This window comes from Hemicordylus capensis, chromosome 4, assembly GCF_027244095.1.
Source record: "Hemicordylus capensis ecotype Gifberg chromosome 4, rHemCap1.1.pri, whole genome shotgun sequence".
Lineage (NCBI taxonomy): Eukaryota > Metazoa > Chordata > Lepidosauria > Squamata > Cordylidae > Hemicordylus > Hemicordylus capensis.
The window spans coordinates 143,769,715-143,841,803 of NC_069660.1; positions in this window are offsets into that span (position 1 = coordinate 143,769,715).

Consider the following 72,089-nt stretch of genomic DNA (forward strand, 5'->3'; position numbering starts at 1 on the left):
TTGGAAATAAATAATTCGTTTACATGTCCCAGGGGACAACCTCTATTTTACAGCAAAAATTACATGACAAAACTGTAAGAGTGCATGTAAGGTAAAGGTAAAGTGTGCCGTCAAGTCATTTTCAACTCCTGGCTCCCACAGAGCCTTGTGGTTTTCTTTGGTAGAATACAGGAGTAGTTTACCATTACTGTGTGGGAGTTTATCTCCTCCCACACAGTATGAGATGATGCCTTTCAGCATTTTCCTATATATCTGATGTAGTCAGAGTAAAAAATTGCAAGAGTGCCCTCCTCCCCCCTCCCCCAATCCATTCAAAAGTTTAAATAGGGAGGGATATGCACATTTAGTTCTAAATGGAAACTTGCAAAACTACACTTACATAAATACAACGGGTTGTAGCCATCATTATTTTGCAATCTTTTAATGTGGTAACCTTTCTGGCCTGAAAAGAATGATGGTGTAAAAATGAATATCTCTTACTTAACATCAGATTTCTTTCCTGCAGTGTATATAATTGGAGAAGTAGATGCAGTGTACAGGAAAAACCATGACTTTACTATAGGAGTGGGTTTCTTTCTTTCTTTCTTTTTAACCTATGTACTTAGTTCTCAACATACTACGTAGATGGGATCCAACACGGGGAAGTTTAGTCCTAACTGAGAATAATAAAAATAACCCGTTAAAGAAAACTAGCTTCCCAGACACTGGAGAAGATATAAAGTAGGGCTGGCAACTCACCAGGAAAAAGTTTTAAAAACAGCTTGGCCTGCTATCCTGCCTTTAACAGCAGCCTGATCTGCAGAAATCAGCAGGTGAAACTTTTCAGGGCATGGAGATAAACATTATCCCTGCTAATATCTGCACATCAAGATGCTGTGAAAGGCACAGCTACAGAGGCTGGCTGCAAAATGATCAGTCCTAGACACAGAGGCTATTCTCACGATGGGAGAAAACCAGGACCAGTTTTCTCCCATTGTGAGAACCACTGGGCTCGCAGGCAAGCCGGGGGGGGGGGGGGTGTGTTCTCTGGCAGCTAGTCCACCAAATAAGTCCGCCCCTTAAACAGAGTTAGCAGAGAGTGGGCTAAGTGCTATTTACATGACTTAAAAGTACAGACACAAACTTGACTGTGTGAGCAGTGCCACAACAGCAGAAAAATAAATACATTAAAAATAAGACAAAATGACTTCTGTTGTCCTGGAATTAGAGAATTATTTATCAGCACACGTTCAGGTCTATTTCCAGCAGAAAGTCAGTACCTAAGGCAGTCAATACTTAAAACAGAGGTACTGACTGTAGCGGGGGTCGGGACCCGAGAGTTGATTTAGATCTGCTTCTTCTGAGTGGGGTTACATTCCCCCTGAAAGATCATGTACATAGCTTGGGAGTGCTCCTGGATCCCAGACTCTCTCTGGTTTCTCAGGTTGAGGCAGTGCCTTTAAAAGGAGGGCCTTTTATCAGCTTCAGCTGATATGCCAGCTCTGTCCATTTCTGGAGGCAAACGACCTTAAAACAGTGGTACCTATGCTGATTATTGTAATGTACTCTACATGGGGGTGACTTTGCAAACTACAACTGGTATAGAATGTGTCAGAGATGCAAGCACTCCCTTAACCCCATTTACCTGACCATGTACAGCGCCAGTTGCTTCCAGCTGGTGCTGCAACACTGGCAAGTGCCCACCGTCGCTGGGGGGGTGGGAATCCCCACAATGCACTGGTGCAGTGCCTTGTGGGATTTCTGGGGGCTGGGATGACACATCCTGGCCCCACTACCTCCACACTGCCAGGTGCAGCAGTGGAGTGTTTGGGCGCATGATCTGCAAGCCCAGCAACGTCCTGATGATTGTCTGTGGGGAAGGTGCAGCCTTCCTCCCTGCCTGCCTCCCAAACAGTCATATGACTGGTCCCTAATACTATGCAAATTTTTTTTTGAAGTACATAAGAACATAAGAACAGCCCTGCTGGATCAGGCCCACGGCCCATCTAGTCCAGCATCCTGTTTCACACAGTGGCCCACCAGATGCCGCTGGAAGCCACAGGCAGGAGTTGAGGGCATGCCCTCTCTCCTGCCATTACTCCCCTGCAACTGGTACCCAGAGGCACCCTGCCCTTGAGGCTGGAGGTGGCCCACAGCCTTCTGACTAGTAGCCATTGATAGACCTCTCCTCCATGAAGTCATCCAAACCCCTCTTAAAGCCATCCAGGTTGTTGGCTGTCACCACATCCTGTGGCAGAGAGTTCCACAAGTATGCCAACTATGTTCAGTAGGGCTGCCTTACTCTGATGTGAGCGTGCTTAAGTTTGCAGCCTGAGCATGCAGCCTGCTTTCAAGAAAGGAAAACCCCATACATTTATGAGTTTCACCCACCTACTCAGCCTGTGGTGAAATTACTTACTGAACATCAGGAGACCCTGGGGTTCTCCAGGGCGCTTTCCAGATTAGACCCTGCAACAGGGTCATGCCGTATCTCCAGATTGTGCTTCCACACTTCCTGTGTTGTGACTCTGCAGTCCCTACACTGGCAGCAGGATGCCATTCACATTTGCAATGCCTTATTTCAGATTTAATCACTCTGATTTATTGCTATAACATTGTATGTCTGGTGGAAACAGGTTGCTGTATTTTCCAGTCGTTAGTTTTCACGAGATGGCTCCCCCTGCTGGGCGCTTTGCTATTTATGAATCTGATTTGCCCAAACCGAAAGCTCCCTGCTCTCTCTTTCATTGTGCAGTGATATGGAGGTCACCTTCTTATCTAAGGCACAATCAACAGACATGTGATTGGAAGTATTGTAGTGAAGACTGAAGAGGAATCCTAGTACAGTTTTCATAACCTGGTTGTCAGAACTGTTTTTGCCAACTCTAACAACTAATGTAGAGTGTGATTGCAGAAGTTCCTACCACTGATGTCATAAAGTCTGTCAAGGGTGGCTGAATTTGTGCAGTCATGCCCAGATTGATGTAATGTAGTTTGGGGCTGTTGCAGTACAGTTAGTTTACTTCTCCATTCCCAGCCCTGTACAAGGCCAGAGCAAGAATGATATAAGTGCATAACTTCACAGGACCATGCTTGCCATTAACCCTGCCTAACCACTAACCAACTTCTCCTTTGATAACATTCTGTGTGGATTTGAGTCTTGTTATGAGCTCAGCAACTAGCAAAGCACAGACTTCTTTCTCTCCTCTCTCCTTCCTTTGGGAGCATTAACTGGATTATTTCATTGGCCGAAAGAAGACTGATCTCAAAAGGTGGTCTTTGTTGCACTTCTGCAAAATAAGATAGGCTATTATTGGTATCGACTAGGGTTGCTAATGTTCTGTTGCCTGAATACAGGACACAAGTTGGTGTGTGTGTGTGTATCTTGGGGCCATCTCCGGGGCAGGGCCATCATTTCTGCACGTGCTGGCTTGGCCCCATGTTGGGGTTCTGCTAATGTACTGACCACCCCGCTGCACTTCAATCTCCCTACCTGAGCTGACGGGGATGGACTCGGAGCTGGCTTTGGATTCCACCAAGCTAATTGTCTTGGAGGATTTCAGTGTCCACACTGAGGCCCCCCAGTAGGAGCAGCTCAGGATTTCATGGCCTCCATGGCAACCATGGGCCTATCTCAGTTGGTATCTGGCCCTACCCACATGGGAGGACATACTCTGGATCTGCTTTTTGCTGACCGGGCAATAAATGATCTGGCGGTGGAGGAGTTTGAGATAACTCCCTTGCCATGGACAGATCACCACCTGGTGGGGTTTAGTTTGATTGCACCATCTGCCCTCTGCAGGGCTGGTGGGCCGATTAGAATGGTCCACCCCCAGAAGCTTATGGGTTCATTCAGTTTCCAGACAGCCCTCAGGGAGTTTCCAGTGTCCAGAGCTGGTGACTCTGTTGAGGCCCTGGTGAATTTCTGGAATGGGGAGACAGTCGGGGCTGTAGCAATAGCAATAGCAATAGCACTTACATTTATATACCGCTCTATAGCCGGAGCTCTCTAAGCGGTTTACAATTATTTAGCATATTGCCCCCAACATTCTGGGTACTCATTTTACCGACCTCGGAAGGATGGAAGGCTGAGTCAACCTTGAGCCCCTGGTCAGGATTGAACTTGTAACCTTCTGGTTACAGGGCGGCAGTTTTTACCACTGCGCCACCAGGGGCAACCATGTAGACATGGTTGCTCCTAAATGCTCTCTCCGGCTTGGTGGAGCCCATTCTGCTCCTTGGCTTTCTTTGGAGTTTAGGGTGATGAAACAACCCGGGCGACGGCTGGAACAGAGTCATGACAAATCCGATCGAACACAGACTAGAGCCCATTTTAGGGACTACTCCATGGTGGTGGGGGCAGCAAAGAAATGCTTTTTCTCCACCTCCATTGCATCTGCTCAGTGCAGAACAGCGGAGCTGTTTCATGTAGCAAAAACATTGCTCCATACATCCTTCCAGGTAATGGGGGACAAACCATCTACAGCCTTTTGTGATCAGTTTGCTTGTCACTTTGCAGATAAAGTCACTCACATCTGTACTGATTTGGACTCCAGAGTTTTGGCAGTTCCAGCAGACGTGCCTCAGGTACCATCTGGTCCTCTTGTGTTGGATTCTTTTTAGTTAGTACAGCCTGAGGATGTGGACAAGATCCTGGGCAGTGTGCGGGCAACATCGTGTACTCTTGACCCTTGCCCTTCATGGCTAATAAAAGCTGCCAGGGAGAATACAGGTAGATGGTTGGAGGTGCTCATTAATGCTTCATTAAGGGAGGGCAGGATGCCATCATGTCTCAAGGAGGCAATGGTAAGACCATGATTAAAAAAAGCCCTCCCTTGATCCATCCAACCTGGATAACGATAGACCTATCTCTAACCTTCCCTTTTTGGGCAAGTGATAGAGTGTGTGATGGCATCTCAGCTTCAGAGGGTCTTGGTTGATGCAGATTATCTAGACCCTTTTCAGTCTAGCTTCTGCCCTGGATATGGGACAAAAACGAAGTGGGTCTACCCTTGAAGAATATTCGTAAATTGCAGCTCGTGCAAATTTGGCAGCTAGGATTTTTTTCTGGAGGTGTCCGTTGGGATCACATTACACCCATTTTTGAAAGAGTTGGCTGCCATTTTCAAGGAGCTGGTTTTGACCTTTTAAACCCTTAGCAGTTTGGGTCCTGGATACCTGTGGGACTGCCTGCTCCCAAAGGTTGCTGCCTGCTTGATGAGGTCATCTAGGGGTGGGGTTCTGCTCCAGGTGCCGACAATGAGGGCGGCTTGGTTGGCATGTGGGACAGGACCTTCTCTGTTGCTGCCCCCAGACTCTGGAATGCTCTCTGAGGGCCATCCGCTCCTCAGCCTTCATCACAGTTTCTAGAAAGCATGTGAAATCTTGGCTTTTTACCCAGGCTTTTATATGATTGTTCCTATTGCTGCTGTTTTGTATCTAGTATGGTTACATTGTGCTTGTTTTTAAATATTTTAATCAGATCTGTATTTTAATATTCTAGTTGATATTTTAATTCTGTAATTTTTGTAGTCTTATTAACTTTTGAGTGAGCCGCTCTGAGATTGTTTTAATGAAAGCCACTCTGCTGCCACTTGAATACAGTTTCTCCATATCTTCTAAGTATAGCGTCATGGCGTCAGTGATGAAGCTTCTCTGTTGGAAACACCAGTGACACTGCTCCTGTGTCTACAGCAGCACCCGCACCAGCACCACCATTAATGTCTTCCATTCCCATTAGACTTGCGCATCATGAAAGCCACTATCTGTAATGAGTCACAGTAGACGGATGGTATGACTTTTTAGCATTTAGTTTATTAACACAAATCTACACTTTGAACATTGGACAGAGAGAGAAAATATCAGGTCCTTCTTACTAATCAGTAACAGATTCCATCAGAGAGGCTGAATCCTGCATCTGATGCTGCAGGTCCTTGCCCTGGCTGCTGCATTCCAGGGACACTCTCTAAAACCCTTCCTCCAGTCTCTCTCATCTAGCTGCTTGCCTGACCTTTCTCCACTCTGGCTTAACACACAAACCTTGCAGGAGAGGGGCAGAGGGGAACTGAATTATGTCACCCTCAGCCCCTCCCTTTAGATAGGTTCTACGTGCTCTTTGAGGAACCCATCATGTGTCAGAGTCATTAGCAATGCATCTTCTGGCCTCTTCTCACATTTCCCAATGATTAGCTAACAAAAGAGTAGCCAGACAGTGACCTACCCCCAACCCCACAACAGCATCTTATTGGTTCACCTTTCAGAAACTTGAGGATGGGTGGAACTAGATGTTATCAGAGCTGCCCCTGCTCCGTGTTTCTCCCCCCACTTTCCTGATAATAACCAGTGTAACACAATGCATGACATGATATCTGTGCATTTCCCCACCCTACCATCAAGTGAGGGCAAGATGTGAGGTGAGATAGGAAATGCACATGGATCACATTAGACATTACTAGGAAGAAGCAGGCCTGCAGTCCGAAATCGAAGACCCACCAATGCATAAATATAGTATCCTAATATGCTTAGAATTATTTTTGACACAATCATGTGCATCGACTTAGAAATAAGTCTCATGAGTTCAACAGGAGTCTTGCTTGAGAAGAGTATACATAGGATTGCAGCTTCATTCAATATATAAAGCTGCTCTCTATGGAATGCAGACCATTGAGGTCAGCATTGTCTACACTGATTATCATTGGCTCTCTGGGGTTGCAGACAGGATTGTTTCCCAGCCCTATCTGGAGATGCCGGGGACTGAACCTCCTGCATGCGAAGCCCTACAAAACCCCCTGCTAACTGAGCAAAGAGGCACTTTTAAAAAGGGGCAATTCTCTTCATTTAGTAGGGGGAGAGCAACTGGCCCTGTCCATCCCCAGCACAGCATCCCTCCAGTGGTTGTTGCTGGTGTCTATCTTTTGTTTCTTTTTCAGGTTGTGAGCCTTTGGAGACAGGGAGCCTATTAATTAATTCATTTATATCTATGTAAACCACTTTGCGAACATTTGTTGAAAAGCAGTTTATAAATATGCATCATATTCATATTCATATTCAAAGCAAGCACTCTCCACTGAGCTACAGCCTCTCTTGTATGTCTGCTTAATGAACACAGTTTGGCAGAATATGGATTGCACACTTTCCCCTTTTGTATGTTTTGTAATGCCTTGTTCTGCCCTGAGTTTCTACTCGATAGGGCAAACAATATAGTGACAGACATGTGAGTTTCAATATCAAAAATGGTGGTCAAATACCATTAGAGATATCCAGATATCAACTGTTCAGTTAACATTTGGCAAATAGTAACTGAAGTGCTCAAAAATCTAGAGAATATTTGGCACAGATTCACAGAAGAGAAATACAAGAAACAGTTCCTCAAACAAATGAAGAACTGTTACTTTTAGGTTCCACGTAAAAGTAAGTGGGAATATCTGAAGAAACTTCAACAAGAATGTAAATATAGGAGCAGAACACTGTGTTCTCATCTTAACATAGCTGAGACCAGTTGTGACACATGAAATCTCTCTCTCTCTGTTCAAATAATGTTATCAGATTGGAATCGCTACCCAATAATAAACTTGTTAGCCATTTTATTTAGATCTGTGTAAACCGCTTTGCGAACCTTTGTTGAAAAGCAGTATATAAATATTAGTTGTGTAATAAATTCATAGTTTCTTATTGTGTGTGTGTGTTTGTGCAAGAAATGACATGACCTTAGTTCAGAAAGGAATTTTTGTCTTTAATTTTGATATAACAGCAGAACATCAAGTACAGAGAGAGAACAGCAGCATTTCCCATCACATCAAGCAATATGCTAAAGATTGAAAGAAAAGGGAAAAAAACCTGGCAAAGCCACCTGCATTTCTAAAATGTGTATAGACTGGAGTTATCTTCTAAGTGTCTGGAACAACTGCAGACGCCAGAGGAATATTTACAAAATACGCAGGAAGGGACACACACACATACAAAAAGCAGGTGGATTGCTCAACAGTCGCACAAGAGGCAGATCAGGACAAGATGTCATTGAATGGAGGTTTTATATCTAGTATTAGGTTTCTCTCTGAAAACAAATGATGCAAATCTTCTTGGAACATAAGAACATAACCATTCACTCGCTGGATCAGAGTGAGGTCTGTTCGGGCCAGCATTCTCTTTTCAACAATAGCCATACAGAGGCCACAGGCAGTCTACAAATAGGGAGTAAAGGCAGGAGTCCTGCCGTTTGTTCCCAGCATCCAGTATTCAGAGGTACAGTGCTTCTGGATATGAAGGATCTATTTAGCTATTCTGGCTAAAAGCTGCTGACTGGTAGACCAATCTTCCATTAATTTTCCATTAGATTATGAATTTCCATTAATAATCCACTTTCTAAAGCCAATCAAACTAACGGCCACCATAATCACAACTCGCAGCAGTCACCGCCACACAGTTACCCATGGTGACCATTTTGTGTGAAGCAAAGAGCAGGTTGGGAATGTTGCCCGGGGCAGCTCATTGAAACTTGCTGCTTGAGTTGTTGTTGTTGTTTCGATTTCTATACCGCCCTTCCAAAAATGGCTCAGGGCGGTTTACAAAGAGAAATAAATAAATAAGATGGATCCCTGTCCCCAAAGGGTTCACATTCTAAAAAGAAACATAAGATAGACCCCAGCTACAGTCACTGGAAGTACTGTGCTGGGGGTGGATAGGGCCAGTTACTCTCCTCCTGCTAAATAAAGAGAATCACCATGGTAAAAGGTGCCTCTTTGCCCAGTTAGTTGAGTTACAATGTGCCACCCCGCCTCCTGGGTGAGCCCAGTGCTGGTGCAGTCCCACCCTGTCCTTGCTGGACAGGCTGATCCCCACATCAGAGGACAGGGTTGACACCATCTGACTTCTCTTTCACTTTCCAGGCATCTTGTGTGCTCTGGGGCCAGCAAGCATTACTGTTTGTTGCATTAGGCAGCATGCATTCATTCAAGTTGGGTGAATGAATGGCAGGAGTGCCATCCATTCATTGAACTCCTGAGTGGCAGGAGTTCAAGCACTTTTGAAACCGTGACCACAGCGCCAGTGCTGCAGTCAGCATTTTGAAAGTGCTTGAACTCCCACTGTGGGTGCTAGAAGAAAGAAGGGAGACCGGCAAACCTGGATGCATGCCCATTGCACACTGTCTGCCTAATACAGCAAGCAGGAGGGAGCACATGCAGCACCCAGAAGGCGAGGGGGGGAGATGGGTGGCATCTGAGTTGTCCCCTGAGATGGGGCCTGTGAGGACAGGGCAGGGCTGAGAGGGGGGACACATAAGCCACTGCAGGGGTGGAAGCAGAGATGAGTGGGACTGGGGGCAACAGGCAGGTGGTTGACGCCCACAGTGGGGGGCAGGGCAGGATGCTTGCACTTGCCACCCTGTGACGCACTTGCCACCTGAGGCTGTCACCTCACCTTGCCTCCTAAGGGAGCCATCTCTGTATATTACGATCTCTTCTCCCAAGGATAGAGATGAGGGAGCCTTGTTCTCATCAGTTCCCCATTTCTCACTATTGCTATATAGATATTGGTTTTCTATAAGGTTCTGGGCAACTTTTAACCATTTTTAAAAAAAGTTAATGGAATTATACCATCTCACTCTACATAAAGGAATGTCACAGGCAGGGAAATGCACTGTGTGCAATGTGTTGTACAGGGGTCCACTCCATGTTTTTCTAATTGTATCAATAGGCCAGAATCTGAAGGAGTTCCAGCCCAACATTTATTATGGATGCAAGCTATCTCTTTCTAAACAAGCTGGTTTGGCAGCTAGGAAAGGTTCTGGTAGGCTGACTTCATTCTAAAGACTTGTTAATAATTTCCTTTAAATACTTCTTCAGCTTTTCTGGTTGCCTGAGGAATCTTACATCATGATCTAGAGTAGGTCACGCTATGCCTTCTGGGGGGACACAAGGCAGCACTCTGTAGTTTCAACATCTAGTCTCATCCTAAAACATTTTCCATGCTTTAAACTTGCACACGTCTCCCATTTTGGAAAAATTCAGCAGCTGTTCCCATTTTGTTCAGACTGGAACTCATTTTTCTTCGGATTTTGTAATTTTTTGGTGGCGCTGAAATAAAGATATTGTACTGTATAGCACATTCTTGATACATTGCTGTGTGATTTGCTGCTGTGCTGGACCATGGTTTCAATGTACGCATTCCCTTTTTCCAAAATGCTAAGGCTTTGTGGTGAATATTGACAGTGGTTTTTTAAAAAAGGTCCTCTAGTTTTAAGCTTTATAAAACAACTAGTTGAAGTGCCCATCAGAAAGGATGTCAAGAAATACTTGGGGCAGCGAGTGGTTCCCTTAAAAAGCCGATAAGGAGCCCTTTACCTGCTCATCCCTGCCCTGTCACTGTTCTCATGGTGGAGCCTGCTCTCAAAAACAGCATGCAGAGTTGTGGCACGGTTCCTTGCCAAAGCCACATAGAGGCAGCCACGCATGGCATTTGGGAGAGCAGAAACCGCAGTGATGGGGTGGGGATGAACAGGTAAGGGGCTCCTTACCTGCTTTTTAAGGGAACTGCTCCCTGCCCTGCCTAGCCGGTTTGAATGCTGGTGCCTGAGCCGGTTCGGTGCTTCCCAGAGGTGCCGTTGAACTGGCTTGTGCACATCCCTACTCCTAGCCCAACTGTTCTTCTTTTCTTCTTTACTATGCCCTTGTTGTGCAGCTCTCTTTGTATGTCTGACAACAGTAATGTGAGGGCCCTCTTCCAAGGTGCTGATTAAATAAGCATAAACACAACAGTAATGTCCGAGATGTTTAAATTTCACAAGGGTTTTCTCGTTTGTATTTAATGTGTAATGATTTCTTCACAACAGACACTGTGCAGTGTGTTGGTAATACTGAGATCCTGTTTTGGTGATAGTTGGTTTTATGTGTCATGGAGGCGAGTCACATAACTCGAGCAGTGTGTGGCACCGAAAGGAGGTCTGCGGGGAGAGTGGGCTTAGCTCACTCTCCCCGCAGACGATCCAAAGGCAGCCCTGGGCAGCCAGATCGGCCACCCACACAACTTCTGGCTCCGTCATGGAGCTGGCGGGGGCTGCAGGGATCGGGGGCCACATGGCCCCCGGACCCGCGCAAGTGCGGGGCATCTAGGAGAGACCCCCGAGCCCAGGAGGCTTCTTGCAGCCTCCCAGTCGGGGCGGCAGCGGTTTTCCCTGCCGCCCCATTGCCCTCATTGGCCGTCGCGTGCACGTGCGTGCAGGCAGACTGGCACGTGTGCATGTGCGATAGGGACATGCACAATGGGTACTTCTGGTCACTTCCGGCTGATGAGGGCAACAGGGCGGCAGGGAGAAACGCTGCCACACCGAGAGGCTTCAAAACAATGGAGCACCGGCGGGGAAAATACGGCGGGATGGGTGAGTGTACCCTCCCCCGCCTTTAAGGCAACACCCCTGCTGCTGCCAAAATGCCGAAACTGCCTTGGCTGCCGAAACGTTTTGGAGGCCTCTACAATGGCCTCTAAAACGTTTCGGTCTCAAGCCTATTATATATCTTAGATTTCTCTAAATGTTAAGTCATTTGAAACCGAGTTCCACTGGAGGTGGTTCAGATTACCTTTGCAGAACAACAGTTGCGTCTGATGTAAACAAACAAACAAACAATTTAAATCACATTTTGTACAAGTTCAAAAAGGGACATAATCAGGGGCATTGCTAGCCCTGGCAGCCCCTTGGAGTGAGGGAGATAATAAAGAAAATAGGGAGGGGTGGAGCTGAGGGGGCTCTCAAGAGCTGGGACCCCAGGTTCTTTGAACCCACTCACTCAATTATAACTACACCCCTGGACATGAAAATAATGGCCTTTTTTATTCTCAACATGGAAGTTCCATTTATCTCTCTCGGTCAACATTTTTTAAACACTTGAAGCCATCGCCACATTATGGTCCAGTTCACACACTATGTTCAATGCACATACAATCTGTATAGTGCACACGTGTACAGATCTGTATGTATGTACAGTTATTCACAGGTTATGTTGAACTAATGTACAGCAGTACACTTCCTATCTGTACCCTACATTTGAAGGAGTCTATACCCAGATTCACTTTGCATGTACATAAATCCATACAAAAACGTGCATGTGTACGCATGTACAGCATAATGTCTGAATAAGGTGTTTGTAGTAGTCAATTTTAAAAGTCAGTTATGTGTTGTCTGAATAAATTCTTTCCTTTGTCGGTCTTAAACTACTGCCATTTATTTAATTATTTTATTAACAGCATTTGTGACCCACTTTTCTATTAAAGCAAAAAATCCAAGGTGGCAAACTAAGATTAAAAAAATAGAATTTACAAACAAACAAACATCATATTACAGCCAATATAAAACCCAGCAGGAGTCAAATCCCATTTTAGAAGCAAAAACATGCTCACTGGAAATGACACATCTCAGATGCCTGCCAAACGGCAGGCAGTGGCAGGTGACCCTCGTATAGGTGTTTTTCAGTGTTCCATTGTCTTGCTGTCACCAGTGGCAGGGCTGTCAGGTGTGTCCATCTGCTGCATTTCCACTTCTTCCGATGGCAGTGGAGCAAAGAGAAGGACCTCAGTAGTCAGTAGATGGCTGCAAGAGCCTATTTATTTATTTAACTGATTTATATGCCACTTTTCCAAATAAAAATTTATTCAAGGTGCACAGAAAACAAGAAACTAGAAAAATTTAGACGATCAAGATGCAAACTAAAACAGTAAGCAGCAGGGTAAAACCATTAAAACCAGCATCAAACGACCAAGTCAGAATACTCACAGTAGTTAATTAAGAGTTTGGCAAAAGAGAGAAAGTCATCACAGTTTGCTTAAAATTCAATAATGTGTGGGTCTGCCCTGAACTATCTCCCCAGGGAGTGAGTTTCACAGTTGTGGTGCCACCATTGGAAAGGCCTGGTCATTGGGTTGGGCAGATTCAGCTTCCATAATCCCCAGCCTAAGGTCATTGCAGCTGGGAATTCTGGGAGTTGTAGTGCACAACATCTGTGAATCCCTGTTAGAGTGAACACTGCTTGTAACCAGTGCAGATCATGTGATACTAGAGTCGCATGTTCTAATTTGTCAGTTCCAATTACTATCCTGGCAGCTGCATTGTGGAGTGGACCAACTGAGGCTTCCAAACTGCCAGTAAAGGCAGCCCCACATAAGTGCATTATAGTATTTTAGTTATGTTACTTATTTAAAATATTTATATCCTACCCTCCTAGTGCAGTGCTGCCTGGGGCAACTCACAAAAATGACAGATCAAAATTAAACATCAGGTAGAGCATTTAATGGTACAGCGGGGAAGTAACTTGCCTAGGGAGCAAGAGGTTGCTGGTTTGAATCCCTGCTGGTATGTTTCCCAGACTATGGGAAACACCTATTATCGGGCAGCAGTGATATAGGAAGATGCTGAAGGGAATCATCTCATACTGCGTGGGAGGTGGCAATGGTAAACCCCTCCTGTATTCTACCAAAGAAAACCACAGAGCTCTGTGGGCGCCAGGAGTTGACACCAACCCGACAGCACAATTTTACTTTAGAGCAATATACAATGAGTAAAAACTAGCTAAAAATTAAAATCAAGTTTAAAAACTCATCAGATACAAATACTTTTTTGGGTGTGCACAAAATGAATTTTGTGTTCTGAGCTCGAAATGAAATGCACAATGCTCAGAATGTTTTGTCAAAACAGTGGCCAAGCTGGCTGTTTCAGTGAAACACTTGAATAGTTTTGAGTGTTCTGAGCACCATTTTGGAGGGGGAGAGCTGGTCTACCAATTGGGGTTGACTGGTAGACCAGTCCTCCGAGGCAGGCCGATGCACTATCTGCAGTGGAGGCCTGGTCTACCTGCCTCATGTGGTGGGTAGACCATACCTCCAAGATGGGCCAACACGCTAAATCCTGAGTAGAGGCCTGGTCTACCCGCTGCATGAGTAGTACATCAGCCCACCTCAGAGGCCTGGTCTATCCGCTAACCCCAATTGGTAGGTCAGCTCTCCCCCTCCAAAATGGCGCTTGAAACTATTTGAGCTCAAAATGGGGTCATTTTGTTTTGGGTTCAAAACAGGCCCTTTATTTTAATCTCTGTGCGATTGAAATGCTCGAAATCACGATTTTGAGCTCGAATCATTTTCAGCTCAAATTGTCCTACCATCAAGCAATCAGCGATGTCACCTGCACGGTCCACATTTTGGAGGAACACGGTTTCATTATCAACCTGCTTGAAGCCTCCCAGCCGGGGGTCTCTTCATGCGTGGAGCCACATAGCAGCAATACACAATCAAAAAGATGAAGCTGATGGAGCGCTTTCTCCATTAACCTCGGCTAAGGGGAGGGGTACTTTGGGAGGTTTGCTGCCGGGAGCCGTGCAGCTCCTGTTGCAGCACACAATCGGCCGAGATCGGGCTAGGCTCCCTTAGCTTGATCGTGAGAATAGCCTCAAGATGGACAAATGCTCCAGATTTAGGCGCCCTGCCTCTCCTGATGTAAATACAAGAAATAAAACCAAGAAAAGGCTCAGTGTAAGCAGACACTGCATTTAGTTAGCAGGCATGTGCTAGCAGTGAGTTAATTTTTAAAAAATTAAAGAAAAATATCTACTAGCCAGTTTTGTTGCAGAATAGCTAGGGGATATCTAAGTTGGAGGGAAAGAAGGCCCCAGCACACACACACACAATTTTTTTTTTGAAGAAAAAAACCCCATAAGTGAGTGAGTATCCATGCACAATACACGCTGATTTGCATCTAGATGTGGAGGGGCATTGCAACAGTGTTACCAAGATAGCCTGTTCAGGAGCACCTGATTTGGAGCTACAGGCTTGTCGTTTCCATTTTTTCTCTCTGAACTCATGGGATCATGGGCTCACTATTTGCTCGCATAATATAACTCACAAGGGTATGTCACCTGGCTGGTAGCATGGGGAAAGGTAACTCCAGGTGAAGTCTAACTCATAACTGCAAGAGGACTATTCCTCTGATCTCCTCTCTGATTTAAGTGCAGGTGAGGACGCAGAAGTAAACATGAGTTATATAAGCACTATTCTTCTAACAGGGATAGCCAAATACTCCCCTCCATGTTAGCACATTGGATTAGCTTTCAAGCATATAACCTTTGCAGGAAGGAATAAGATAAGAAGTTACAGGATCATCTCTCTAACAAGAAGTGAAGCATTAATGGTTGACTTGAAGCTTGGGAGATGCACTTGTTAACACACTCCAGCACCTATCAAGGACTTTCCTGGACATGAGATAAGCTCTAATGTGCCCATTTCACTCCATCCTGCACAGGTTTCTCAAACCTATTCACTCCATTGTGCTGGTAGAGCACGCCCAGCAAAGTCTGAACAAGACAAAATGTCTTCTTTTGTCTAACCCCTGCTAACTTGGCAAAGAGGCACCTTTTAACGTGGTGATTCTCTTTTATTTAGCAGGAGGAGAGTAACTGGCCCTATCTACCCCCAGCACAGTATCTCCAGTGACTCTTGCTGGTGTCTATCTTATTTTTCTTTTTAGATTGTGAGCCCTTTGGGGATAGGGATCCATCTTATTTGATAATTATTTCTCTGTGTAAATTGCCCTGAGCCATTTTTTGAAGGGCGGTATAGAAATCAAATAAATAAGTAAGTAAGTAAGTAAATAAAATGTATGTCACCCTTTTCAGCAGAAAGTTGTGGTCAACATTTGTCCCCGCCCCCGGCAAGATGTTGTCTATTTCTGTCCCAAGACCACCAAGCAGTGGTCTGGATTCACCTTGTGCATGTTTGTGTGTCTGGCCATCAGCTATACCATCTTGCTGTGCCTTGGTTCTCATGCCCAACCTGCGTTTCACCTCCAGACTGGCCCTGCTCCCAGGCCTTATCTGTACAGCACACTTGGCTGCATCAAGAGACTGGTCCCCTGAGATCAGACCTCCTTTGTACTTTTCCTGGCTCCCTGACCTTCGAGTGGCACTCAGGTCCCTGCTGCTGCATTCTGCCTTCCTGGAGAAGAGAAGTCCCTCAACATCAGTCCCTCAACACCAGTAGGAGAGAAGTCCCTCAACACCACATACACCACTGGAAAGGAAGTGAGGTATACTAATCTCTGTCAGGGAAAGGGTTAAGCACCACTTTGCCTCTTCACTCCAAATCCAGCTTTTTGTTAGAGCCACTGAAAGCATCTTCCTAGCTGGTCATTTTTGGCTATTTTGATGGAAATAGCCTTGAGCTCACAGATAAGACTACCTTTTTCATTCTCTGAGAGTGGTTTACTCAGGTTTTTGTCTGTCATTCACAAAGAGGCAATACAGGAAATCTCCCTTAAACAGGTATGGTTTGGTTCCTTTCCATGTCATACGGTTTGTGCATAACTTGCCTCTCACACTATACAGGGGTAAACATAACCTACAGTCACCTTTTGTACCTTTTTCTTTTTTCTCCAAACAAACATGCTGATCCTTAGAATTTTGAAATAGTTGAGAGAGACAAACTCATCTAAGTCAATAGTCCAGGTGAAGAATGTTACTGTGTCTAGAAATGAGTTAGGCCTGTGCTTGCAGAGGAGAAAGGAAGAACCACCAACTTCACTGTGTTCTTTAAGAAGCAAAGAAAGCCCAGCTAGAAGGGCCAGTTCGTACGTGTACAGAGCTGGTTTGATTGACATTACCTGGAGTAAACATGTACTGTAATGTGTGAAGCTGAGATATGCATCCCCAGATACTGAGGGCTTCCTGGCAAAGCACATCAACAACTGGCTCTGGCCCTCCGGCATATGCCCACTCTCTGTGTTTTCACCTGTGTGCCTATCTTGTATGTATTCACAGAGACACCAATGCTCCTGCAATGCTGGGTAAAGTGTGGATCATCTTTGAGGGTAGCTCCATGCTTCATGGGGCAAATGTACTTGTAGTGTGCACACTGGTGTTTCTCAACACCTATGTGCATGCATTTGATGAGGCTTCCCAGACACATGTATGCAGGTGTTTTAAAGATGAATGTACATGAACATGCTGATAGAAACATGGCGTTTTCACAGGAAGGTTCCAGACTACCAAATAAATAAATAAATCTCAAATTCCAGAAAAATGGAATTATTCTCCCATCGGAAAACATGGGAAATTATACCTCACAGAGCTAGGAAAAGCATAGAGTCACAGAGAGATATGGCATTAATATGCTTGCAAACTGCAAGCCGTTTTACTAGTATATCTATGAGGCTATTCACACGTGCATGCAAAACTGGGCTAAGGGAGCCCTGCCCGGTTTTGCATGTGCGTGTTAACTGCTGGGATCGTGTCTGATTGCAGAGGCACCACGGTGGCAAACCCGCTTGTGGATCCTCCCCTCAAAATGCGGTTAGGAGGGCGAGCGCTCTCCAATAATGTGTCAGCCACGGCTCTGTCAGCCACGGCCTCTTGTGCAGTGCACTACTGGAGCTCCGGGGGGCGAGGCAATGTGAGGCAACGCACCCCGGCATCCCGACCCTCAGAGCTACAGGCAGGAGTCGGTGCTTGTCTGGGCGGGTGATCTGCCCACCCAAGGAGGAAGAGCTACTCGTCTATGAGGAAGGTGAGTCTAACCTGCCTTTCTCGTAGCTTGCTCTGGAGCCCTTCTCACTGCTCATGAGAAGAGGTTCTATATCTTACTTTGTGGGTATATACTTCCCAGACTCCTGCCTGGAAAAATTCCTGCAGATGACCATGAAAGGATCCTATGTATGTAGCCCCTCAACTGCAGTCTTTTTTGTTTGATTTGATTCCTCCCTTCCCTCCTTTCACCTGAACTATTTCTTTGTGCATTTGCTGTGTGCATATGCAAACAGCAACACACCATACAGAATAGCAAAAGAATTCTAAATTGATCACAAGCGAGCAGTCATGGAAGGACATGGCTCAAAAGTATACTGTCATATACTGTATACAACAATATACTGTGACACAGGTGTGGCAGAACAATGCTTGAAGAACACTGCAAGAGATATTTCAGGGGAAGCTAGTGATTTTTACTGGGATGCTAACTTTCCCACAACAAAACCTGAAAGCAGAGCACTAAGCAGTGGACGAGGAGCAGGTTGGGGGTATGTCTCCTATCATCAATAAGTGGCTCAGAGATACCCTAAGCAGGCAAACTGATGGACTCTGAACTTCACAGTATGAGAACCTCTTTAAAGTGCCTCTGGTACACAAAGTTCAGCTACATTCTTTAATCCAACTTGGAACGTTTTTGTAGTCGGTGTACAACAGAGATCCACAGCTGACGTTCTTCTTGTTGTCTTTTCTGGCATTAAATGTTACGTAGATGTCTCAGGTTGGCATTGACTTTTTCCACTGATTCAGGAAATGAAGACTGGCCATGAAGTAAATTGCAGGGCTCTTGGGAGCATATTTATAGTCCATTAATCACATTAGCATCTACTCCCAAAGAGTAATTACAAGTCCTCCAAATGTTTAAAGGAAAATATGACAACAGTTTAAGTGATGCCTATGCTTAATAGCTCTCCTGATAGATGTTGCTTATAAATAACTCTGCCTCTTGCTGGTTCTTCATGTTAAGTGCTGGGCTGGTGTATTGTTTTGCTCTCACCTCTTGAATTGCTTAAATCATGCTGCTGTGGAAAGATATGTTTCTCCTTGGTGCCTAAAGATATATTGCATACCCAGATATGAAGCTAAACTGCATAGCTTAATGTGGTGTGCATCATTGTGTAATGATCAAATATACCTTCGGTAGTATTAGAATACTACTGACAGGTTCGCTTTTAAACTTTGGAGCATTTCCACTATGTAAGGAGTATGTACCACCAGTGCTAGGTCTCCTACCATAGATGTCAATGGCCCCATTGACTTTGACAGAAGAGGTTGCACTAAGAGAGACTGCTAAGGGGTAGACAAAGTTTATGTGGGGCAAAACCTGACATGGTCAGAGAAGGAGGGCAGATTTTGGCTCCATCTCTTCAGTGTCCTGATCGGAGCCCCATTACTTTATCCTTCAAATCCCAAGGATTTATTCCTAGTAAAAAGGAAGCAGCAGACAAGACTATGAAATAAAGTAAATATATGAACTTGTTCCTTAGGTTCCACATCAATAAATGAAACCTAAGGTGAGTGTTTAAGGACAGGCCCTCCAGGACTTCCACTGAATTATGTGGGACAAATAAATGGACTGTCTACTGTGTCTCATAGTTGCAGGGGGACTTGCCTTGGAAAATAGGGTTAGCAGGGGACACAGGACAAGTATAACACTATCTCCTTCTATCTTCAAGTTCCCCAATTATTTCCTCTTGTTCGTTCCTGTGGAGAGAGAAAAAGCAATGCTGTAGCATATGTGAGGGGAGAAATGAAATAATTCCATCATCTCTGACAATGGGTGGCCAGGCCTCCACCAACAAGGACAAAATGAGAATGACTCTGTAAGGCTTTGCACATGAGCAGTATGTAGAGCTGAAAGAGGCTCTGTGGGGAGAGCGGGCTTGACCGCCAACGATCAGGGAAGCCTCCTCGGTTGGGTGGATCGCCCACCCAGATGAGCGATGGCTTCGCTCAGGAGCTCCCACACCCAGCTGCGGCTTGTCCGGCAGCTCTGGGGGTCGGGTGAAGGGAAGCACCACCACACGGTGCCCCCCCAGAGCCCCACTAATGCACCACGCAAGTGCTCGGTGCATTCCTGGAGTCCCCCCTCCCTGAGTGTGTCCACCACAGCTGCAAGCAGCCGTGGAGGACACACGACCAAGAACAACGGGGTTAACTGAGAGCTCACTCCATTAACCTCTAAGGGAGAGGGCATTTAGACAGGCTTGCCGCCAGGAGCAGCACTGCTCCCATTGCTGCACATGAGCAGCAGAAACCAGGCTGGACTCCCTTAGCCCTATTTCTGTTGCTCATGAGAATCGCCTCTGTATGTTGATGCAGCAACAGCTCTGTTAAGTTAAGCCCTAGTGGGGAGGACAGCTTTCTTGTGGTAGCAAGCATGAATTGCCCCCTTTGCTAAGCAGGGTTGTTGTGGACGGTCTATAACATATCAGAACCAGAGGTACCAAATCAGAAGTATGGTGAAATATATGGGCCTGGGTGACTCCATGTTATATCAAGAAATGAAATAATATCTGAACTCTGACATACTGTTCCTTGCTCTGTGAGGAGCAGGAAGCAACCTGGCATTGTGTTGTTAAATGGATATGCAAGAAACACACAAAGGCTTTGGCCTGAGCTTTCATATGTCTGTGGATGGGTTTGCCAGACCTGTTGAGTTCCTCCTTCCATTGTCAGTGATGGCCCTGCAATGCCCAAGTGATTAGCACAATTACTGTAGCCAAATGGATACTGAGAAAATACTTGTAGGCTTTAAGTATTTTCTCACTGATGATTCTGTCCTAGCCAAATTGTATTGAATGTCCCACACATGCAAATATTCTCTTGTTTTCAATTACAAGAAAAACACTGGACAAAGGTAAATATGTAATTGCTGTCTCACACAGAATATCCTGAATCCCCTTACTAATTCTTGACTTCTTAACACCTTCTGGGGAGATGCCATTGTGGCTCTCAAGTGCAGATTTGCCTTTGGCAATGCTCCCCACTCCTCCCTTCCTGAGCGCACAGAGTTTACAGGAGATGAGAGTCAAATCTCTCTCTGGACTAGCTGATATCCTGAATAATTAAGATTTTGTTCAGAAGGTGGCAGGAAGTTGACACCTTTTTTTTTTTTGGACACCCAGGAAAAGATGAGATTTTGAACAAATCTATTCAAGGATCAAAGAGAAAATCACTATAAGAATGAGGCTTTTTGAGACAGAGAGTTAGCATTTTCTGCCTACAACAAGATCTGCTCACACGCTTTCCCAGAGTTTGCTGCACAGCCGCGGGGCTAAGCAGGAACTCTGCCCGTGCTCAGAGGCTGTGACTTCCACTGCACAGTGAGAAGTCAAGGCACCCCAGCCATAGAGCTCTCAGCTGTGATCTGAAGCAACTGCAACAGCTCCTGTCTCCGCCAGCGCCTCACTCCTTCAACTGAAGTGATTCTCCTCTCTCCAGCCTCGGATCCTGGTAATATGCTACAAGCCTTGGGAATTCCCTTCATCTTTTCCCCACTCCCTTCTCTTTCCCCCCCTTTTTCCTTCTACTAATCTCTGATCTCCCCCAAAACCTTACCAGCCCTGAGCCTTCCTTCCTCCCCCCCCCCTTTTCCACCTATATCTAAACTGTACTAGGCTCTAGGAAGATTTAATTGCACACACATCAGTTAGGCACACTGAATGGAATATATTGGTACTGGCTAAGATGTTCTGTTTAAATAATGTTGCTAATATTAATAGAGTGTTCTGCTTTCTGCTTTGCTAGATTATGTTGTTAGTCTTTATACTCAATAAAGCCCATTGAATCTTGAGGACTGGTTTGGTCTCCTTCCTTCTTTGCAATCCAGATCAAACGTGGTCACTAATATAAAAGAACAAGGTCACGTTGGTGACACTATGGTCCAGACCTATTTTATATACTGGCTAATGAGCATGTTTAGTATATAGATCAGGCCTGGTCTGTAACAGGGTCTGCCCTGGTTGCATTTGAATGGGAGACTACATGTGAGCACTGTAAGAAGTTCTCCTCAGGGGATGGGGCCGCTCTGGAAAGAGGATCTGCATGCTTGCATGTAGAAAGTCCAAGTTCCCTCCCTGGCAGCATCTCCAGATGTGACTGAGAGAGACTCCTGCCTGCACCTTGGAGAAGTCGTTTCCAGTCTGTGTAGGCAATAATGAGCTAGGTCAGGCCTGCACAACATAAGGCCCGGGGGCTGGATCTGGCCCACTGGGACTTTTTTGCCAGCCCCAGGGCTGGGCCAAAGTATTGTGGTACTTGAGGTAAGTTGCAAAATGCTGCCTTGTCCCATGGACCTGGTGGGGGTCAGCCCCTTTTCAAAACTGACCTTTGAAGGTGTTGAAAGTACATGAGGGACAAGGAAGAGGAAAGGTTGCTAGGAGCCTCCTCTTCCCTCCTCATGTTGTGGGTAACTAATACTTGCTTTCATCATCATCATCATCATCATCATCATCATCATCATCATCAAAAAAATTATACCGCCCTTCCAAAAGGCTCATAATTGCTTTCATTAATATTTTTAATAATTTTAATGTAATCATTAATGTGCTGAAAATTTACCTCAGCCCCTGCCTACCAAGTCATGGTTGGTTCCGGCCCACCAGGGTATTTGACTTGTGCACCCCTGAGCTAGATGGACGAATGCTCCAACTCAGTATAAAACAGCTTCCTATTTTCCTATGAATTCTGGCAGGCAGAGGCTCTCCACGGTTGTTGTGGTCCTGCCACCTGATGTTAGGGAATGGATCTGGAATCTGCTGTATGCAAAGCATGTGCTATACCACAGGAGCCCCAACCATTTAAACAAGTGTACGCCTTGTGTCACAGACCTTATGCCTCAGGTACCCCGTAGAGATTGTGTATGTATGTGTGTGCACACACACAAATTACATTATAAGAGACAGGCTACTACTCCAGTCACTGGTTTACATCCAGACTCATATACTCATGAGTATTCCTACTGAAATTAATGAAATTTTAATAGGAGTAAAAGAAAGGAAAGGTTGTACCATTGAGTCCGTGTCGACTCCTGGTGACCACAGAGCCATGTAGTTTTCTTGGAAGAATACAGGAGTGGTTTACCATTGCCTTCTCCCACACAGTTTAAGATTATGCCTTTCAGCACCTTCTTATATTGCTGCTGCCCGATATAGGAGTTTCCCATATCCTGCGAAACACACCAGTGAGGATTCGAACCAACAGCCTCCTGCTCTCTAGGCAAGTTACTTCCCCGCTGCGCAATTTGGTGGCTTTAATAGGAGTAAGTAAAGTAAAGTAAAGTGTGCCGTCAAGTCAATTATGACTCCTGGCGCCCACAGAGCCCTGTGGTTTTCTTTGGTAGAATACAGGAGGGGTTTACCATTGCCTCCTCCCGTGCAGCATGAGATGATGCCTTTCAGCAACTTCTTATATCGCTGCTGCCCGATATAGTAGCAGCAGGGATTTGAACCGGCAACCTTCTACTTGTTAGTCAAGCATTTCCCCGCTGCGTCACTTAAGGTGACTTTACTATGAGTACCTTGTGCTAATTTTCTGAAACCTGTCCGTCAGGCTGAGGGGAAGGGTACACTGAGCTTCATCACATTGCCAGCCAATCAAGAGCAGAGGATGAGGGTATATGGCAGCTGCCTATGTTCTGTTTTCTTTCATATATGAAGGGCTGAGGAAAAGAGGGCTTCCCAGAGATTTTGAGACAGATCTGACAGTTGTAGTAAGAACTATCCCCTCCCTCTTCCAACTCTGCTTACTGGGAAAGGTTCTCAGGACCAAATTAACTATTGGTCCTGAAGAAGATACAGGGGATATATTTGTATTTTTTCACACAAGGGGATAGAAAGCAAGTTGGGGGTGATTTTTTAGCAGAAAAACCATCCCTAGGAGAAAAGGTTAGGAAACTCATTTCCTTCATCCTGCCTCAGTGTAAGAGTCTTTTGCAGAAGATGCTGCTTATCCATGGAAACCACGTGAGAGGAAAGATGAGAATGGAATATCTTCCCAGCCCCAAAGGGAATAACATAGGACTGAATTTTGTTCTTTAAAAAGCAGGCAGAGCATCTCAGGCACCTGGCCCTCGATCTGGCCCTAATCATGTTTATGTCATCTTGCCCCCTCCTACCTCTTAGAGGAAATAACAACCTATACAGATATTGAAGAACCCTGTGCAGAAGTTATAAAGTTATATTGGCTGATATGACGGGCAGCTCTATGCCGCTGTTAGGGGCCTGCTGTCGCTGCAGTGCTGCAAAACTTGAGAAGAGCACTGTGTGACTACACGGACACACTTCTGAATCATTCCGCAGAGGCCCTGTCATGCCGCAGCACTGGAACTGCCTTTCAAGATGCACAGCAGCCCCAGCAGGTCTCTAATATTGACCTAGGGCTGCTTGCCACCTTGGCCAATAATTGATTGATTGATTAAGTGCCATCAAATCAGTGTTGACTCTTAGCGACCACATAGATAGATTCTCTCCAGGATGATCTGTCTTCAACTTGGCCTTTAAGGTCTCTCAGTGGTGCATTCATTGCTGCCGTAATCGAGTCCATCCACCTTGCTGCTGGTCATCCTCCTCTTCTCTTTCCTTCAACCATATAAAAAAAATCATCTGCAGGTGTTCATTAAGTATACAGGTATATTAAATATTCATCAACAATAACAAATATTTATATACCGCTTTTCAACAAAAGTTTCCAAAGTGGAGGGGGGGGAGAGAGAGAGAGAGAGAAAGAAAGAAAGAAAGAAAGAAGGAAGGAAGGAAGGAAGGAAGGAAGGAAGGAAGGAAGGAAGGAAGGAAGGAAGGAAGGAAGGAAAGATGGCCCCCTGTCCCCAAAGGGCTCACAATCTAAAAAGAAACATAAGACACCAGCAGCAGTCACTGGAGGGATGCTGTGCTGCGGTGGATAGGGCCCATTACTCTCCCCCTGCTAAATAGAGAATCATCACATTAAAAAGGTGCCTCTTTGCCCAGTTAGCATGAAGGGGGCTTGGGATTGTACCCTCTGGCCTTGCCCCCAACCTCCACCAATTTAATGTCCCATTCACACAAATGTCTACCTGTATGCACCTGAACATGCAGGGTATGAATCACACACAGAACAAACAGCAGTCAGAAGCAAGGTGAACAGCCACAGCCTCAACACTGAATGTCTGTTACACAACTAAGTTATAATTATTAAGTTATAATAAGGTAGACTTACTAATGCACAGTGGAAACAGCTTGCCTATTCATCATCTTGCCTGTACTGATCAATTTACATAATGTTGTTTCAAGGTTGTGTTTATGATGATGATGACATCACTTTGACATCAGCAGTTCCTCCAGACTGGCTTTGCTGAACAAATCAGCTAGGAAGGTCAAATCCAGAGGGCAAAAGGAAATAAGTCATTGGCTTATTGATACATGACTATACTAGTAAGGATGATGGCAGTATGAGAATTATTTGCAAAGGGCAAGACAGCACTGGACACAATTCAGCCAATTCACCATTTATGTCAATGGGAGGGAAGTGACCTACACATCTTCTCAGACAGTGCTAGAGAGAAGGCAGGGGTTTTGTTTTTTTTAAGAAACCTCCTCTCTGTCATTCAATAGTCTTTTTTGATTGCAGCCCCATCAGCTTCTGACACCATGGCCTAAAACGTACCCAAAGATCCCTTGCGGTTGGATATTGTAAGGGAAGATTGGTACTGGTGAGCAAGTTATGTTTCATGGAAACCTGTTCACCGTTATTGGCTTTCTGAATGAACTGCCTCATATCTTGAATAAGTCAAACAATTCTCCAGTTTCAAAAGGACACTCTAAGTAGAAAATATGAAACCTAAGAGAACAATCTTCTGTGCGAGTGCTTAATTATATTTTTGGTTCATTTCAGAATAAGGCCACAAAAACTACCACTTTCAAACATCTTACTCTGCCAATGAATACATGAACAGAGTTTACATTCAAAGACAGGAAGAATCTTGGGACAGTGAAAACAAGTCTCTGTTCAAGCTTAGCGAGACTCCCAGAAAACCCTTCTCCCAAGTTCTATCTTTCCCTGCACTATGCTAGAATTAAATTACACATTAGCAAATCCAGTTGAAATCACACAGTCATTTAAATTCAGAGTCTGTTCATTAGTATTGCCCTGTATAAATACTTCAGTGTATTCAAGTTGTTTTATTTAAAATTCTGGATCTCACCTCCTCAGACCATCTGGATACCTGATGTGCTGTTCTTTTAGAATTGAGAATTTGGAGGAAGAGGAATTCTCCATTTTAAGAGAGCAGACATTAGGTATCCAGATGGTCTGCCTATTAATAGGATGTTTTGAAGAAAAAGGCATTTTTAATTTAGTTTTTGGATTATTCAGTAATATGTCTCAGCAGGCACCATTTTAGAAAAGGTGTTAACTCCTCTATGAGGATAAACTAGATGTTATGTGGGACTGTGATTCGATCTCCTCACAATTTTTCTATCTCAAAAAAGCAACTGCTAGGAGGTCCAAATTGGGGGCCATGGTGCAGGGAAAATTCCTGTTGTAGAATTACCATGCAATATCTAATTTGGCCCTGAGACAGACAGAGGATGCCTCTACTTGAAAGTCCTGCCACTCATTAGCTTAGAAATACTTTCATTAAAAATAATTTACACAATAATTAACAACAAAAATACTATTGCCCAATTACTCTGGATGTAAATATATTTTAAATGATTAACCAAGTTTTGATTAAAAGTTGATTAGATGACAGCATATAACTAATACTTTTCCAGAATTTAGGAGATAAAGTTTTTCTCATCACTTATCTCCATGCCAGGAAAAACTTTCTTTGGGTCAGACTGCTATTAAAGGAATGGAAGCATATCCAGAAAAAAAGATGGCACCCCCTCTGCTAGTGAAAGCCCAGAGTGACTAAGAACTGATAACCTCTTGGTAACAATTCTGTTCTTCTGGTAGCCATTAGTAGATACTGAATTCCAGCTGAGGCCTGCAGAAGATAACTGTCTCTTTTGTAAACAAACACAATATTTGTGGAATACAGTAAAGCAAGGCTTCCTGACCTGTGGTACTCCAGATGTTGCTGAACTACCATCATCCCCTGCCACAATAAATTATAGCTGGGGGTGATGGATGGGAGTTGTAGTTCAGCAACATCTGGAGTACCACAGGTTGGGAAACCCTACAGAAAACCATGGGAGATGCTGGCTGTCAAAGGACTAGGCTGGTAAGGGTTAAGTGGGAGGAAGGAATCCAAAGTATCGAATTTAATGTGGTGAAAGATCATATGGTGAGAGATCATTTGACCATGGAATGAGAGTGGATGGCAGAAGAGCTGGTCCAAGACAGTCAGTGAAAGGAAATGAGGATGAGCCCAAGGTGGTGTTGTTTTTCGGTGGCTGGGAAAATATAATATGAAATGAAGGCAAGGGAATGTGAGTGCATAGAGAACATAATGTTTTCATTGTAGACTCGTATTAAATATTAAATATATTTAATTCTTGTTTTAGCTTTCTCCTATTTCCTCATGTCTTATTTTATTTAGCATAAGGCTTAAAGCTGATCTCTAGAGTTGCCAATATTTGTTTCTCAGGCAGCCCTTTTATACTTTACAGTAACAAGCCAAAATCAGTAGATGAAGCTTTTTATGCAGCTATTAAAAGCAGAAGAACCTTGCCAGGAAAAAGATGGTGAAGTTAGCAGCCCTACTAACCAAACATTTATGTATAACAGGTTGAATGAATAATTGGTGCTATCTGTAATGGCTTTTGGATAGGGTAGACTATAAATCTGAATAAGGAGGTAACTACATTAAATAACACTTTCTAGTAAACCCTGTTGATTTGTCAAATCGCTTCCCTGCTGCCTGTTTTCCTTTATATTGGGTGGTGAGAAATCAACCACAGGTCTGTTTTTACTTTTGCTTTCTAAGTACTTAGCAACAAAATGTTTGCCTGCCTTTCACATGTCAGTAGGAAAACACCCATTTGCAAGCAAATGCTGCCAATGGGTCATTTCCCTGAGCTGAAGAAATGCATCTGTTGCTTTTAGGCATTATAAAGGTTTCTTCCTACAAAGGCAAGTGCTTGCTTAATTTCAGGTTGATGGTATCCTTTCAAAGCTTGACATACCTTATTAAGCCCTGACTAAATAGATAAACCTCACACATGACGTACTCAAGCAAGGCCGAATCTGAAAACATCTATTTGTTTCAGTGGACATAAGCTTTAGCCATCAGTATATTTTAGCCATCTTCAAGCCTGCTGTGAAGGACATGCAACTGAAAACTGTCACACCCCCCTCCCATTACTGGTGGAGCCTCCCCACTCCACCCCTACCCCCACCCCCGCCCAGTGCCAAATATGAATAACATCATCAGCCCAAGCCATTTGGAGACTGTAGGAAGAACATTCCTCTTGCCCCGATTAGCAACACAATCCTCTATTAAGTTCTGTGCAAGCCTAATTTAAGCAAGCAGGAGCTACACAAGAGTCTAACCCAGTGACTCAGTCTCAGACGGTGTGGAACAGACAGAGCAGCAGGCAGTGGGGAGGAAAGAAGGCCCCAAGAGGAATAGGATTCAGGGGCAGGTGGTTTCTTCTTTCCCCACTAGCCAACACTTGGGTGGGTTGAATGTGCCTTGGTAGTGGGCACCCACTGATCCAAGACAGATTTGGGAAAGTGAGTGCACTCTTTTCTGCCCCATCAGCCTGATGTGATTTGAGGAAGAGAAAACTTGGAAAGAGCTATTGTTTTGTGCTTCTGTTTCGCTGTGCATGGCTTAGAAAAAGAGCCTGAGAGGCTCTATTCCTTTTCTAGTGCCAGTGTGAGATTACTATAATGCCAATCCACAGAAAGCTTTCAAAAAGGTTTCGACACAAAGTTCATCAAAGACTATTGAGCAAACTTATCAGTCATGGAATAAGGGGACAGGTCAATGTGTCAACTGGTAACTGGTTAGAGGACAGGAAACAGAGGGTAGGTAAAAATGGACAGTTTTCGAGATGGCAGGAAGAAAGAAGTGAGGTCCCCCAGGGAACTGTACTGGGACCAGTGCTTTTTAATTTATTCATAAATGATCTAGAAGTTGGAGTAAGCAGTGAGGTGGTCAAATTTGCAGATGATGACACCAAACTATTTAGAGTAGTGAAATCCAAAACAGATTGTGAGGAGCTCCAAAGGGATCTCTCCGAACTGGGGGGAGTGGGCAACAAAATGGCAAATGCAGTTCAGTGTTAGCAAGCGTAAAGTGATGCACATTGGGACAACACCCCTCACACAACTTCACATATACTCTGATGGGGTCTGAGCTGTTGGTGACTGACCAGGAAAGAGATCTTGGAATTGTGGTGGAGAGCTCCTTGAAAGTGTTGACACAATGTGTGACACCTGTAAAGGTAAGGTAAAGTGTGCCGTCAAGTCGATTTCGACTCCTGGCACCCACAGAGACCTGTGGTTTTCTTTGGTAGAATACAGGATGGGTTTACCATTGCCTCCTCCCACCCAGTATAAGATGATGCCTTTCAGCATCTTCCTATATCGCTGCTGCCCAATATAGGTGTTTCCCATAGTCTGGGAAACATACCAGTGGGGATTTGAACCAGCTTGTTAGTCAAGCATTTCCCCTCTACACCACTTAAGGTGACTTTGTGACAGCTGTGAAAAGGGCCAGTTCCATGCTTGGAATGATTAGGAAGGGGATTGAAAATAAAACTGCTGATATCATAATGCCCTTATAAAAATCTGTGGTGTGGCCCATTTGGAGTACTGTGCACAGTTCTGGTCACCATACTAAAAAAGGACATCATAGAAATGGAGAAAATGCAGAAGAGGGCAAATAAGATGATCAGGGGCCTGGAGCACCTTCCTTACCAGGTAAGGCTACAACACCTGGGGCTTCTTAAGTTTAGAAAAAAGATGACTGAGGGGCAACATGACAGAGGTCTATAAAATTATGCATGGTGTGGAGAGAATGGATAGAGAGAGAATTTTCTAATTCTTGCATAACAGTAGAACCAGAGGTCATCCCATGAAACTGATTGCCAAGAAATTTAGAGCTGACAAAAGGAAGTACTTTTTCACACAACATATAATTAACCAATGGAATTCCCTGCCACAATACGTGGTGACAGCCACCAGCCTGGATGGCTTTAAGAAGGGTAAGCCTTCTTTGATAAATTCATTGATAAATTCATGGAGGACAAGTCTATCAATGGCTACTATTCTGAGGGCTGCAAGCCGCCACCAGCCTAAGAGACAAGATGCCTCTAAATACCAGTTGCAGGGGAGCAACAGCAGGAGAGAGGGCATGCCGTTGCCTGTGAGCTTCCCAGAGGCCTTAAGCCCAATGCAGGCATTATCGTGCATGTGTTGCCCTGTTGGGAGAGGGATGTCATACCAGCAGGCTTTGCTCCCCAATCCTGCATTTATCTTACCTGTCATCATGAGGTGGAAGCCACATATGGTGTGCAACAGGCAACTTCCTTTAATGCAGGAGCCTGCAGAAAACCCCTTTGTAGTTACTACCCAGAGACAACATTGAACTGAACTGGAAACTGAAAGTCCATTGCCTGAAAGCTGAACCAAAACACTTCCTTATATGGCAAGCCAGGAGGGCCAAGACACTACACACCGAACAGCTGAGCAAAGGCGCCATGTATACTTAATGGGGAGCCCCATTTAGACATTCAGAGGGATTGATTGATCAGGGGATTGAGATTGCTACCTCAAGGCTGCCCCCCCGCCACATATATGTGTTATTTGAACACGTAAGCAGTAACATCTCCACAGGGCTTTAATCAGTGGGACCTGGGAGTGGTTCACTGCTCTTGGATTATGCCCAAAATTTTTCACGATGTTTCTGCATACCAGAAAGTAGTCCAGTGCCCCCAGATAATACCCAATTCTTATTAGAAGTTTAACACTGAATCTGTGTTAGTCTCAAAAAATGACCAAGGGATGACAAACGCATCACCATACAATACCTTCCAACATTTCATGGCTGAAAATAGGGGTGTGCTATTAATATGGGGGGGGGGTGTTGACAAGCTACCTGGGAGGGCATGGATGGTGTACAATTCTGACTGGAAGCATGCCACAAATGGCTGTGTGGCTGGTAACACCAATGGCTGTTGCTGGTATCTGCCTTATGTTTCTTTTTCAATTGTGAACTTTTGGGGACAGGGGACCATCTTACAGGTGAAACTCGGAAAATTAGAATATCGTGCAAAAGTCCATTAATTTCAGTAATGCAAATTAAAAGGTGAAACTGATATATGAGACAGACACATTACATGCAAAGCGAGATAAGTCAAGCCTTAATTTGTTATAATTGTGATGATCATGGCGTACAGCTCATGAAAACCCCAAATCCACAATCTCAGAAAATTAGAATATTACATGGAACCAAGAAGACAAGGATTGAAGAATAGAACAATATCGGACCTCTGAAAAGTATAAGCATGCATATGTATTCAGTACTTGGTTTGGGCCCCTTTTGCAGCAATTAGTGCCTCAATGCGGCGTGGCATGGATGCTATCAGCCTGTGGCACTGATGAGGTATTATGGAAGACCAGGATGCTTCATTAGCGGCCTTCAGCAATTCTGCATTCTTTGGTCTCATGTCTCTCATCCTTCTCTTGGCAATGCCCCATAGATTCTCTATGGGGTCAGGTCAGGCGAGTTTGCTGGCCAATCAAGCACAGTACACTGTATACTTTTCAGAGGTCCGATATTGTTCTATTCTACAATCCTTGTCTTCTTGGTTCCATGTAATATTCTAATTTTCTGGGATTGTGGATTTGGGGTTTTCATGAGCTGTACGCCATGATCATCACAATTATAACAAATTAAGGCTTGACTTACCTTGCTTTGCATGTAATGCGTCTGTCTTATATATCAGTTTCACCTTTTAATTTGCATTACTGAAATTAATGGACTTTTGCACGATATTCTAATTTTCCGAGTTTCACCTGTATTAATGTATTGTTTATTTTTCTATGTAAACTGCTTTGAGAACTTTGGTTGAAGAGCGGTATATAAATAGTCGTTGTTGTTGCAGTAATCGAGTGCATGCAGAGCACGTTATTTTAGATTACCAAAGCAAATGAGTCAAGCTCATACTTTCCAATATGTCACAGATGAAAATCGGGATACATTTGCAATGAACAATTCTCTTATCAAGGATTATTGCCCAAGGCCCCACAAACTATTCACACATTGCTGGAGACTGGATTTCATTTGTATTATGCACGTAGTATAATGCATAGTGCCTTAATATATATTTTTTGTATATTTATTTTATTTGAATATATATTTGAAAATTAATTTGAATAGTGCTTTAGTATTGTGCACCCAGCATAAGGTACATTAGAGACATTATGGATGCACCCATCCACTTGGAGATTTATTTTCTAGAGACTAGGGTGGGAGGGAACTGAATCCCAAAGAAGAACCACCCCAGCAACATGTAAGAAAATAAAACTGAATGAGGTTCCCCAGCAGGCAAAAACAGGGACAGTGATTTACCAGGGAGAGATTCTAAACAACAGGGACTGTCTCTGGTAAGCAGGAACCTATTCCCTACTTACTTAGTAATGGAAAAATCACAGATTCTTTTCCCAAACAAAGCCATTCCTATAAGACCTTGGTACTCAGTGAACAGGAGCTTGTGCACATTCCTAAGCATCCTGAATTTTCTGAGCACTGAGGACTAAGCTTATTTATGGGAAATTTTCACAGCACTTTTACCTTGGGTTGAGTTTTGGTTGAGGATCCAGGTCAGCTCTTCCTTTAATTGCATCCGTTTGTTTGCCTTTGGTTTAAAAATAGACTTTACTACCTGCCTGACATGATAAAGCTTTGTATTTAATAGCAATAACCTTGTTTTGGAATTAGCTGCTTTTTAACTAGTATTTTCCCTCCCCTGAAAGATCATGCTATTCCAAATAATATTCTGAGCAATGTTGCTATATCATTTTTTAAAAAACCTGCATTTGCTCCTGGGCTTCTGACAACATCACAGGGAGAAATTAAGTGGATAAATCAATAGAACACATATGAAGAACATTCAACATTTATGCACAAAATAATCTATGCAATTTAATTTTGTATAAATATGCTCAGTGTGGGGGTGCATGCACCCTGGATTTGGTTTAAGTGTGATGGGATGCAAGTGCCTGGCGAACCATGTTTAGCAGGGGCGGGGGGCAGCCACTACTTTTCTCACTGCCCCCTCCGGCCACCCCTTAGTAGATTCCCCCACCCCTTTACAAGTAGAGCTCAACCGCCAAACCGGTTCAATCAAATGGAACAGACAGGCTGGCCAGTTCAACCGAACCAGTTTGGCAGCACATGGTTCGGTTCAGGCTTGAATTCTAACCGAACCGCGAGTTCTGGTTTGTGCATCCCCATAGAACAGGGTCTGCGATGAAACCAGCGGGAAGAGATCAGCCATTTTTTTAGAGAGTCTGCACTGGTGGAGCTGAGAACAAAACCTTTCGTTCCACCTAAAGTGAACAGCTAAAACAACTGGCTGAATTTTTTTTTTAAAAAAAATTGCCTTGCTCCTTTCTTTTATCCTGAAAGCAAAATCCTGGTTGATGGACTAACCAGGCCCCCTCAGCCTTCACAAACACAGCCATACCTAGCACCAAAGCCTTGCTCACGCATTACGTTCAGCACTTATACAATTGAATACAGCTTTAAAAACTAAGATAATTTAACTGGTTCTGTTGAAATAGCTGTGTCTTGGGAGAGTATTTACAGCAGTCCCCCACTTTTGGCTGCATTGCAGTCATATTTACCCTTGATACTCTATGTGCAGGGTTTTCTAACCAGTCTTTGCATCATTCCAACTCCTCTCCATGAATTATTCCCCACCCCCCACCCCCAAACAACACTTTTGGCTCCTTTCTCTCTGTCAGATAGAAGCCTCACAGGGGTGTAGCTATAACTGAGCAAATGGGTTCAAAGAACCTGAGCCCCTGAGGGCCCCCCAGCTCCACCCCTCCCTATTTTCTTCATAATTTCCCTCACTCCCAAGGGCCACCACAGAGAGGGGTGAACATGGGCCCCCTCTCCTCTAGCTATGCCCCTGAAGCCTCACACACAGCTCTGAAGAGAATGGAGCCTGGGGCTGTTGTAACTGCTCTTCTCAGTCATAATGGTGGTGAATGCACCTTCAGCATGATCTGAAATTTTGTAGAAGTTGCACTTGCAAGTTGCCATGAGCTCACTAGGTATCCTTAGGCAAATGACTGTCTCCCAGCCTAAGCCAACAGGCTATCGCTGAGTGGGCTAGAAACTATGCATTGCATGTAGAAGGCTCCAGGTTCAAACTGGCATCTCCACTTAAAAGGATCTCGGGAAGCTGAGCCTCTACTGAAGGTTCTTGGGTCTTAGAGAGAGACCTTAGACTAAGTCGTTGCTAGTATGAGTAGACAGAACTGGACTAGATGACCTCATACTGGAGGGCCAGTGTGGTGTAGTGGTTAGTGTGTTGGCCTAATACCAGTGAGGCTTGAATTCAAATCTCTGCTCAGCCATGAAGCTTATTGGGTGATCCTGAGCCAGTCATTTTCTCTCAACCTCACAGGGTTCTTCTGAGCATAAAAATGTGGGAGAGGAAGCTATATATGCTACTCTGAGCTATTTTGAGGAGGGGTGGGATATATGTATAAGCAATACCCAGATCAACTATTTGGGTGTGTGAGGTAGCTTCCATCTGGAATATGGAGGAGATAATGATAGAGGTGGTGATGATGACATTAATAATGCTGACATACCATACATGATTGTTACATGGGTTACACAGAGAGAAACCACTACAGTTGGTTAGAAACATTGAGTGGTGATGTTGTCCTATAGGGTTTTTCTTATGACCTGCTTCACTTCTATCAGGGAGGGAAAAATCTCAGTATAGGTAAAATATACATTGAGGACTGGAGTTTCGTGGGGGACTTAAGAGTGATCTTATGGATTCTTGCATCCATGCATTGCCTGTTATTCTGAGGGAAAGATTACAACAATAAACCCTTCAGGCCGGCTGTAAGATGAAACCATTAACCAGAGCTTAAGCTATCTATTGTTTCTCAGAGGTAATCAGTAGAGTAGTTTCCCACCCATCAGGATTCCTTCTCTGTTTGTCTATCTAAATGGCTGCACTTTCAGTGGAGGTATTTGAAAACCAAATGTTGTTCTTCTCACAGCCTAAGGCAGGGTGATGACCAAGTAAATGGCAACACTATTATATAACCTTCCTAGGCTGATTGTCTAGGGAGGAGCCAGCAGAGCAGAGCAGGCAGTCTGATTCTGAGACCCCATTCATTTAAAAATTAAACAAGTTGTTCTGATATATAGAACTAATCTGCCTACTTTCCTTTCACTAACTTCTTAATTGATAATTATGATCTTCACAAGTTAGCCCACTTCAGCCTTAAACATTTACATGTCATAGGAACATAGGAACATAGGAAACTGCCATATACTGAGTCAGACCACTGGTCTATCTAGCTCAGTATTGTCTTCCCAGACTGGCAGTAGCTTCTCCAAGGTTGCAGGCAGGAATCTCTCTCAGCCCTATCTTGGAGAAGCCAGGGAGGGAACTTGAAACCTTCTGCTCTTCCCAGAGTGGCTTCACCCCCTGAGGGGAATATCTTGCAGTGCTCACACATCAAGTCTCCCATTCAGATGCAACCAGGGCAGACCCTGCTTAGCTATGGGGACAAGTCATGCTTGCTACCACAAGACCAGCTCTCCTCTCCTTACCAGCTCTCACCATCTCTCCTCACCAGCTCTCCTCTCCACCATCTTGAATTGGAGTGGATGACATCATGGTGGGCTACGGGGTTGAGACTGCCTTGGTCACCCTGATGGATGATCTCCCAAGTTGGCTATCAACAGGGGGATTGTGACTCTGCTGATCTTCTGGGATGTCTCGACCATGGTGTCCTTCTGGGTTGCTTGAGGGAGGTGAGACTGGGCGGAATAGTTTTGCAAAGTGAGAACTAAGATATGGAGTTCCACAAGGCTCCCTACTGTCTCCAATGCTGTTTAGCATCTACATGAAACCACTGGGAGAGATAATCAGGGAATTTAGTGCAGGGTGTTATCAATAGGCAGATGACACACAAATTCTATTTCTCCATACTAACTTGATCAGGAAATGGCATAACTTCCCTAAATGCCAGCCTGGAGGCGGTAATGGACTGGATGAGGAATAACAAATGGAGGTTCTGAATCCAAATAAGATGGAGGTACTAATGGGGGGTGGGTCAGGACCTGAGAGATGGTTTAGATCTGCCTGCTCTGATTGGAGTTACACTCCCTCTGAAAGATCAGGTACGTAGAGTGCTCCTGGACCCCAAATTCTCTCTCGTTTCTCAGGTTGAGGCAGTGGCCAGGAGCATTTTTTATCAGCTTCAGCTGATATGTCAGCAACAACCATTTCTGGAAGTAAATGACCTTAAAACAGTAGTGCATATGCTGGTAACCTCTAGGTTTGACTACTTTAATGCACTCTACGTGGGGCTGCCTTTGTACATAGCCCTGAAACTACAATTGGTACAGAATGCAGCAGCCAGATTGGTCTTGGGGACAATCCAAAGGGACCATATAACACTGTTTTATACGATGTTCATATTTGTTGTGTTTTTAATTTGTACACCGCTTAGAGATGATTATATCAGGCGGTACAGAAATATGATAAATAAATTTACTGAAATAAACCAAATTAACTGGTTTGGTCATAAATATTATCATCCAAACAATTCATGTAATGGATTAAATACTGGAAGATGTGTCAAGGCCAGGTACTCATAGGGGCTGGCTCTTTCATTTTGTCTTTTGGGTTTTGGATTATACAAATTATAAATAAGAACAAAAATCCTTTGGGTTTGCCAAGAGGATGGACCTCTTAAATGCATTTGGAGTTATGTGGGAGACATTTGACACAGCTTTTATTGTAGCTCTTCAAATCCACCAATCTGGGCTCTGACATAGAACTGGCCGACTTGAGTGGACCAGGGGCAGAATCCAGTTGTTTTGGGTTGGTGTGGCCAGCATAGATGCTCTCTCTTCAACCAACCATACTGTTATTTATTTATTTTTTAATGGCCGAAGGAAACAAACAGCCTTGCATCTTGATTTTCCTTTCCCCCCCTTTTAAAGCAACTGCTCCAAAGTAAAAATAGTGACAAAGAGGAGGAGTGTCCTGGGAATATCCAGTGTCCATGTGATTTCTGGAACCATGCGGTTCTTTCCCACCCAGTCATTAAACAGCCAGAAGGAAGGGGGAGGATTGGGTAGGAAAGACCCAAGCGAGTGACCCTAACCACAAGATTTCAGTATCACGTACCCACATATTGCAGCAACATAGGATCTTACTATAGGGGAAATGGTCCCCATGCCTCTCTGTGTGAGATGCTTTTGTGCACTGATGACTTGAAAAACAGACCTTTAAATTAGCTGGTTTCTACATGACTCTGGCCATGTGATTGCACTGCAGACCCTGACATAAGCCACAACTACTAACTGATGTTTCTCAAATGGGGAACTGTGGAAAACATTTGTAGCGACTGTGTGTGTGTGTGTTGACCTCTTTCAAAACAAAACCCACGCCGCAGTCTCTTCTTCATATTTGTTTATGAAATGGGGGGGAAACTTATTGTAAATATTGAGTTTGATGTTAAGCAACATACATTCTTTAACCATCTTCTTGGTCATAGACTGTATACAGTGTTGTGGTGAATACACAGTTTTACTCCTAGGCAATGATATGCCATTCAAAGCAGTGGTGATTACCCCAGTGTTGTAAACTTGGCTCAAAGTGTTCTCTTCTTGATGCATGTCCTTGTATTTCCATTTAGCATTTCCGGTACTCCATTGAATCTTGTGTATGTATTCAAAAATACAGACGTGCACTAAAGCAGAAAGACACATAGCTCCCTCCTCTTTTTTTTTTTTTTTTAAAGTAGGAGTGTTTTCTCATTTGCTTTCCACTTTTCTCTCCTTTTTGTTTGTTTTAATGAGTAGTGTTCAGGAAATGTTTGATTTACAGTCAAACCCCTGACTTACTCATGCTGTGATCAATTGTATTGACTCAGAAGAGTCAACTTGCTTGTTGCATGTAGATTCCAGCCTGGTGACCTCTTCCCCAATATTCTGTATTCCTCAACTCTCATTGCATGTGCCAAATGTGTATATGTTGCTTTTCTCAATTTTTGAGGAAAGTTTTTTTTTTAAACAAAGTAATATTTTCCTGTGTACCTAGGAGGTCCCTACCATCTGTACCAACCCTCTGTTCAGTGCATCCATAAATGGCATACTTACTTCATTAAAAGGTGTGATTTAATTTTACTTTGATTGGGGCCACTACTTTTTAATATTATATTGGCTGAAAATTAGCAGGTGATGCTGTTATCACCACTTATTTCTATGCAAGAGAAAGGTCTACCTGCTTGTTTAAGGCATAAGAATAGGCCCGGGGAGGGGGGGAGTGGCTGTTCTATTTGCACATATTATTCATTTGCATAATTTATTTTTATTGCAAAATGTAGTGGGGATTTTTTGGAACAAAGCTTGGATGATGTAAACAATTCTAGTTCTCTTGGATCCAACAGATTTCCCCTCATGCTGAAAGCCTGCTTTGGTATTGGGTTGGCTGATATTATGGGAACGTAATTGTGCTGTGCCTAACTGAGCAGGCACAGCACTGCTAACTTGGACTCCCTGCTAACTAAGCAAAGAGGCAAAAGTGGTGATTCTCTTTATTGAGAAGGGGGAGAGCAATTGGCCTTATCCATCCCCAGCACAGCATCACTCCAGTGGTTGTTGCTGGTGTCTATCTTATGTTTCTTTTTTTTAGATTGTGAGCCCTTTGGGGACAAGGAGCCATTTTATATACTATATATCTATCTATCTGCTTTGGGAACTTTTGTTGAAAAGAAGTACATAAATATTCATCGTATTCATATTTCTATTCTGTGCCAAGTGAACAGATGACCATCTCTCTAAGAATGTGCCTAGCCTGCAGAGTAAATGTTCTTGATTAATGGACACTGGTGGTCTTTTGACTTTCCAATAGCTTGGAACAGGTCCTGTCTGTCTGTCAGGGCTGTGTGTACATACCTTTATATCTATATCTCCAGCTGATTTCAGGAGAACTGAAGTTGCTTAGAAACTAGCATTATCTTGCTTTCTCTCTGTTATTCAAAACCATCAAGTTGCCAGTTCTCTTTTCTCCCATGGAAGTTGACAGTCTGTCTCTGAAACTTCCAGTTACTTGAGGGGATGGGAAGTGGGAAATGGAAGAACTGTCTAGCTAGCTGAATCAGACAGAGGCCCTGTTCCCACAATCACAATGTTTGTCTGAGATGTGACCAGCTAAGATGAAGAAACTGTGCACGCTCCTGAAAAGTGATTGTGTATGAGAGGGAAATCCTGGTTGGAGGACTGGGAAGCCATATTCTGAGAGGCCCAATTGTAGTTGGGCACCATGCTGAACCCCCATACATCAGATTGAAGATTGCAGATGCCGGCACGGCACCCAACTACGATTGCACCTCTCAGATAATGACTGCCCAGTCTTCTGACCAGGATTTCCCCACTGCATATTATCTGTTTTGGGGTGCATACATGGCTTTGAATCTTAGCTGCTAGCTTCTCCCCAGACTAACATTGTGATCATAAGAACACAGCTTCAGATTTGATGCAGCAAGCTTCTGCTTCTAGTAGCAGCTGGTCCAGATACCACTGGGGCACAAGCAGAGGCACAGATCATGAAAGCAGGAAGCTTGAACTCCTTTGCCCCCAGCATCTGGTGTTCATGTTTCTTTACACAACAGTGTTATATTGCTATCAGGACTACCATCCATTGCTGTGGGAGTCCTCCGTGTACCAGTATAATTCATAACTTTCTTGGATGGCAAATCATATGTAGCAAAGATCTCATACTGACTATTTGCTTAATCAGTGGCATTAGGTCCACAGTTCTTTTTCGTGTTCAGCAGAAACGCTTTGTGCAAACTCCCTCCCACCCCTGCCAAAGATTCAACATAACATCTGTATGCCATTACTAGATTCAGTATGTAACATTTGTTGTATTTGTATTCTCTTAGCCAAGCTCCCTCTTTATAACTTTGAGAGGCTGCTTCAACTCTGTTCATACCTTAAGTGATAAGCCTAATGCCCTCCTCCTTAGGATATGCTTCCTAAGAAAAGCAAGAGTTTTGTTGGTTTCACTTATTGTCTAATAACTTGAGAGGGAGCCTGAGTCATTTCCTTTTTAATGGGAAAAAAGAAGATTAGTTTACAGTTTGTTTTCTACCGAAGTGACAACTCACATTTGATTATACTTTAATTGAAGTCAAGGCATGAGTCTCTTACTCTTCAAGCTTGCTGCATGAAATTCTATAATTAAAGACATTCAAGTATAAATATAGCTTTTTGAGCACATCGTCCATTTAGAGTTGTCGGTCCCCCCCACCTGGATTCCTGAGAAGTTGCCTGAGAAGTCACAGTACCTCCAGTGAGTGTTGCTGGTGTCTATCTTATGCTTCTTTTTAGACCGTGAGCCATCTTATTTATTTATTATTTCTCTGTGTAAACTGCCCTGAGCCATTTTTGGAAGGGCGGTATAAAATCAAATTATTATTATTAATAATAATAATAATAATAATAATAATAATAAGAAGAAGAAGAAGAAGAAGAAGAAGAAGAAGAAGAAGTAGAAACTTAGCAGATGAAGCTTTTCCCATCACTACGGGCCAATTATTCTTACACACACACACAATGTTGAAAGAACTTTACATCCATTATCTTGGTGCAGTCCTTGCAAGAGCCCTGAAAGGTAAGCTGGTGTTATGATCCCCACAGTGCAGATGGAGGACTGAGGTTAAGAGACAGTGGCTAGCCTAAGGCTGCCAAGTCAGTCCACATGGTAGAGGCAAGATTAGAACCAGGGACTTCCTTATTTGTTGCTTAATGACTTAGCCAACGTCTTAGCCAATACATCCTGAAGAACAGTTTTTCAGCTGCTAAATTTCTGCTTTTCAAACTGTCAGCGGGGGTGGTGGGGTGGGGGGGAGATATGTAATTCTCAGTCCACTCAATCTTCCTGCCAGTCGCAGATCTTTTTCTTGCAGTGGTATGGTGCATATTCCTCTCAAAAGTTTCAACTCACAGAATCATTTCCCATGTTCATTCAACCCATAATATTGCAAATGTGTTTTACTGAATAAAGGCTGGAAACTTTAACATGCTTATAACATGGCCCTATACATGCCCCCCCCCGCCCCCGCTCCCAGAATTCATACCAACATAAGAAAAGCTCTGCTGGATCAGGCCCAACACTTACTTAGTCCAGCAACCTGTTTCACACAGTGGCCTCTGGGAAGTCTACATGCCCTCTCTTCTGCTGCTACTCCCTTGCAATTGGTATTTAGAGACATCTTGCCTCTGAGGCGGGAAGTGGCCTGTAGCCACCAGACAAGTAGTGTGACCATGAGTCACACTAAGTTCCATGAGAACTTCCACTTTCAGGAGTCCATACTGCATCCAGAAGCCACAGAAGGAGAAGTTCCATGAAGTTACACCAAGCGCCTATGCACACTCCCAAGTAAATGTGTATAGGACTACATTCTTAAAAATCAGTGGGACTTGCTTCTGAGTAAGTATGCATAGGATCAGGCTGTTACTGTTCCATGCATGTTTACTCAGAAGCAGGCACCACTGTGTTCAGTCGAACTTATCTCTTGATCTTATCTTTATGGAACTGCTCCACAAAGGTCATGTCAGAAGCCTGAGGCCACATGATAGAATTCTACAATGATCATGGAAGGGTGGCAAGATGAAGTGTGTGCCTTCAGTGGCAGCTTACTGGGGCACTGGCAGGGTGACAGGATGATCCCCACCACCACACCTGTCTCCTCTGCATCCTCCTGCCGTAACTTGACACAGAGCCACTCCTCTCCTTCTCCCTCATGTGCCACTGGGCTGGTTATGTAAAGGGGAGAGAGTGGAAAGGAAATGAAGAAATGGCAGCAGAGTATCAAAGACATCTCCAGTATTCTCATGCCACTTTCTCTTCCTCTCCCTTTTCATCACCAGCCCAATGAGGAAGGAGGGTACATGCCACTAGGCAGCAGTGGCTATTTCTGCCACAAAGGAAGAGGAGGCAGAGGTAGATATAGGTGTATAGGCATGTGCACATGAAATCAAGCACCAATAATGTAGAGGAAGGGGTGCACATGGGGGCAGGGGTGTGGCTAGGTACTTTTATGATCCTACAGCTCGTATCTTGATAATTAAACTAAATAATGCCCCCATCCCCGGAATAAGTACATATGTTTTAAAAAGTATCTAGTATTCTAATATAGCACTTATGAAGGTGGAAGCCGAAGGGAGGTAGATGAAGCTAGGAACTCTCTCCTGCACTTTATGTAGGTGCCTCCACTGCTGCACTTCCATTCTGGAGGAAGAGCTGGTCTCTAGGAGGAGAGCTGGTCTTGTGGTAGTGACTATGACATGTCCCCTTTGCTAAGCAGAGTCTGCCCTGGTTGCATATGAATGGGAGACTGTAAGATATTCCGCTTAGGGGATGGAGCTGCTCTGGGAAGAGCAGAAGGTTCCAAGTTCCCTCCCTGCCATCTCCAAGATAGGGCTGAGGGAGATCCCTTCCTGCAACCTTGGAGAAGCTGCCGCCAGACTGTGTAGACAATATTGTGCTAGATGGACCAATGGAATGAAGTGGCAGAATTCTTGATTCTACTACTTCACACTGCAGAGGTGTTGGGGAGGTAATAGTTTAGAATGCTCCCCATGTTTGTTTTTTTAAATCCCAACAGAAGACCATTTTGTATGTGGTAAATATGCACATGAGGGAGAGGTTTGCACTAAAACTTTCTCCTTGATATATCAGTTTTACTACATGCAGCAAGCTTTTCATGATGGTGGAGAGCAAAGCTACAATCTGAAGTGGTACCAGAATTGTGCCACCTCATTCAGTGTAATGCCAAATATAGAATGACACCCACTCCCCAGAAAATGGGGATAGGATTGCAGCATCAGGACGGAACTTATAATGCATAATATAGAAAACCTTGGGTGTGTGTGCACTGTAATTAAAGCCTGACACTACAGTCCTAAGGGAAAAGAGCATTGGGAAGGGGCACTTTTAGGTGGAGAGGCAGTGAGACCTAAGGCAAAATAAGGGACTGCTTAACGCTTTCCCCACCTGCTGCCACTCCTCAGTTCCAATTGCCCCGCCCCAAGTTGTGTATCTTCTCCTCAAGTGGTAGAAATGTTATTACGCTTTCAGATATGTTTGGAAATTGCTGGCATGGTGGCAGGAGTCAATATGGAGCACAAAATATTGTGCAAGGATAGGGTGAAGCATATCCGTTCTCTCCACTCAAAATTGCCCCCTTGTGAAACGCTTTCCCCCCCAAGAACAGTATTGGACTGTCATTACATGTGTATATGTGTAGTGTGTGGTATTAGGCCTTTAGAGATGATGATTATTATCACTTATTATTTGCAACAAAAAAGGAGAACTAGATTACACTCCCACATGAACACATACTATAGCAACCCCGCTCTCTTTCTTTCTGGAGCTCTTTTAATATTTCCTGGAATTCTCTGTAACAGAGGCTATCAGCCAGTGGGGGGGATGAGAAAAGGGGGACAGCAATCCTTTGGGGAGCGGCATAAGATCACCCTGATCATTCCCAGGATTTACCTAATCAAAAGAAGAGTGCTGTAATCTGTAGTCTGAATCTGTATAACAGCGATGATCAGGAAACGCTTGATGTCAATGGCACTTCACTGGAGGGAAAAAAGCAGAGAGGGAAGAACCTTTAGCAGAAATCCACAACAGACTGGAAGTTTTACACACGGGGTTTTAAAAGCCCTTTAACTTGCATTTCCTCTGGAATGGAGGGGGTGCATTCACATATTGGCCAGATTTACCCCCAAGTCCCTGTGAGTTATCGGGGAGCAGTTCACAGACAATTTGGGTTTTTCACTGCATGTTAAGAATATAGCCCAATTTATATCCAGGTTAAAAGAAACCCCCACTTTTTGCATCGGTTTTTTGGGACAACTTCAAGTTCACACTAAAGCCTCCCAGTAAACTCGCGGTAAAGCCTGATGTGTGTAAAAGTCACTGCAGAGTGTTAATGTCAAAGGATAGCTCATTAAAGGCTTAACTCTTCTACCTTGCAAGTTGGTGGACTTCAGATGTGGCTCAGGGCCATACTATAGCCAGAGGCAGCCCACAGTCATACCTGACTCTATTTTCTAACCAGTGCTCCTGCTGTCCATTTCTGGCAGTGAACTTAGGACTGGTCAGAGGTACACCAGGTAGAAGATACTGCTCTGTTGGGCTAGCAGAAACACAAGACCAGGCTCGTGGTATTTACACCAAGCCTGGGCAATCCAGACTGCCAAACACAGGGTCTGATGATCTACATACCCCTGGTTAGAACCCACATTCCTCCAAAGTGGAATTGGAGGAGTTTCTTCAGGGTTCCTCCAAGAAAAAACTGAAATTTGAAGAGAAGTTCAGAGTTCCTCCAAAGAAGGAACACATACCTTGGACTTAGGCTAGTTGCTTTCTTCCAGAACTGACTTCTATCATCCTGACAGCTCCTAGAGACAGAGGTGCAACTAGGTAATTTTGGAGCCTGGACTTAAAGGCATTTGGAGCCCCCACCCCCGCACCCACCACCAAATTAAGCATCATCATGCTCGGCTGGGCAACCATACCACCTGTGACAGACTAAAGAGGATTAAGGGGCCCCCAGGGCTGTGGAGGCCCTGGACTTTGGCCCGGAAGTCCAGGGGTAAGAGTGCCTCTTCCTAGAGCAGGCCTGCACAACGTAAGGCCCGGGAGCCAGATGTGGCCCACAAGGACTTTTTTGCTGGGCCCAGGTAAGAATATCCTGTAGCAACAGCAGGAGCTATGAAGAGCTCTTGGTCTGTTATGCTGATCAACAGAGGTGGTTCAATGCGGTTGGCCACTTGAGACCTAATATCCCCCACCCCTGGGCTGGAGTCTACTACTAACACCTTCCCTCTTTCCCCTCACTCCTACCCCTGTCTCCAACCCTCTGCCTTTCATTAATATTTTAAATAATTAAGTTAACTGGTATATTTCCCAGACTATGGGAAACACCTATATTGGGCAGCAGCAATATAGGAAGATGCCGAAAGGCATCATCTCACACTGCATGGGAAAAGGCAATAGTGAATTCCTCCTAATGGCGCAGCGAGAAATGACTTGCATGAGGTTGCTGGTTCAAATCCCCGCTGGTACATATATTGAGCAGCAGCGATATAGGGAGATGCTGAAAGGCATCTCTTCATACTGCGTGGGAGGAGGCAATGGTAAACCCCTCCTGTAGTCTACCGAAGACAACCACAGGGCTCTGTGGTCGCCAGGAGTCAACACTGACTTGAAGGCACACTTTACCTTTAATAATTAATGTGTTGAAATTAACATTGGCCCCTGCACACCAAGTCATGGTTGATTCCAGCCCACCAAGGCATTTGAGTTGTGCACCCCTGTGATAGAGTATGGTGTCTGAGGTTGTGAGCCAAAAAGCTCCTCAGTTCAACTCTTTACAATCTCATGCGCTCAGTATGACAGGCCTGTAAAAGCTGTGCCCCCCCACCCCAGCTGAATGCAATGCCCCTCAATAAAACTTTCTCCCTGCCCTGAAATGTAAAAGTGCCCGGCAGGCCACAATACCTGGCTGGAGGGCTGATTTTGGCTTGGTGGATCCCAGATTACAGCAGCCTGTTGTAGAGACGCTGCTGTTCCTTTGCCTCAGCCTCCCATTTGCCATAGATCAGGAGTTCCCCACCTGCGGTACTCCAGATGTTGCTGAACTACAACTTACATCACCCCCGGGAATAATTTATTGTGGCTGAGGGTTATGGGAGTTGTAGTTCAGCAACATCTAAAGTACCACCTCTGCCATAAAGGAATCATAATACTGGTTCTTCTGCCCTTGCAGAGCTGCTATAATATTGACAGCATGCATTGTAAAGTGTTTTGAACATCCTAAAAAAGATCTAGAGGCTGCTCGGAAATTTAGTTTGAACCGGTCTGTATTGTCTTTGCAAGGCTGCTTCTGGGGCGGGGGGCAGGATCATCCAAATTTCTCAGTAGCCCTCCCCCGTTGCAGAAATTGGTTCCTTTTTTACATCCAAGAATTTTGTGAATAAAATGTGAGGGCTTTTCGGATCAGCTCAGGTGTGAACAGTATTCCAGTTAGCAGCATTTCAGTGCCATTTAGGACCTCGCTTTGATGACCTCTGATAGAGAGGGGGTTACTCCAACCCCCACAACGGACATTACATGTTGGGAGAAGCTAGGAAAGTGGGTTTAAATCACTCTATGTCAAATTATCCTTGCCCTTCTACTCAACTCAAAGCAGAGGAAAAGAACTGCCTCCTCATTAGCTGCTTCTCTCCAGCGCATGAAGCCAGCATAGCAAGCTGTGTATAGGCCTAGTGGCTGGCTCTTCCAACTCCTCTGCAACTTCCAAATTTTTCTGAGAGATTAGGCATGGCTGTTTTCCCAGAAATCTCCTTCAGGAGGATGTGACAATACGATGTAGCGTAATTCCTGAGACATTCTGAGGAAAACAGTGGTGATTAGAAGCCAGCTGCTACAGATCTATAGCATTCCTAGAGCTGCTACCATCACTGACAGTAGTACAGCATGAAATGACGTTTTTAGAGAGAATACCTACTAGCATCCTGATCAACAGTAAGCTGTCCCCATAAACATAAAGAATGTAATGCCTCAGCTCTCAAACACGTCAGTAATCCCTCCATTTCCACGGTTGAGAATAGGGGCAGGCTACTTCAGATCAGCACTAATCACACAGTACTGTCATTCTGAGGGGGCTTCTCTGCAAAAATGATGCCAGTGGACTGAAAAGCTTCTCAGGATTGTTCAGGGGCCCCTGAAGAATTGCAAATATCAATTCTCCATTTTAACTGCCAGAGAATTTAGTGGGGCAGGGGATAGAAAGAAAGTTTAGGTCAATTTAAATATCAAAAATCCTTCAATTTAATATGAGAGTTGAGGTGCTTACAATTTTCATGCATGCTCCAAAACACATGAGAATTGTAAGTTAAGATGGTCACCTTAATATCTGCACCCTGTAAGCAATAAAGACTTTGTAATCTTGTATATTATGCTGGCTTTACAAAATAGGCTCAGTGCACCCACATATTGGCTTGGTCTTTCAGCTCAACATTGGGCTTGGGAGGAATGCGTCTAGGCAGAAATTCAACAGGTGTAGCTTTCCCTATCAATTTCAAGAGAGATGCACCTGATGTTGCACCACTGAAATTCTGCATGGACATACCCCACCCCAGCCCATTGTCAAACTGAAATATATTGAATTGAAGGACCAAGGTAAAAGCATTGACGCATGTTGTGAGCTGCTTTGGTGGTGGAAATGTGAGATATGAGAACCCTAATCAGATGGTACATAACCATATATATGGTTAAAATTCTACTGACACAATTTGAAGGCCTGCCCCCCCTCCCATCCTCCACAAGAACAGCATGAGAGTCTCCTTTGATTCGGGGTGGTGCTACCATTGGACAACCATATGCAGAGGACACAGGCCACCCAGTAGGGCTAAGGCAGGACGAGCCACACACTGCTTGCCTCTGCAGCCTCTCGCCTTCCGTGGCACCTGCTTGTCTACAAATTTGTTGCCACCAGCTTGCCTCCTTTTACTAGTGGTGATGTAGTCTACTTATGTCATCGCCTGGTGCCGTGCATCGGCAGTTATGCCATTACACTGCATTGTCACTGGCTTGCCTCCCTTTATTGGTAGTGATGTGGTTTAATGACATCACTACTTTGTGCTCTGGGCCGGGTGGCGAAATCATTAGATTTCTAGAGCTCGTCCTAACCAAATTCCTAAGAGCAGTACTGCAAGTCCCCCCGTTATGTCTCTAATGCTGCTCTATGATTGGAAGCAGGCCTGGTGAAAGTAGAGACCAGAGTCTAGCTGTCTATAGACTATTGGCTGAGATGATCCTATCCTTACTTGGACTCTTCCCTCCCCAGCTACTTTACTTGGGTGATGAGCAGGCCAGAACACTCATCAAACAGTGCATAATGGATGCAGAATGCCACACTAACTTAGACAGGTCCCCGAACTTTTCTCTCTCTGAAAGTCTAAGGTATATAACAATATCTGCTGGATACCTTACACAGCTACAAGGACCTACCCACAGAAGGGCCTTTACCCTGGCTCACTGTGATGCCCTTTCCTCGGCTATCCTTGAAGGAAGATACAGTAAGATCACTTTCCTGGAATGTCTGTGCCCCTGTGACTCAGGACAAGTTGAAGCTATTGAGCACGTCCTCCTTCACTGCCTGTTTAGAGACGTATGAAGCACCTTTATTCTCCTGCTATTTGACAGGTCGCCAGGATGCTCAGGCCAATACAACATCTCCCTATTACTCTCAAACTGCAATCCATTTATAACATATAGTGTTGCCAAGTTCTAGCAGCAGCATGCAGAATTTGCTGGGCTCCAACCACCAGCAAGAACTAATTTCTTCAATCATTCAATCAAATTCTGCATGCTACTGCTTTTAAAGTCTCAGTTTATCTTTTAATATTTCATAGACAGTGTCTTACAGATTTTAGCACTGCAGCAATGTATAGCTTATAGCATGTAACTTTCAATAGCATCTCACAGATTTTAGCCCTACCGTGACTCCATAGTCACATGCTACCGTTTTAGTAGTTTTAGTAGTACTCTTATAGAAATTTCATAGTAACCGTACAGCCTTTATGCTGATAGGCATAGACTCTATTGCTTTTGTCTGCTTTTAATTGCTTTTAATATCACCTGTCACATGCTGCTTTTATCCTGTGTTGATCTGAGACTGAAATAAAGATTGATTGACTGACTGACTGAAATCATTAGATTCTGATGGGCAGGGAGATGAGTCTGTGGCTGAGAGGGGCCCAGGGAGGCAGGCAGGTGGGGAGCAGTGGAAGCTACTAAAAAATCTGGCCATGGGGCCACCACCAATGTTGCCGTGCTTGTGCTTTAATTTGGAATGTTGGAGGGTTAGTGTTCTGAATCTTAAGAAGAATCTTTCCCCATATATAGTGTGTATACTATGTATAGTGTGTCTCCAGACAAGCACAGTCCTTGTGGAGAGCAGGGGAGAGGAACAAGCTTTAAAACTGCATCAGTGTGACAGCAGGGCTTTCCGGTACTGTTTGTAGCAAGTCACACTGTACATAATGTCTTATTAGGGCTAAATTTCTTAAATAAATAAGGAGTCGATGTTCTAGAGGAAGAGCCTCATGGAAACTCATTCGACAACTGTACTTAATACTCTATATGATTTGCAAAAACAAATGTTTATGTTTTATCAAATTATTGTGTTCTCGAATGTTCAATAGTGTTTTGAATCTGCTGTCTGTTCGTTTAGGACCAGAAATGGGTATTTTGTCATTTAAGTGGTGGTGTGTTGTTTTTAAAGTTCTTGGAATATACACGAGATCAAATCTGAGATGTGGCAATGACGAACCACGCACTGCTGCACTGAAGCAAGACTAGCGAGGCAGGGAACACGGTGCACAGGAAAAGTTGAAGGCGCTCAATTCGTTATGCCACGTGACAATTTTTATTTTTAATCTGTGGTGTTGTTCCTTTTAGAAGGTGTTTTTGCTATAGCCCAAACCAAAGTTATTTTGCTGCTTGGCTACATGTTCTATTTTTATCATGTATTTAATCAAAAGGACATTTCACTTTTTGAAACAGTTTTGGCTAAAGTCTTAAGAACACCCTGATCTGTATCCAAGTGAAATCACTCATAAACTTTCTGTTTGCATTCATAAATATTTTGTTTGGAGGGGCAATATTCATTCCACCCCCAATCTTCAATCATAATGGGCACAATCTGCCCAAAGTTAACTTTTCTAGTCCCATTTATTTTAATGGGCAAGCCCTGATCTAGTGCTTAACTCTACTGTTGAAATAAGTGGAGCTGAACACCTTAAGTGGTGCAGCGGGGAAAAGCAGAAGGTTGCTAGTTTGAATCCCCGCCAGTATGTTTCACAAACTACTAGGGGAAGCACCTATAGCAGGCAGCAGTGATATAGGAAGATGCTGAAAGGCATCATCTCATACTGCGTGGGAGATGGCAATGCTAAAGCCCTCTTGTATTCTACCCCAAAAAACCCACAGGGCTCTGTGGGCGCCAGGAGTTGAAATCGACTTGACGGCACACTTTACCTTAGCCTGCTTAACTTTGAGTGGATCATGCTCTTAAAGGTGCATTTGCATGGAAAACTCAGGGTACAGTTGAAGCTTTTCACCACATGGAGCCAAGCATTGTCAGCTGTTAATATCTGCACAAAAACACCATGCTGCAATTAGAGGCACAGGAGCAGAAGCTAAAAAAAGTTGTCAAACCATGTTGTCCACCACCACTTCACACTTTCTGTTTTGCGGTGTCTTCTGCTTCAATTCTAAAGCAAACCAAATTCAATGAAGTCCTGTATAGAGCCACCATAGTAGACAGTAGGTAGCATAGAAAGCAATGGTGTGTTCAGTTTAGAAATCTTACCCCAGGCCTGAATTAAGGACTTATTTTTAGGGTTGACAGATAGAGATATACAGGTCAGAAAGACAGAAGAGTGTCCCCCCCCCAGTTTTTAAAAGGTAGCAGACTCCATGTAATAAACAGTTTAAAATGTAACAAGGGCACAATGAAACTTCAACTTCTCCTGCACTGAAATGAATGGGAGCAGATCAGGAACTCAAAGAACAATCTGAGGGCAAATGTTGATGCATTATCATTATCAGGCAATATGACTGTATAGAACTGTATATGGTTGTGATTGTATAGGAGATTGTCATAAAGTGCCACATAAGCTATCAGGGAAAGGGGGTTGTATGAAATTAAAAATGACAGCTGCAGGGAAGTCATTTCTTCTCTCTAGGAAATCCTGGGAACGACAGTGGGAGAAATTGTGATGTCTAACTTAAGCCCTCTTCTCATATAATGTTGTTTTATTTGTAGATATTATAACATTTTTATTGTCTTGAGGGCTGTAATCATCCATACAGTATAAGGTACCCAGATGGCAGTGATTAGTCTCTCAAGTCCTGACTTTCGTCCTGCTTTTAACACACATTCGTTAGGTGGCTAGTAGGGTCAGGGTTTTTCAGTGGTGGCACCTATCATTGGAATTCAGTCCCTGGAGGTATTGGGGCTCCCCTTTTCTGGAAAGTGTCTAACTTGATTTTAGCTGCTGCAATTCTGCTTTTACTGTTTTATTCTGTTTTTAAAATTTCTTTTATGGGTTCTTGTTAGCTGCACTGGAAGAACTTGTCCTAAGTAATGGGTATACATGTTTTAAACAGTAGATATATCCTACTTTTCCAATTCAAGAGAGAGCATAGCCTGCTCCAGACATTTATTGGGTGTGATTTGGGGGGGAACACCCTTTAGCCCTGTCCCTGCTGCCAATTTATTTATTTATTGTTAATTTTTTAAAATTCTGCCTTTCTTTAAAAAAACAAACAAACCCAAAGCAGTTCACAAACATTTAAAACAATATGATTATAAAAAAATACACAATAAAAATATTGTAATTGAATATAAAAATACAAATCTAATTAAAAGTTGTTGGTGTTTTTTTAAAAAAAACCATAAACAATATAACCATAAAATCCAAAGCTGCAGCAACAAAAGCATAACACTCATCTAAAAGCCTGGGTAAAAAGTCAAGATTTCATTTGCTTTCTAAAAACTATATTTATTTATTGTTAAAAATTTTAAGCAGTGTGCCCCCTAGTTATACCCTCTGGCTTCTGAGCATTCTGTTTTTATAAGAAAGGGGCAATGGGCATATGTGAATGGTCAGTGGGCAAGTCAGCAAAGGGCAGTGGGGCCGGAGTCTGCAGTCCCACTTCCCCATGTAATCTGTAAACACATGGGAGACTCTGTGTGGAAAGCATTATACCCTTGTCAGCAGCTTCACTAAACTACTCTACCTAGGCTTCTCTCGGGGAAAGCCATAATACCAAGATACATTTGTAGTGCAGATACTATACAACCAAACACCCTGCTGAGGATTTGGCCTATGTCCAGGGGTGTAGCTAGGGGAGGGGGGGGCCCACTCCTCTCCCCCGGGGCCCATCAGAGTGAGGGAGATAATGAAGAAAATGGCTCCCTATTTTCTTCATTATCTCCCTCACTCTGGATCTCGGGAGCCCTCAGGAGCTGGGGGGCTCAGGTTCTTTGAACCCATCCGCTCAATTGTAGCTACACCCCTGCCTATGTCTCCAGATTTTGCACTGTGCTGCTGGATTTATGGTCAGATACATGCTTAGGCTACTCCGCTGTTGAAGAGAAACAGGAAACACAACAATCAGCTTGGCATCATAATGTGCAGGTGAGCCAGTGGTTTTTAACGTATGCCTCCTTCCGTGCCCTTCACGTACACCAAACAGTTCCATAACAAGGCATTCTGTATCCTTGCAGCGTGGCCTTTTTGTCAGCTTGCGCCAGTGAGGGATTTGTTAATGTAAACCATGTTGGTCCACTGTGAGTTCTATAAAGCTCTTGCTGTCATTACTACCTGAATTTTGGAGTCAAGAATTCACATCTGTTCTTTTTCTCAACTCTTAGCCTTGACCCACTGAAGCGATGTTATTTATCCGCCACTTTCACTGCTGAGCTCCAAATGGCTCTGGAACAGGGTAGACCTATGCTGCTACAATCGTTGGCACATACTAGCCACAGCTTGTGCATGAATCTGCATCCTCAGGAATAACATGATTGGCTTATAAGATTGTAAGTTTGGTGGGTGCCAAGCACTTGTGAATATCTTGCCAACTGGGCAGACAAATCAGATCCTTACCTGGAGATGCTACTTTTACCTTTATACTCATCAAGGCATTGTGTGGCCCTGCTGGCCCCAAGTGCCATTTCAGATTGCAGGAAGAGGAGGAGAGTCTCAGCAAAGTTTAAACATCTGTGGTTTAAAAAGTTTAAATCCAATCTTTGTTGGAGATATTCAAGAGAAATAGCCAACAAAAATCTATTGTTGGAGATATGTATAAAACCAGTGGCTGTCATCCAGACTGCTACTCAGTATTACTACTCAGGAGTTACTCTAAGGCCTACTTAATTTCATAGGACTTCCATGGAGTAAATTAGGATGTCAGCCACTGCATTTTAAGAACATTTGCTGTGATATACTTTTTTAAAAAGATCTCATAATGTCTATAACAATGTTATATTATAACATTTATATTGTCAAAAAGTCACGCTCTTAAAAATAAGATTTGTGTCTTCAGCATACATAGCTAGTAGAGAGGCTTACTTAATCATTTATAATGACAGTCGCTCCTTGGTGTGTAGAACAAGTAAATTAGCTGGAAATACAGGTGTTTCTGAGGAATAAGTGCATGTGTTCCAAAGCATAGGAGGCAGACAGGAGCCCCCTTGCCTAGCTGGCATCCCTGCTGCAAATGCTGCACCTTCCTGCCCCATTGCTTCACCCGTCTTCTGGGCCACATTCCTCCCTCACCTGCTCCAGGGCAAAATTAGAATACTGCTGGCCACAATAGGTGGGGAATGAGGTGGCTGGGATGACAGGTAGAGAAACAGGTCGAGTGCCTTAGTCACTACAGCTGCTCCTTTCGGCCCCTTGGTGTATCGAAAGGTTTAGGTGCAGTTTCCAGGAGGCTTTTCAGACATGGCTTCATGCCCTGGGGTATCTAAAGCAGGGATTCTCAATGCTGGGTCCCAGATGTGATTGGACTCCAGCTCCCATAATCCCCAACCAAAGTCCACTGGGGCTGGGGATTATGGGAGCTGAAGTCCAATAACATCTGGGGACCCAACGTTGAGAATCTCTGATCTAAAGAGATGTTTACTTCGGGTGATTAAAATAACACCCAAATAGCTGTCAACTTCTCCCCACACTCCCTGGCAGATCTTTTCCCTGTGTGTTCACACACCCCTGGTCTGGGTTTTCCCTCCAACCAATCACAAATCACAGCTCAGAGGAAGAGGAGAGAGGGCTTTTAAAAAATGGTTTGTCAGCTAAGAGTGCCAGACCAGCATAATGAGTCGCAAAACAGCTGGATCAAACAGCAGGATGCTTAACCCTTGCCTTTGTGAGTGACTGCCTTCATCACATAATGCCCCCCCCCGCGCGCGCACACACACACACACACACCTACCTCTAATGGACTCAATTTGTCTCATGTTTTAACACTTCAAAACATTTTTTAAAAAACTTTTAAAGCCACTGCTGAGGAGTGACAGCAAAGCAGGTTGGCGGCAAGAACAGCTCTCCTGCCTCCCAAATGATGAAGGGAAGCTGCTCTGGGGCAGGGGCAGGGCTGGCTGGGATGGGCAGCGCGATGGTGAGTGGCACGACAGGGCAGCGGCGGAGGGACTGACTCGTAGGAGTCTTTAGAGCAGGGTTCCTCAACCTTGGGCCCCCAGATGTTGTTGGACTACATCTCCCAGAATCCCCAGACATGGCCTTTGTGGCTGGGGATTCTGGGAGTTGTAGTCCAACAACAATTGGGGGCCCAAGGTTGAGGAACCCTGCTCTAGAGCACTCACCCCCTACGGCCACTGGCTGGGAGGGAGGATCCGGGAGGGGAGGGCGAGTGAAGAGCTCCCATCCACGGCCCTGTCTGCCTCCAAATGAAGCAGACGGGCCCATTTCAGGCTCCTGGGCACATTCGTGCATGTGCAGAAGCCTGAAATCGGCCATCAGCCTCATTTGGAGGCAGACAGGGCCGAGGATGGGGGCTCTTCACTCGCCCTCCCCTCCCGGACAGTCAGTGGCGGGTGGCCGTGGCCGTGAGTGCTCTAGAGACTCCTCCGAGTCCGTTCGCCACTGCCCTGTCGCGCCACTCGCCAGGGGGCTGCCCCATTTCTGCCCACCCAAGCCAGGTCTGGCCCTGCCCCTGCCCCAGAGCGGCTGCCCTTTGTTTGGAGGCAGGAGAGCTGCTCTTGCCGCCATCCAACTCCGCTGCTCAGCGGCGGCTTTAAAAGTAAGGGGGGGACAAAAAACTTCTCCCCTAGGTGGCTATGCCCCCATCCCCCCCACCCCTGTCCCAATTTCTGCTAACACAGTGTTGTTTTGGCAAACACCCTCCCCTCAGCGCTTGCAGTTGCAAATCACTTAGATCAGACCATACCCCAAACAACTGTCAAACTCCCCTTCACTGAGTTTTGAAAAACATGGATTTACTGCAAACAAACATAACAGAGAAAACTGCAGGGCATAACAGAAGCCCCTGGTTAGTTTTCAAAAGGCTCTGAAATGAGAGGATTTTTTGTTTTTTGTTTAAAACCGGACATACTTTGGGCTAAGCCAGAATTCGCAGGCTCCATTTGGGGAAAATCAAAGTCCTGTCTGTCCTGGTCCCTGATAGCCCCAGGGAGTTCAGGGTAAATCCAGCTAATATGTAGATGGGCACACTCCAATCAGGAGTAGATTCACAATAAAAGCCCTGTGTGAAAAGCCTCCAGCTGAGGGATCTGTTAAGACTGCTTGTTAGTGCTTCTCTTAATGAGAGGGGCTGAGATTGCTGGCTGATCAGAAAAAAAGCTGCCCGGCTGGTTTGTTTTGTTCCTGTTTGGGGCCCTCTGCCAGAAAATTAAGCATGCATGGCCAGTCCCTCCCCACCCGCCAGCACCTCCTGCCCTACTCCCATGATGTTTGTGAAAAAGGGGCTGGGTATGGTTACTCCCGGCAATATATTCTGAATATGCTTGAGAGATTCTTCCCATCACCTCACCTGCAGGGACAGAGGAAAAAGCATCTCAGATTAGTCCTGCAGCACATACCAAGTTCTACCCATCTTCAGAGCTGCAGGATACACACAGCCCTGCATTGAAACTATCTGTGATTCCTCACTTCACTTTGCTTGCGGTTCCTGTAGAGGTTTCTGTGCAGTGCACTTGCAAAAGGTGCTGCCTGCTGGTATGGGACTAGGAGATGATCTACCTGTAACAAGAGATAGGAATGCAATAGCTTCCTCAGCCTTCAACCCCCAGAGAGCATTCTGTGCTCTCCGTCCAATCTGGCCCTATAAACTGGCTGGATGAAAGACCTTGGACCCTGATGCCAGTCACTGAGCTCTGCCCAACATTCTGTTAGCCTTTAGTGTGACATGCAGTACTGCCCAGTCCTATGCACAATGCAGGTATGTTTCATTTCTGGACACAGCCTACCTGGGTATAGACTGCAAGGCTGGCTTTAGGGGTGGGGTCAAGGACACCATCAGACAAGGAGAGGAGAGCTGGTCTTGTGGTAGCAAGCATGACTTGTCCCCATAGCTAAGCAGGGTCTGCCCTGGTTGCATATGAATGGGAGACTTGATGTGTGAGCACTGCAAGATATCCCCCTCAGGGGATGAAGCCGCTCTGGGAAGAGCAGAAGGTTCCAAGTTCCCTCCCTGGCTTCTCCAAGATAGGGCTGAGAGAGATTCCGGCCTGCAGCCTTGGAGAAGCCGCTGCCAGTCTGTGAAGACAATACTGAGCTAGATAGACCAGTGGTCTGACTCAGTATAGGGCAGTTTCCTATGTTTCCTATGTTCCTATATGTGTCCCCTCCATTTCTGTTTCAGAAATCAAATATGTGGGACACAGTTCATAAATGCACTTTCCTCCTTAAATGCATTTGGCATAAATGCAATGCTATAAATGCACTTTGCTCCTTCTATGCCCTCCCTCCTCAAAAAAAATTTCCTGGTGCCGCCACTGTCAGATTCTCAACTGGACCACTGCTCCAAGTTTGGCCTTTTTAAAGAAATCTGTTTGGCAGTGACCCAAGTCAGGCCTTTTTCAGCAGTGGCCCTTCCCCTGGAGGTTTAGCAGGCCTCCCTCACAAGCCATTTTCCACTGACAAATGAAAATGTTTCTATTCAGGCAGATATTTGCTGCTGGTGATTAAATTGTCTTGTTGCCGGTTTTTGTCCTGGTGTTTATCTTTGTTACAGTTTTGTTTCTGTCTGTCTGCTTCTAGCCTACTTTCCAGTGGGCGTATGAGATCACACCAGGTATTCCATGCGTGTGTCGATCCATGTGTGTGTGTGTCGCCCGCTATCAACTTTGCAATGCCTGGACCAATATGAACCAAATTGGGAACTGTTGTAGGGACACATAGGGACACCTCAATGGTGTAATTTTGTGATGATGTCATCCACCCCAGTTCAAGATGACAGATGAATAAACTTTTGAGGAGCAAGTGGGCTAACCAATTTGAACCAAATCTGCTACCACTGTAGGGACACATAGGTAAAGTGTGCTGTCAAGTCGGTGTTGACTCCTGACGACCACAGAGCTCTGTGGTTGTCTTTGGTAGAATACAGGAGGGGTTTACCATTGCCATCTCCTGCGCAGTATGAGATGATACCTTTCAGCATTTCCCTATATTGCTACTGCCTGATATATGTGTTTCCCATAGTCTGGGAAACATACCAGTGGGGATTCGAACCGGCAACCTCTGGCTTGCTAGTCAAGTCATTTCCCAGGTGCGCCATTAGGTGGCTTGTAGAGACACATAGGGATGACCCAATGGCATAGCTTGTGATGATGTCATCCACCACAATTCAAGATGGTGGATGCATGAACATTTGAGGTGCAAGTGGACTAACTTGTGAACTGCCTAGCCAATTTGGACCACATTTAGTCCAGTTTTAAAGGTAAGGTAAAGTGTGCCGTCAATTTGATTTTGACTCCTGGCTTCCACAAAGCCCTGTGGTTTTATTTGGTAGAATACAGGAGGGGTTTACCATTGCCTTCTCCCACACAGTATGAGATTATGCCTTTCAGCATCTTCCTATATCGCTGCTGCCCACCCAATATAGTACCAGTGGGTATTCGAACTGGCAACCTTCTGCTTGTTAGCCAAGCATTTCCCCGCTGCACCGCTTAAGGTGACACTCCAGCTTTAGGGTTAGTGAAAGGAAAGTAGGCAGAATAGTTCTTACTAGGACAACTTGTTGATTGTATTTTTACTCTATGTATGCCTGTTGTACATCACTTTGAGTTCTTATTTAGAAAAGTTGGCATTATATAATCTTTTGACTGGGGTTATGCAGAGTGACTAGCCATCTTTGTGTTACTGATGATGGTCCAGGATACCTGTGTTAACATTTCAATGGCTGGGAAATAGACAGAGATGGCCTTTGAGTGTCCTGAATGTGAAAGGCCAGCAAAGCCTGGAAAAAATGCCCTCTAAACTAAGGAGAGAGGCTTTGAGTGGGGTGAGTAGAAAGAGAGATTGCAGCTTGCAGAGCAGAGAGCCAAAGCACCTTGAGATTCAGGGCTGCTCTCTGGAAATCTGATGTGATCTATTGCTGACGTGTACCAGTGTGCCTGTTACTTGCCTCCACCTGATGCGCAACATGCATATTTGTAAACAAACCAAATATTGCAATGGTATTATAAGCCTCCAGAGATCTCTCCTCCAAAGGAAGCAAAACCTGGTACCACTTGGCAAAATATGTTAGACTTAGAATGTAATACTTTGTTAGCCACTTTGATACATTATTAAAAGCAGAATATACATATATTGAATAATATATGACCTATTGAGTTCAATGAAATGTACATCCAAGTAAGAGCATATGAGGCTGTAATTTAAGACACAAAACTCAGGGCAGGGCTTTGCAGAGAGAGGCTGGTTTGGTTCTTGGTGGCTCCAATGGAGTTCTGTGGTACAAAGAAAATGTGTTGCATTCTGAGTCTCAGTTGAGTAGGGGCAAAAATCCTCCATCCCAGAAGTGGCTTTGAGTGCCATTTTACCTCTTCTTTTACAAGTGAACACACAGAGAGATGTATTACTTCCCCTTGACCCTCCCTCATTCACACAATGCCCATCACAATGACCATGTGATGTCATGAATATCCTATTCTGTGCATTTGGGGGTTAATAATAATAATTTGGGGTTAAGCCCTTGAATTGAAACCAAATTCCAGGTCTGAGATCTTGCATACTTAAGCCTTGCACATTGTAACACCTCTTGCGACGTTCTCAATCCAAGAGGGGCTGCTTAGAAATGACAATTGATTCAATGGTGATTCAGCAATGGAAAGTTGCACTTGGCCAAAAAGGGAAGTCGCTTTCAGGAACTGTCTAAGGAAACACAACCAGGCATCTCTCATCTAATTTTCAGCCAACTGGCCTAGACTGATGGGAAATCCTAAAGCTAATGACCCCAATCTGCATAAATGATGAGCTCTTTCAGGAAACGCTGAGCAAAATGGATGACCTTAAACTCTCCAGAGGAATGCTCTTCTTCCGACAAGCTTACTGGGTGGTGGCGGCAGCAGTGGCACTGAAGAACATGCCTCTGCCCTACCCAGTAAGCTCCCTCCCCTGCTAGGCTACTCTTATCAGGCAGCAGCTGTCGGGATAGCAGCAATTCACTCTTCAGCATTGCTGCTCACAGCAGCACCATTTTAGAATTCCCAGATGCCCAAGGTCTCTGACATACATCAGGGTGGTGGGAATGGTGCTTCACTCCAGACGCAGGTGCTGCTGCTGATGGAGGAGTGGCTGCCCCCACCCAGTAAACTTGCGGGAGTAGAGGAGAGATCTTCCTGGGCAGCCATGGATGGTCATCCTTTAGTGCCACAATTTGTGGCTAGAGTGGCATAAATGAGTTACTCAGTGGTAGCGCACACGCACACGCGCGCGCGCACACACACACACACACACACGATGGTGGCCCAGAAGAGGCAAAGTGCATTTCTGGGTTGGCCAGCTGTGTCCCGCATATTACATTTCTGAAACAGAAATGGGGGGGGGGGCGGAATGTAAAGTGGGTTGTCCATCATCCACTAATTTAGATTGCAAGGTTTAGTTCTAAAGCAAGCAATCCCCAAGAGAAAAGACAGCCACAGATTTAATGGTCCAAATAAAGACACGCAGTCATTCCTCGCCAACAGCGGTTTTCCCAATTGCAGTTTTGACTAGTATGTTAGTTACTAGTAGTTACTAGTAACCGGAGTAGTCCGGAGTTACTAGTATGAGGATTATGCCTCTTGCTTCCATCAGCTAATCCCAAGAGTGGAAACCCTGAACCGGTGTTTGGTGGTGGTATTGCTTTGGGTGAGGGTGAACAAACTGGAACTTAATGCAGACAAGAGGGAGGTTCTGTTGGTTGGATGGAGGTTGACAACTAACTCTCGACAGCGTTACAGAGTTGCACGCCTCCTGAAGATGCAAATTCACAGTTTGAAGGTAATCTTGGACCCAGCACTGTTGTTGGATGCCCAGGTGTTGGTAGTGGCCAGGAGCCTCTTTTACTACCTTTGGTTGATTTGCCAGCTGTCATCATCTATATATTGGTTATATCCAGCTTTGACTACAATACTGCAAAGTGCTCTGCATGGAGCTTCCCTTGAAAATGGACCCAACTGGTATAGGATGCCACTGTGGCAAGTGTGAGCCGTCACAAATATATTTCATGTGTCCTAAGCCGATTAAAGCCACCTAATGGTGCAGCTGGGAAGTAACTTGCCTATGGAGCAATTGATTGCCGGTTCGAATCCCCGCTGGTATGTTTCCCAGACTATGGGAAACACCAATAGCGGGCAGCAACGATATAGGAAGATGCTGAAAGGCATCATCTCATATTGTGCGGGAGATGGCAATGGTAAAACCCTCCTGTATTCTACCAAAGAAAACCACATGGCTCTGTGGTCTCCAGGAGTCAACACTGACTTGATGGCACAACAACTTTAAGCCAATTACATTGGTTGCTATTGTGTTTCTGGGCCCAGGTTCAAGATGCAGGTTCTTGTCTTTAAAGCCTTATATGATCTGGACCTTAGTTGCCTCAAGGACCATCTTCACCTATATGTACCTGCCCAGTTCTTAGGGTCCTCATCTCAGGCTCTGCTCTCTGGTCTGTTGCGGTTATAGATCTGATTTGAAGGGACCAGAGACAGAACCTTTTCAGTGTAGGTGCCACATTTGTGGAATTCCTTACCCAAGGGATTTGTCAGACGCTCACACTGATGAGCTTTAAACGGGCCTTGAAGGCTCTCTTGGCTGGTTTTTAATTGCATTTTTTTAAAATTCTGCTGTTGGTTCTTTTAGTTGTCTGTTTTTCTTTTTTATGATTGGATAACTTGTTTTATGCTTTATCGTATAAATGTATTATTGAGTAAAACAGTATAGAAATGTTTCAAATAAATAAGAGGTTAACCTAGGTTCATCTTTCACTTGAAGAACCTGCTCTGAACAATCTAGAATCTGACATCCGTTTTCACTCCCAGAAAACATTCAACTCGTATTCTGTGTTCACAAATCCAATAGGCAAATCAGTACCCCTTTTGCAAGCTGCTTCTTTTGCATACAGCTGCTTAATTGGAACGATTTATTCTAGACCTGGTCTTCATGTTTTGCACAATTGCGGGGGAGGGCGAGGAGGCAAACTGATGTATGTGTCATAGGACAGTGTGATGATGACTTAATGGCAGTAGCAGATACGATTAAAAGGAATAAAGCCTGTAGGATTTCCCCAGTTTTTCACAGCTTGTCTTTAATTAGCTCTTCACCCAGTTTAGTGGCCGACTTGAATGGGCCTTTCTCTGACTGGATTCAAAAAGTGTTAGGCAATTTATGGGAGAATAGGTATATGGATGGCAGTTGCTATAGTCAAATAGAACCTCCATGGATAGCAGCAGTATATCACTGAACATCAGGCACTAGGGACGACACTGTCATGGTCGTGCTTTGCTCCTGAGCTTTCCATAGGCATTTGGCTGACCAGTGTCTGATCCAGCTTGTCTATACATTCAGTACTGAGTTTTGTCCAGGGCTAAAGCAGCTAGAAGGGCTGATTGATTCCTCGGCTAAGTAGCTACGTTTGCAAAAGGAGCACTTCTTGTTCTCCCTCCTTCTTTTCTCCCTGTTGCTGGGCTTTTTTGGGTTTTGTTTTCATTATTTTGCTTCCCCTTTGACGTCTGTGGCTGTCTCCTCAATGCACCAGTTAAATAAACATAACGCTCAGCTCATAAGTGCATTTTCCATATAGGTCAGTTGGCTTCCCAAACCGTATACGTTTCAGATTAACTCTGGGCCCTTGGGGAGGCTGAAATCACAATCAGATCCAAGATCCACATCACACTAGCCTGCTCTAAATTTGCAACACAAAATAACAAAAGCTAACAAAATATTTCATTAAATTGCAAAGCGGTTTATTAGTTTATCGTGGGTAGGCATAATTAATTTACAATCATGGAACAGTGCTGTTGTCATGATTCGCATTTACTTTGTAACCTGTGGAAACTTTGATTCATACTATTTTCTTTTCAGGATACCATTGCTTAGAAAACATTTTTTAAAACTAAAAAAACACACACACACCACAGTTTAAAATGGCAACGTTGAGGCTTTAGGCTTGAGGAGTGGAACGGTCAGTTTGACAACAGTTTGGAAAATAATCGGAAACCATCTATACTGCTGGTGACTGGAAGCAGGGTTTGCTCAAAATCTCTTGCTGCCAGAAGGGGACATGTATTTTGTTCATCCCCGCTACCTGCTGCAGTGCACCATATGGGAACAGCAACCGTGTTTGCCCCCTGAGGATTTCCCTGACCACCCTCCTTGTTTTCTCATCGATGCAAGTGAATTGATACTTTTTTCTTTTGTATGGTGCATGAAAAAGGGGCTACAACTGAGAAAACCATGAAAGGGAAGAGGATTTGGGGTAGAGTTGCCTGCTCTCCGAATGAAGCTGTTCTTAGAGGGGTTTCCCCTCATTATCCATCCAATAGTTTCCATAACCTATTAAGCCATTAAAATATCCAGGATTGCTTTCAATAGTCACCTGAAGAGGGATGGGCTGGGATGGGAAGGAAACCTTATGGAGGAGTTGTATCTTCTTAGTAAGCATGGCAGCCACCAAGTACCTGGTGATCTGGACTGGCCCTGCCTGGATGAGGGGAGGAGGGAGGGCAGAGACTGGACATCCATACCAGTTGCACTGGGCCGGGTACTGAGCACTGGCCTAGAGTTGCAAAGCTGCCTCTGTTTCCTTTGCCTGCTTCACCGTTGGGCTTATGCATGCACAGCTCACGAGGAATCTGCAATTTGTAAATTATCTTACATATTGGCTAATTGGAGGAGAACATGTATGACAAAGAGCAATGGCAGCCTTAATATAGGAAGAGATGGGTTAGTTATCTTTTATGCAGGAATAATAGAGGACAGAGAACTTTAAATCTGGCAGTCGCAGCTGCTCCCACATGCCACCTGCTCCTCGTTACTCATTGTGGCAAGCAAATGTCTAGGTCTGTCTCACCACAGGTAAGAGAGAGAGGCAGATGAGGAGGGGCAAAGAACCAGGGGCGAAGGAAGAGGTGCAGTGGCAAGTGTCCCTTGCTGCATCAGGAAATGTAAAGCTCTGCATCCAGTGTCTGAGATTAGAGGCGACAACCCTTAGGCATGGGAAGCCTTTTTTGCACTGACTGGGAAGAGAACAAGCTGGCTTGCTGCCTTTTCCATTCATTATTGTTGTGAACCGTGTAGATCCTTGGAATCAAGTGGTATATAAAATAAATTTATTCTATCTGCGCTTGATGATCTCAGAGTTATGGGCATTTTACTCTCAATATCCAAATTCTGTGCAGAGAAAAAACAAATTCTGCAATCTGTATTCATTATGCAGATTGAAGCAAATTTGCATAATTTATTTTGTATGCAGTGTCCCCTATTGTTGCATAATGTATTCCACTTCTTCTTGACTTAGGGGGACAAGGAATTTTGTAGGCACAGAAGATTCTCAGCCTCTAGAGTGGCTTAATTCAGCCACTCTTTTGGCTTCTAAGAGCTCAACAAGCATGGCCGACACAGTTTCAAGCATACCTTCATCTCCATAAGGACTAGAACCATATTATTTTAAAATAACGATGCTTGTATTCTGCAACCAATATCCTAATTTCTACTTTATGTTTGTGCAGAATTGCAGCATGCACATGCACACACACATACAAACACTTGGTTATGACCTCAAGTCTGGCAAAGAAAAGCAAACAGTTGAAGCTGTGTGAGGTTCTTTTGGAAGAAATTGGTCACAGATTATACAACACAGAATTACAATTGCTCCAAGATGGGGAGCTGGTGGGAACTCTAAATTGGCATGGTAACATCTGGAATGGAATTATAGCATCATCTTTGTATTTATAGGAGTGTGATACACATGGCTTGTAGGTGTCCTTACACTTAGAGCCAGAGAAAGATTAAGCTGGAAAAGACTCTCTTGTTATTTTTCAACTATCACAAATAGAAAACTTTTGGGATGAGGGCTCTCTTTTTGATGGAATTTGCTCCTACTCTGGATACTGTTAAGTTCCTGCTGACAAAAATGCCTGAGCTCCTAAAAAAACCTCTTTGAGATTGCAATTTTTAACTTTGAAACCCGCTTACACCCAAAAGTAAAGTATTTCATCAATAATAGTTTTTCTTAACCCACTCTTCTACACACTCCAAAGTCTTCATTTCCCCTAGGGTTTTAGATGGACCAAAAAAACCTCTTTCTACATATAGTTTTGTTAGGTACTAAAAATCCCCTGCAAACATATTACTTTTACAATTCATATATTAGCGGATTTTTCAGTACCAATACAGAATCATATCTAGCAAGAATTTTTGTCTTTTTAAGAACACTTTTCTGGTTGTGATAGATCAATAAAGCCCCATTCTTTCTTTGTGTAATAATACTTATATCTGGCTCCACCCAAGAGTCCTGATCAAAACTCTGCACAAAATTAAATCAGTCCTCTGTCAAATCCTTTCTTGCTTTTATTATAAACATCTCTGTTACAAACTAGGATATGCCAACTTGCAGATTGGGTGGTATCAGTGGTGGCAGGAGTAGAGATGTGCAAATCAATTTGAGTCTAATCAATTTGCGCTCGAATCAGGGTGATTCAAGTTGATTCATTGAAGCAGCCAGCAATGGCTGCTGTTTCGACAAATTGATTCAAGTATTTTGCAATTTGATTCAAGCTCAAATCATAAAATATGATTTGTGCACGTCTCTAGGCAGGAGATTTATGTTATACCAGACAGATCTGTGGAAAGGGTTTTCTGGCCTTAATATGGTAATTGTAATCAGGTTTCCCTCAGTAGAGTGCAATCCCTGGTTGTTAGCAACCGATGGCCTTTAGCCTGGCTATAGAAGTGTCAGGCCTTCATTCCTGCTTCCCCCATGCTGTGCAATTCTTCAGCTCAATGGATGTGATCCAAAATGATGCCAAGTTACAGAAGGAGTGAATATATCCTGTAATTTGAACTAGAGTGGCAAACCTTGGATCTGCCTTACCAAAAATGATTGGTAGCTGTCACAATCGTGCCGTGCTGCTGCTACATGTCACAGCCTATATTCAACCAGTCCCTTGATTTTTAAGTTTTGACGGCTGCCACCAAGTAGACCTTTAGGCTTTCTTTGGCTGAGTCACAGCCTTCCAACTTAATCTTATTAAAATTAGGTAGCGTATTAAAGGCTTTAAGAGTGGGGCGGAGAAAACAGACAGGTGCTATGATTTTTAAAAATATAAACAAGAAACTTTACTTTGAAAATAGTTCAGTTTGAAACCAATAGTTCCCTTGAAAAATTTAGTACAAAACCAGCAACTAAATGAACATAAGAAAGAAATGAAATGTGATCAAAATGCATTCAAATTGACCTAACACTGGGCCCTAACTCAGAGTCCTCTGCAGTCACTTCAGCTTTTCCAGCAAACGTGGCTTGTCCCTTGTTCAGCCTCAGGTCCTGCTCTCTTTCACAATTCTAGGTGTTCAGCAGCCAACTGTTTATTGTGAGTGATATAGTTCTCCAAAGAATTTCCACTCTCTACTAGTGATTTCTCAGCTCCTTCCAGCCCCAGCTCTAATTCTCTTTCAGACTATTCCACTTGCACTCTTGGAACTTCTTTTCCAGAACACTCTTCTGCCAACTTGAACTGCATTCCCTTGGACAATTCCTGTACTGCACTCCAAACTGAACTCAACTCTGCTGAAGGCAGATTCCTTACATCCTCTTCCCTCCTCTACATTTTTTTTTTTTTACAAAAAAACAGTCAACAAAACGTATGTTCCCTCTATTTTTCAAAGCATACCCCAAAAAATCAAACCTCCACTTCCCTCCAAAATCAAACCAGTACATTTCATCAGAGGCGTAACTAGGGAAAACGGTGCCCGGGGCAAGCACTGAAATGGCGCCCCCCCACCGCCCCCCCCAACATATTACATTATACTTAGGTTTTTCCTCACAAGCGCCCGCCACCGCCACCAAGCCAGGCCACTGACTGGTCGCCAAGTGCCAGCAAAGCAATGGGGGGGAGGCGGGCAGCACGGAAGGGACCGCTCGTGGGGAAGGGGGCACCAAAGCGCTCCCTTGACTGCTGCAGCGCTGCTGCACTGAGCAGGAAACATTTGTATTAACAAAAATTTTAAAATTTTTAAAAAGGCCCCCCACGTGACCAGAAAAGATGGCGCCTGGGGCACGTGCCCCCCTGCCCCCCCTATAGTTACACCTCTGCATTTCATCACCCTCCAAAACCAAACTGTAGAACAGGAGCCATGAACATTTTACCCCTGTCCAGCTTTCTTAAGACAGTGAATACGCAAGGCAATTGCAACATAAAATCTTATATACCAAAAGAAGACGTTTAGGCCTCATTCCTTCACAGTAGGAATGCTTGGATGCATGCCTTCCCCACCCAATGTCCAGCTGAAAGATCAAGGCAAAGTGTGGGTGCATGGAGCCTCATTTTTAAAGCCATCATCATATACCAGACTGTACAAAGTCTTTACAGCTTATATGGTGCCAAAGCTAAGGTGGGCACCTTAATTTGCAATTCCCATTGTTTTTAGAGCATGAGTGGAAATGTAAAGCATCTTAACTCTCATCATAAACTGAAGGTTTTTGTATTACTGAATATTCAGTTTCCTCAGGCTGGGAATACACTAATAGTCATGTTCTACAAACTGCAGTTACTGGGAGGACATGCTCAAGGCATCAAGTATACATTCAGGACTCTGCTCCAACGGGCTCATGCTGGCTACTCTCCTCAGTCACTTGCTCTCTGTAAGCATTCCCTCCGTGTCTTCTTCTCATGTGACACATCTCCTGCTGCAATATGCCAGCTTTCCTGTGGAAACTGGTAGTACTACGGTTAGTACTGCAACCTGCTCTGTACATAGTCCTCATGGGGAGGAGGGTGCAGTAGCAAGCTGGCTAACAGCAGGGGCGGATTAAGCTTTTTGCCGTCCATAGGCAAAAAGGCTTTTGCAGCCCTTTTACCTTAAACGAAAAAAGGTTTGCCTTTTTAATAAGGTAAAAGGGGGACTTTCTCCTCGCCCACTCCACCCTTGCTGCAGCCGCTGCCCGCTGCCCACAGAAAGGGGCGGCAACATTTGAGGAGGGGCAAAATTTGCTGCTCCTCAAATTTTGCTACCTTAGGCAAATGCCTGCTCCACCTCTCTGTTAATCTACCACTGGCTATGTGCATAAGATTCTTTGTCAAAGCACATGGTCTGTAGCCACCCAGCTATGGAACATATGATGATAGCAAGACATGATGTCATCTCAGGGTCCCAGCTGCCATTGTTTCACAAACCAGGAGTCAGATCTGCCCATGTGCCACCTGGGCTTTAGTACTTACCATCTCATGCAGCCATTAGGATAGGAAACTGTGCTCAACAGTAGCAATTTAGCAGCTACTCGCTACAAAACTTCTAGTATGGCCCTCAAGCTCCAAGATACGGAAAGTTTAAACTCTCTGCAACCGTGTCTTGCTCTTCCGAATTAAGGAGATTGCTGTCAGACCTGCCCATAAAAACCCTTTAAGCTGCCTCAGTCACGTTTTCCCTGGATGGAGTCAGGCATGGTGAACACCAGGCATGCTGTTGAGAGCACTCTGTGGATGTGTGCTGTTTTCTGTTATTACCTATAGCTGCCTGTGGGGCTCAAATGAAAATAATTGAAGGAAGTATAAGCAAAAGGCACAAAAAAAGAAGGCAACTCTGTACAAAGGTCTACTGGAGTTTGTATTGTAAGGTCAGATGTCCATGTATATGGATGGTCAGTGCTAGGGGATGTGCAAACTGACCATCTGTTTGAGCCAGTCCAAAGGTTCCCCCTCTTCCTGCTGGACTCTCTCCAATCGGCCCAGTTCAAGCTGTTTTAGTCTGTTTTCAGCCCATTCCAGGCCTCTTCGTGCTGGCAGCAGCCATTTTGGAGGTCACTGCGCATGCACAATGGCCATCTGCGTGGCTGGGACATGACTAAAATGATCCGAACCAAGGCGATTGGAGACCAGGGTGGAGGCTAGCAGCGAGAGGGGGAACCACTGGTGGGAGCCCCCCCCCCACAGAAGCACTCCCCAGAGGTGGTGAATTTTATATATATCCCCTAGACCAGCCTGAATTCGATCTGAACTGGGGAGTATGTTCAGAGTGCCAAAACCAAACATGCTCGGTTCCTTTCGAGTTCCGTTAGGACTTGAACCAAACTAGGCATACCAGTTTCATGCACGCTCCTAGTCAGCGCCATATAAAGTTATGTTAATATAAGGTTCTTTTAAATGTGACTGCAGCAATATGTGCATTTGGAATAACTACCATTGGAGACGATTGGATTTATGTCTGAGTACACATGCATAGGATAAATTAATCTGTCCCCTTCCTTAATTCCTCATAAGATCTTGTTTGGAGCCCTGTTTTCAGTTCTGCTTCCACAGTTCTAGAAGGATGGAAAAAATCTGGATTTCAAACTGATGGTTTGGAATCCTCAAGTGGGGCTATCATCACCTAAGGCAGCAAGTAGCATTACCATCGCCACCATTTATTATTTATCTATCATATTTTTATACCACCTGATATGTACATCTCTAGGCAGTGTACAAAATTTAAAACAATATAAAAAAGTAAAAACAGATTGAAATTCTGCAAAATACCATAAAGACAATCTCATAAAACAAATTACTAAAATTAATTCCACCATCACTTTTAGTGTGTGTGTGTTAAGCATTGAGATATTGGTGGCCAAAGTTACAAAAGGATTCTCAGACTTGTTGTCCAAGAACACTTGGATTTAAACTTGGTCTTTAGAAACAGTTCATGTGGTAAATATGATTCCTGGGCTGTACCATTTCAAGACGGGAGGTGGAGTACTTTAATTGTAATACTCTCTGTACATAGAAAACGCTATGTCTGCAAGCAGAGTTCTTCTACTCATTTTTCTTGACCTGCTAGTTTTCTATATACAGGGATTTGTGTCTTGTGGAGGAACATGCAAATCCCCAGCCTATAGAGTCTGAAATATTGCAGTCTAGGCAGTTTATTGCATGAGCTGCTGTTTATGGAAAGTGGGCCTTAGCTGAGATGGTAAATATGTATATAAACTGTACCACTTCCAAGTTAAGGTGTGGCCTCATAATGAAATGCTCGCTCGTGGAGAAAGGTTAAAACTCAGCGGCTAGATCCCTTCTTCCCAACAGCTATGTTTTCTATGTGGAAGGCACTTTTTGTGTGGAAAAATGTTTTAGTCATGTGAGCTTCCACCTCCAGCCTGATGTGGTGCAGCCTGACACAGGTGCCTCGGTGCAGACCAAACTAATGTCTCATGCAACTATCATTCTCACCTATCCTCACCTGCCCATCAAATGGGTTTAAACTATTTAGGATGAATTTTCAAAATCTTAACCCCACCTATATTTTCTTACCTGCCACCAAAGAGCAATATCAGCATGAAATACACTCCTTCGGGATACAGTTGATTCCATTTTACAGATTGAGGGTGTGGACTAGTCAGTTTTACAAGCATTATTGTGAGGTCAGCATTTTCTGGAGGCTGCATGAGGTGGCTGGAGCTTGAAGATAATGTGCCCATCCCATTTGGCCCTGAATGAGATGAAGAATCCTTCATATGATTGTGTGAACTGCTGTGTATCTTTAATATGGTTCTTTTAAATTTACATTTATACCTTGTTCTTCTCTTCCAAATAGCTCAGGGCACAAGGTAATCGTCTCTACCAAGGAACACATGGTAATGTTTATCCTCATAACCCTGTGAGGTATGTTAGGCCCAATCTCCCAGTTCCATGGCCAAATGGGGATTTGAATTTGGGTCTCCCCAGTCCGACATTCTACTACTACACCACAGTGACTATATAGTTCTAAGGCAGAGCTGCTCAATTTTGGCCATTCTGCTGTTTTTGGAGTACATCTCTCATAACCCCTAGCCACAGTGGCCAATAGCCAGGGATTATGGGAGTTATAGGCCAAATACAGCTACAGTCGGCATCATGCTTCAGTAACATTATTTAGTAAATAGAATTTATTTATTATTTCTTGTTTACACAGTCAGACAGGTGTTATTGACTGGTTTGTTTTATCCAGACATCGAGTCCTTCCCAAGGACCTGGGATGGCTGAATCTTATTGTCAATGTTGTTGCTGTTGTTATAGATATCGTCGCAGAATATAGGCTGTTCCCAGTAAAGCTGCTTTTTGTAATTGGCTGATGGTGATTTCTGTGACCCCTATGGTGTTGAGGTGCTCTTCAAGGTCTTTTGGAACTGCACCCAGGGCGCCAATGACCACTGGGATTACTTTGGTCTTTTTCTGCCACAGCCTTTCAATTTCAATTTGTAGATCTTTGTATTTTGTGATTTTTTCTATTTCTTTTTCTTCTATTCTGCTATTCCCCTGGTATTGCTATGTCGATGATTTTGACTTGTTTTTCTTTCTTCTCGATTACAGTTATATCTGGTGTATTGTGTGGCTGATGTTTGTCTGTTTGTAGTCGGAAGTCCTATAATATTTTTACATCTTCATTTTCTACCACTTTTTCAATTTTATGGTCCCACCAATTTTTGGCTACTAGTAGCTTGTATTTTTTGCAGATGTTCCAGTGTATCATCCCTGCTACCTTGTCATGCCTTTGTTTGTAGTCAGTCTGTGCGATCTTTTTACAACAGCTGATTAGGTGGTCCACTGTTTTATCTGCTTCTTTACAAAGGTGGCACTTGATGTTTGTGGTGGAATTTTTACTTTTGCTCTTATTGCATTTGTTCTTAGTGCCTGTTCTTGCACAGCCAGTATTAAACCCTCTGTTTCTTTTTTCAAGTAACCATTCTTAAGCCATTGCCAGGTCTTGGTGATGTCTGATTTTCCACTTATATTGTGCAAATATTGACCATGCAGGGGCTTATTTTTCTATTTTTCTGCTCAGTTCTTGACTTGTTCTTTCTTGTAGGCCTGCTTTCTTTCATTGGTGTTGAATAGTTTTGCGTTATTGACCATTTGAAGTACATCTTCTTCACTGTCCTTGATATATTCTTCAAGGCCTCTTTTCTCCTCCTCTACTGTTTGATGGTCTTGCAGCATTCCTCTTCCACCTGAGCGGCGAGGGAGGTATAGCCTATCTACATCACTGCGGGGGTGCAGAGCATGATTGATGGTCATAATTTTCCTGGTCTTACGATCCAGCGTCTCTAGCTCTGCCTGGGTCCAGTCTATTATTCCTGCAGTGTATCTGATATCAGGTATAGCCCAGGTGTTTATGGCTTGTATGGTGTTCCCGCCATTGAGTTTGGACTTTAGGATTTTTCTGACTCTCCTGATGTATTCACTTCCAATTTTTCTTTTAACTTCAGTGTGTGCGATTTTATCAGCCTGGAGAATGCCCAAGTATTTGTAATGTTCTTTCTCTTCCGGGTTCTTGATCTTGCTTCCATTGGGCAGTTCTATTCCTTCTGTTTTTCTTAATTTTCCTCTGTTCATTATTAATGCAGCACACTTGTCTAGTCCAAACTCCATTGCTATATCGCTACTGAATATACGGACAGTGTTTAGCAGTGATTCGATTTCTGACTGGGACTTTCCATACAACTTCAGATCATCCATGTACAGCAGATGGTTGATTTTACTTGATGTTTTCGATGTTTGGTATCCGAGGCCTGTTTTGTTTAGTATTTGTGAAAGTGGAGTCATGGCGATTACAAACAACAGAGGGGATAGTGAGTCCTCTTGGAAAATGCTTCTTCTAATGCTAACCTGTCCAAGTGTCTCATTATATTATTATTATTATTATTATTATTATTATTATTATTATTATTATTAAAACTTTTAATAATAAAACTTAAAACTCCCTTCCAAAAGGCTCAGGGCGGTTTACATTAAAACACCATTAAAATCAATTAATAATTAAAACAAAAATTATAAAGCATAAAAAATAATTAACAATTAAAAACATCATAAAACAACAATTAAATAATCAGAAGAATTTAAAAACAAGTTTTAAAAAGCTGACAAAGCCTGGTTGAAGAGATGTGTTTTCAGGTGTTTTTTGAAAAATGCCAGAGTTGGGGAGGAACGTATCTCAGCAGGGAGAGTATTCCACAATCTTGGGGCAGCAGCCGAGAAGGCCCGTCTCTGTGTAGCCACCAAACGAGTTGGCGGCAACTGGAGACGGACCTCCTCAAGTGACCTCAATGGGCAGTGGGGCTCATA